This window comes from Lactuca virosa, chromosome 8 (assembly GCF_052849685.1).
Source record: "Lactuca virosa cultivar CGN04683 chromosome 8, Lactuca_virosa_CGN04683_v6, whole genome shotgun sequence".
NCBI classification, from domain to species: domain Eukaryota; kingdom Viridiplantae; phylum Streptophyta; class Magnoliopsida; order Asterales; family Asteraceae; genus Lactuca; species Lactuca virosa.
In genome coordinates this window covers 358,326,184-358,398,272 of record NC_136433.1, presented here as the reverse complement: position 1 = coordinate 358,398,272, position 72,089 = coordinate 358,326,184, and the positions used below count along the sequence as shown (strand labels likewise).

Sequence of the window (72,089 nt, the reverse complement as noted above, 5' to 3'; positions counted from 1 at the left end):
CTAACACAAATATGATGGAGTTTGTGTAAGAAAAACTATGATTGGAGTAGAAGGAAGTGAAATAATTATATGGAGGATAAATATACTTACCAAAAGTGAAAGAAAATCTTGGAAGAAAGCCCTTGAATCTCAAATTTTTGTGAGAGAATTTAGAGAGAAAATGTGTTTGATCTTTGGTGGAAGAATGAGATAATGAGAGAAAGTGTTAGGAGAGAGGATAGATTTCAGCCTTAGACAAGGAATGGGGTTGGGAAATGATGGGAAAAGGACTATGAATGACCAGGTATGGTGGGGGGTGTGGGCTGGTCATGGAGTGGGTATGGGTGGTTACTTGTGTCATAAACTAAACTAAAGTCAACACTCCACCTCAAGTACTTCACCCACTCTCCTTGGATAAGATTTACACTCAAAAACGTGATTATTCATGAAGTATGGGGTTTTATATGTTAAAATATGATTTTGGGTGAAAACCCCACGTCAAAATAATTAAAATCGGGCTTAGAACGCAAAACTAGTCGAAAACCGGGAAGAAAAAGGCTTCCTGCGAAGCTGCTCGGATAGAGCCGAAGTTCGGTCCCTTCTGCTATGGACCCGAAGTTAAAATAGACCGAAGGTGATATGGGCCGAAGGCGAAGGTCAGGAGCGAAGGCGAGGTTAGGGTTCGGGTCAGCAGGCTTCGGTCCGAGAAGGTTCGGCTCAGCAGCTTCGGTCCGAGAAGGTTCGGTTCTTATGGGTTTCGCTTCTTAGGGTTTCGGCCCTAAGAAGGTTCGGTCCTATTTGGCTGATTTTCGTATAAACTCCCCGTTTTGCGCAGTTTTTCACCAAGTTAAGTGTCGGGATGCCCAAAAATGATTATAAAAAGTTAAAGGAACTTTTGAGAGAGATTTGGGAGAGATTTCACACACTTGGAGACATTTCTCATACTTGGAGAGATTTGGGAGAGATTTCACATACTTGGAGAGATTTCTCATACAGAGAGAGATTTAGGAGAGATTTCACATTCTTGGAGAGGTTTCTCCTACAGAGAGAGATTTGGGAGAGATTTCACATTCTTGGAGAGATTTCTCATATAGAGAGAGATTTGGGAGAGATTTCACATTCTTGGAGAAATTTCTCGTGCTTAGAGAGTTTTGGGAGAGTTAGAGTGAAAGAGATTGGGAGAGGCTTCTTTTGTGACCTTTTTGAGTGTTTGGCTTCGTAATGTAAGATTCGTAAATCCCGTTATGTCTCGTTATGATTGTTATACACTCTCGAGGGGTATGGAATAATGTTTTATCGAGTAGAGTCATCACTTACCCTGTTTAGGGTTTAGAATTTCCGAACACGTGAAAACTCTAAGTGATAATTGGTATGAGGATTGCGAGTTGTACAATAAGAAACATAATGGAAACCCTAATGTACAAGGGTTAGATGAGTTGACCGGTTTGACTTGTTGACTTTAGTTGACTTTGACTTGGCCAAAAAATGACCGTTGTCACAACTTTCATGAATTTCCGGAGTTTGTAGTTCTTGACTGCGGATGGCCTATCATTAGACCAGATTTTCTCTATGGAAGACGCATGTTTGGCATAGAATCGATTAAGTCTTTCGAATTCCATAGGCAGTCTCTTGTGGTCAGGTAGGTTGCGGTCAAATGGCTCAAATACTGTGAAGTATTTAGCATTGGGAGAGATTGGAACATCCCAATAAGCAATAACCATCAGAGGGGGGTTCAGCATTGGTAAGATATGGTTTGTAGTCATCATCAAGGAGTCTGCGGTGGGGATTGATCCAGGAATTTACTAAGGATTAATCCATAGTAATGTCGAATCCGTTTTCTCTCTAGATGATCTCTGCGAACTTGGCTGCTTTCCAATCTTTTTTCTTTTGTTGTGTTGCAGGGGAGTCATATGAGTGTTTGGATGACATGTTGGATGCAAGGTTTTTGAAGTGGGGAGGGGTCTCTGGTCGCTCAGGAGAAGGGGTTTTTTGAGTGATCTTCTTTTGCGGTGGAGACTGATGCGGTGAGGGAACTCTTTCAGTTATGATGGGGGGGACTTTGATGCTGAGAAAGGCTGTTGGAATGATGGTCTTCTTCCTCATTTCCCCCTCTTGAGGAATGCAACACTGGAGCATCCTCAAGCCATTGTCTGAGACCATCTACCTTGGCATATACTTCTTGGAACTTTGCTTTAAGAACATCAGCCAGTTGCTGATTGTTGGGAATGGCGGTGTTGAAGAGCAAGCGGTGAATCTCCTTTGTGAGCTGAAGAATTTCGGGGCCATGGAAGTTTGAAGATAAAGATCGTTGCAGACTGTTGATGGTAGCTTGAAGGACTGCGATAGTGGACTCATATGCAGTGTGAGTCTCATCGATCAGTTTTTGAGATTGAGTTGCCTGGTCCGCAATGGCTGCTTATAAGTCTTTCTTGATTGCGGACACCTCAGAGATGAGACGCTCCGCAGTAGCCATGAATTGCTTGTGGTCAGCTTGGCGACTTATATCCAGGGATCGGATTCCCATTTCAACCTTCAGGGAAATACGCTCAGCAGCCAATCTTTCACGGTTTTCCAGTCTTTCAATGTGTTCGATCAAGGACTGCGGTCCTGGATTTTCTTTTGGTTGCGGTTGTGTTGGCTTAACCGCAGCTAGAATCTGATCAACTTTAGCTTGCAGACTTAAAAATTCCTTTCTAGTCACCGCGTTCTTCTTCTTCTTCTTTTTGGCTTTTGGCTTTGAGGTTGAGTGGTGAGAACCACTCGATTCTTCTTCTTCATCAAAAATCATTAGATCATCATCAGAAGGGTGAGGTTGATTTACCTCATTTAGATCAATATCGTCGAAGCCAAATGTGGGAGCTGAGCTAACTTCGACTGCGGTTCCTTCTTCTTGAGAATCACGAACAGAAGGAGTTGGAGTTTGAACTGGAGGGACCTTGGTTGTACCTTCACCACCATGAGTGGACTGAGCCTTGCGGATCGTCTCAGCCATTTCGGTCATCCACTCTTGTACTTTCAGAACGGTGGTTACGGTGTTGGCATTGTTGATTGCGTCCGCCCAATACTTAGCTACAGATTGAATTTCCTGTTGCTTTTGCTGCAGTTGCTTTGTTTGATGATCCCTCCTTGCTTGGAATGCCCTCCGGAAAGCGGCATACTTCTTGATATCGGACTCAAATACAGGATTGTAATGTAACCATGAATCATTCGATTTATCTCCGTCAAATCCTTGGAATTGCACCGAAGTGTCCTCCGGGTTCACGAATCCTTGCACATTAGTGCTCACCGTGCCTAAACCACCTAGAACAGATGTAAGCAGAGTAGGATTTCCTGAGCTTCCTCGGTCTCCTTGACCCGTGGTCAAGTCTGGCCTCGGCTCAGTTCTGGCAAGGGCGGAAGAAGTGCCCTGCGGTTGGGAAGGTGTTTGCAGTGTTTGGGTGACAGTCAAAAGTATGGAGTTCAACTTCTCAGGAGAAAAGAAGTGAAGTCGGGAAGCCCTGGAGACCATAGGGCGAGAACCAGTGTTATCCTCTTGGGAGTGAACTGGGGGTGAGTCTCCACGATGAGGTGAAACAGACTCACTTTCTGAGTCTGAGTGGTATTCGATTGTGGTGTTCAATGGGTCTGCGGCCACCCCAAGGACTACCGGAGCCTTTTGAGAGGCTGAGGTATTAGTCCGGTCACGCATTTGGCCAATGGGATCGGTTTTTCTTTTCTTAAGGATAGCTATGGGTTGTGCATCCTCATCAGAATCACTTTCAGAGGAATTGTCATTTGAGGGTACAGTTTGGGTGATTTTGCGTTTCTTTGAGGGTTCAGTTGGTTTGGGAGCATCTTTCTTTGGGGTTCTTTGTTTCTTGGAGACGTTGTGGGGGCCTTGATGGGCTGAGGCTAACTTCTTTCGTCTTTGAGAAAGATTGGAGAGAGTAGTGGAAGATGGGACTGCGTTACTACCAGGGATGGTGAGTGCGGATGTGGCTTGTAGAGGCGTGGTAGAAAGGTATGGGTTAATACCTTCCGTAGCCTCTATATGGTCTGTGACATCAGGGGTTTCAAGTCCAAGTGATGTCAGAATGTGGACTGGTAGTCATCTTATAGGTCCGAAGATAGATTGGTCTTTGGAGGGATTGTACCTTTTGAGGTCTTTGGTGATGAAGAGATTGGTGTCGTTGCCCATGCTAATTCCTGCATCTGCATGAAGATCTGAGATGCACAGAGACCAGAACCTTGCAAATATGAGTTCGGTAGGGTTTTGTCTTAGGCTCTCTTTGGGAATGTACTGCAGGAAATCATCCCACAAGATCTGACCGTAGTTGACGTCGTGGCCAGTGAAAATGCTCCATACCAATTCCAAAAGCTTGAGACCCATATTGTCAGTGCCTCCAGTTCGGCCTGACAGGCTGCAGATGACAAAGTGACAAACGAATTGCCACACCACAGGCAGTTGATTTTTCTTGAATTCACCAATTACTTTGATCTTTTTCTGGTAACCCATTTGGTAGAGAGCTGAGAGAATGTCAGCCATACTTTGAGTGAAAATCTTGGTTGAAGGATGAACCAGCAGATTAATGGCGTTGAGAAATTTTTCTTTGTTCAGAATGACCAAGGAATCGTTCACTAAGTTCAGATGCACCTCTTGAGGGTTCTCGAGTGGTCTGTAAGCAGAGAATGCACACTTGAACAAGGTTGAAAGAGGAACTACGTCGGTGAATGCATCAAAGGGGCCAAACAGAGGGTGATTGGTCAAGAACTTGATCATTAGCTTGATCGAAGCATTGTAGGAGGAATGCTCTTCGAACACAGCCCTAAAATTGCTTGAAGCAATCGTAGGCATTTGATTCCTTGTTTCAGAATCAGACCCAGTTGGGTTTGCAGAGGCAGAAGCCTTGGAGATTTTCTTCGAGATGCCTGATTTCACCATTGTTAAGAGAATAAGAAAGGTTGCAGAAACAGAGTGTAAGAAAGATGGAGAGAAGGTTCAAGGTTCAGAGAGCGTAAACTGTTCTTGGGGAAGAAGAAAGGGTTTTATCGGAATGGATTTGAAAGGTAATTGATTTTAACCTGGGTGAAAGTAAATAAGATAAAAAAAACGTTTGGGGGTTTTTCTGCGATTTGGAAGATGAAATCTCAGCCACAGATTATGAAAAGGTTTAAATTATATATTTAGTTTTTTTGGATTTACTAAAAAGGGTTGAAATTAATGAAGTGTCAGACGTAAAACATCACGTATGTGATCGTGTGGTGAGGGTGGAGTTAATCCGTTGTACAAAAGAGAAGTTGTAACGGATTGGACGTGTTTGGGAAATAGGAAGGGACAGGTTAAAAGGATTAGTTTATGGGAAAACGCTCTTTTTGTCATCATATCTAAAATAGGTCTGACACAAGGTTTTTCAAAAAGAGAATGAGACAGTTACTCAAAGAATGTTTTTTTTTTTGTTAATGATTTTCTTATTTAATGAAGGATCATTAAATAGCACACCATGAATCAAGAATTAATGAAACAGTTGAGAAATTATCAATGTGGTTGCGGATTGAGACTTCATTGCGGATGGATCAATTGTCATTGCGGATGGATCATATGTCATTGCGGATGGATCAGATGTATGATTGCAGTAGAAGAACTGAGGAGAACACTTGAACAAAAATTAGTAACAACAAACAATAAGGACCATTGAGAGATACATATGATATATGGTTGCAGTACATAGACTGCGGTACACAGGATATACCAAAACCATCTATCATAAGTAACTTCAGTTAGGACCGCAACAGAGACCAAGGATGGTCTGCGGTACCTATCAATTCAAGAAGAATTGTGGGTCCGAATTCATCATTCCTAACATTTGTAAGAAACTGTTGAGCTTTGTAGAGTCAAGTGCCTTTGTGAACACATCTGCAATCTCTTCATGAGTATGGACAAAGATGAGTTCAATGTTACCTTTCAGGATGTGGTCTTTGATGAAGTGATACCGTAGTTCAATATGCTTTGTCTTGGAGTGCTGAATTGGATTGTGTGAAATAGCTATAGCACTTTCAGAGTCACAGTAAATTGGTATCTGCAGCATCTTGTATCTGTAGTCCATAAGTTGTGTTTTCATCCATAGGACTTGTGAACAACATCTGGCTGCGGCCACATACTCAGCTTCTGCGGTAGACGGTGATACACAACTTTGTTTTCTAGATGACCAGCTGACGAGTCTTCCACCCAGAAATTCACATCCACCTGAGGTACTTTTTTGATCTAGTCTGCATCCTGCATGATCCGCGTCTGTGAATGCTTGAAGGCCGAAGTCATTGCCTGCGGGGTACCATAATCCAATAGACTTGCTTCCTTTCAGGTATCGTAGTATTTGTTTGGTTGCGGTCATGTGTGACACTTTAGGGTCAGCCTGGTACCTTGCGCATACACCTGTTGCAAAGGCAATGTCTGGTCGGCTTGCGGTGAGGTACATCAATGAACCAATGATACCTCTATAAGTCTTGTGATCCACTGATTCGCCCGAGGGATCAGCAGATATCTTATATCCGAAGGCCATGGGGACCTTAGCCGAAGAGCAGTTGTCCATTGAATATTTCTTTAACAGTTCAGTGGTGTATTTCTCCTGATGAATGAAAATCCCTTGCGGAACTTGTTTTACTTGAAGTCCTAGAAAGAAGTTGATTTCTCTATTCATGCTCATTTGGAACTTGTTGGTCAGGAGCTTAGCGAATTCATTCACCATTTTTTCATCAGTTTATCCAAAGATGATATCATCCACATATATTTGTACAAGCATAAGGTGATTACCATTTGCTTTTCTAAATAAAGTGGGATCAATCATTCCTCTTTTGTAACCAGACGAGACAAGAAATTCAGAGAGAGTCTCGTACCACGCTCTTGGGGCTTGCTTTAGACCGTAGACTGCTTTTTCAAGTTTGTAGCAGTGGTCTGGGAATTCAATACTTTCAAAGCCTGGAGGTTGCTGAAGATAAACCTCTTTTTTTAATTCCCTATTGAGAAATGCACTTTTTACATCCATTTGGTGTACCTTGATGTTCTTGTGGGCTGCATACGCTAAGAAGATTCGGATGACTTCCATTCGTGCCACCGGAGCATACGTTTCATCATAGTCAATACCTTCAAGTTGACTATAACCTTTTGCAACTAGCCTTGCCTTGTTTTTGACTACCGCACCAGATTCATCCAGTTTGTTTTTGAACACCCATCTAGTACCAACAATGGTATGACCTTGCGGCTTCAGGACGAGTTGCCATACTTTGTTTCTTTTGAATTCTTCTAGCTCTTCTTGCATTGCGGATATCCAGTCGGGTTCTAGTAATGCTTTTTTGATCGTTCGGGGCTCGATCGAGGACATAAATGTTGCATAGTGGCAATGATCAGATAAGTCCTTAGAAGATCGAGTCTGGATACCTGCGGATGGGTTGCTAATGATTTGTCCTGGTGGGTGGTCCTTTGTCCATACGTGTAGACAGGGTTGCAGATAATCAGCAGCTGCGGTAGAGGGAATGTCTTCGATGTCGGAAGACTCTGTGGTTGGAGATAGTATTTCCCCCTGGACTTGAGAACATCCTGTTGAATTATCTTGAACTGGGAAGGTGGGATTAATGTTTTCTTGGGCAGATGGTGCAGGTTCCCCCTGGATTGCAGAAGGGAGTTCCCCTTGACCCTTAGAAGGTTCCCCCTGGATTTCGGATGGGAGAGTGATAATTCTTGAGTCTGTTCTTGTGTCAATGTTCTCTATGTTTTCATCATTCGAGTAGGAAGAAACGTTGGATTATCATGATGCTCTGCGGCTGGGAACTTGAGCTTCATTAAGTACTGGAACCTCGATGGTTGTTGCCTGATCCGGAGTAGAGCTTTCCCCCTCAACCGGCAAGGTGGAAGTATTGAGAGATGCTACTTCGGATAGAGATGGACCAGATACATCAGCATGCTGCTGTTGAGCTTCCTGAGACACAAGAACTTCGGATAGTTTGGTTGTTTCTACAGGGTCGAAGAGATCATCATAGTTTACTTCAACTAGGTTTAATGGACCCGAAGAGGCAGGAATTGTAAGGTCCTGAAACGGATCTTTACCAATGATCAAGAAATCAAACAATCAAGAGCAATCAGAATAAGAGTAGAAGAAGAAGATCAATCAAGCTTGCACACGTTTATTGCAGTAAAACATCTGGTACAACTCGATACAGTGGACCGTGAACTCTGTGGCATCAACAACCTGACAATGACTCACAACTCCTCTATTTATACTAGACTTGGACCGTAAACAGGGTTTACTGCCGTAAACAGGCTTACGGCCGTAAACTCACCATCTGGCCGTAAACTTACTAACAACCCACTAAATGCACTAAAGACTCAAAATAAACCATTACAATGAAAGCCTAGACCAAACCATTAACTGGACCCTTCAATATCCCCCTTGGTTTGGTGCTAGCTTGGACTTAGTATTTATCAACCACCAGCACGTCTGATTTTCCCATAGCTCCATTCCACATTTCTTTTCGAATAATATCAGCAACCATAGCAGTGTACTCCTTAGCAGCAGACTCAAAAAGGTCTTCAGCCACCTTGATCTGATGATGAGAGAGCTGATGTATATCCCATTTTCCGAACTGTAGCAGATCCCTCTTGTCATATAAGCGAATACACCCATGTTCAAGTTTGATGACAGCGGAAGCTGTAGTTTCATCAAACACCCAGTATTGCATGGACTTTAAAGATCCATCTGGATGATTTTGAAGGATAGGGATTTGCTTTACTTGATCAGTAGCGGGCCACATCACAGACCGAAGAGGCTGATTGGTTTTGGGATCATTGACACTTGGGTAAATATTGATAATCAAATCTGCAGTCTTCATTGAGGGAAAGCCCTTTGCCACTTGATCTTCCAAAAATAACTTGAAATGTGTCGCCTTGGGCTCATTGGAAGGATTTGCAAAAGGAGCCTTAGATAACTCTGTAAGGTCAATCCTGGTCCAAGAGTGGAAGTCATGAGCATCTTTGTACAGTTCAGTATTGCCACTCTTTCTTCTCACGATCCACATATTTAGAGTGTCGTGGAATCCCCATGAGATGATCCCTGACCTATCACCATATACGTCCCTGAAGCGATTCTCTCCAAGATCCGTAAAGGTGATGTTTGGTTGATCCCCGGGAGCATTCTGATCCGAGCTCCTTTTGAACAAAAACTGACCCTTCTCAGCAGACTTGGCCAGTTTAGCACGTTTTAACGCCACGACATTCGGAGCCTGTGCTGGTTCTTTGTCAAAACGATCGACAACAGTGGTTGTTCTTGTAGGTGGTGGAGATATGGGAGCATCTTGATTGGGAAGATAGATCTTTGGCTCATCGAGAGATGACTTAAATTTGTCGCCAAATTCTTCTTCCAGCTTCTTCTTTAGATCGTAGTAGCTGGCGGTCAACAAACCAAAATGCGTCTGAAGATCAGTGATCTGATTTGTCTTCAAAGCTTTGTCTTCAAGAAGATCAGCAACTTGGATATTGAGCTTGACATTTTCAGTTTGAAGGTCTGTCACCTTGATATCAAGCTCTATATTTTTCTGATTCAGCACACCGATCTCCTTCTGAAGTCCAAGGATTGTAGGATTCTCTTCTCCAGAGCTGCCATCCCCAATAGATATTCCTTTACCACGTGAGGGAGGCGTTGTGAATTGTTCCTCAGAAAAGTGCATGGCTAGCCTCACAGAAGCAGCAGCATGATCTGGCCTGGGAGGAGAGAAACCTGTGGGGAAAGGAGAATCACCAGCTTCATAAAAGGCATTAGGACCTTCACTGAGAGGTTCTGATGAGACGATAGCAGGAGTGGTTGTTGGTGGAATTGAAAAGCCTTGAGGAGGACCAGGAATAAGAATTCCCTGTCTTGGGTCAAGTCTTCTTCTTTTTATTGGAGGTTGAGAGGTTTGTGTTGTTGTGCAATCACTTTCAAGTGGCTCTGATGTAGGTGAAATAACATCAAGGGGAGGAATCCCTTATACTGTCACCATAGGAATTGCTGTTTCCGCCACTTGATTGGTAGAAGGAGGCGCGGTTTCAAGAACGTCTTCATTCTCCCTTATCTCCGTTGCTGGATGAGCAACTTCATTGATATTGTCAAACAGCGTGTTGAGGTTTTCACCGGTCATGAAGTCTTCATTACTACCAAAATTTAAAGGAATTTCATCTTTATCGAACCCAGTAAGATCGAGGTCTTCATACAAATCAGTCTCCGTTCCGCTTTTTGAAGACCCCTCATTATAATCACTTTGGACCTGAACTAGATCATGTTCCTCAGCTACTTGTGCATTAGGAGCTGGAGTATTTTCTTCTTCATCATGATCCGACTCTGTGATGACATCTTCAGAAATAACCCTCTCTGAAGAAGTAGGCTCAGAGGATGCTTTATCGGACGTTCCATGAGGCTCGGATGACTCATTCAGCTCAACAAATCTTCCGAACTTCACAAGGGGATGCAATCCTTGGAAAACAATTTTGCCCTTTCGAATCTGCTTGATAAGCCCAACAGTGTGGGGACCTAACGACTTCATATCTAGGGTTTCTCCCTCTTTGACCATCTCCGGAAATTGAGTGTCAATGAACAACTGGATGAACCTAGGATACATCAAGAAAGAATCTCTGGTATCCCGGTTTATAGCATTGATGTTTACTATGAACTCATCCAATATGAACTTTGAGAAGTTAAAGTCGATTCCTGCAGCTAGTGAAACAATTGCCCATGTGTTCCTCAGCGAGATCTCATCAGCACCTGACCTTCTGCCCGAGATACAGCTCACAAATACATGAGCCAAGAATCTCCAGTAGGGTGGCAGAAGCTTTTTCATAGTCGGAGGATAGATGCCTTCGTACCCCATCTTCTTGAGAATCTTTTGCACATCTTCAATCCCGATCTCAGTAGGAAAATCAGGTTGATCATCAATCAGCAATGTTTCTCTGATGAACTGCTTAGTGATCATAATCTTGTATCCTTTCACAACAGCTTCAACAGTAACTGCTCCATTGTTGTCTCGTGTATCTTAGCAGTCTGCTAGAACTCCCTGACAATTCTCTGATAGACGACTGGGTTCACAGTAATGGCAGAGGCTAGGAAACATTCTCTCAGCCTGTGGATCATCGACCTGAAATCTCCATGAGTAGCAGGAGGATCAGCCAGTACAATAGCCAAGTTATGCATGTCAGCAAACTTCAAACTTGCCATTGATCTGCACTAAAACAGGCCAAGTAAGAAAACAAAAATATTTGAGCAGTTAAAGCTTTAAGTTTTCTTAGTTAATCAATTTCATTTTGGCCTTAAAAAAAATATTTTGACTAAAATTTGGAGTTTACGGTCAAACATGGTCAAAATAGGGTTTACGGTCCAAATTGGGTTTACGGTCAAAAATGGTCAAATAGGGTTTACGGTCCAGATTGGGTTTACAGCCGTAAACCCATGGTAGTAAGCTCCTGGCCGTAAACGGAGTTTACGGCCGTAAGCTCCTGAGCCGTAAGCTTCAACTGTAAACGCCGACGAACAGTAAAACTTCGATTAAACCCCCAAAATCAGTTGAATCGATGAACAAACTACATTCCCACGGTCGGTTTTAGCATACCTTTGATGTGGACTAAACGATTTCGCAAAAACACACAAAAATTTTTCGAGATGAGAGAGGGTGGAGAGAGTTTCCGGCCGGAAGGATGAAAATGAGGTGGGAAGGGTTTCCAGCTGTAAACTCCACCTTTTATACCCTTTTCGAAATTTACCTGTCTCCCACACAGTATAAGGCACAGTCCAAATCCCAACTAATTTTCAAAAATAAAACTTTTTGAGGATAAAATTAAAAATAAAATAAAATAAACTAAAAAATAAAAAATAAAAATAAGATAATTTCTAAAATTTAAGAGTTTAAAAAAATTTAAATTTTGACAATTATAAAAATAAAAATAAAATAAAATAAAAATAAAAATAAAAATTGTGATTAATAAATGCAAACTAAAATTTATCTCAAAAATCATTGAATATAAATTTGTGACATTGGGATCAAAGTTGTTAGACAGCCTTAATCCACTTGTCGGTACCTTTTATCTTCACGTCTTTGTCTGGTCGATCGCCAGTATTGTGATCCACTTAAACACGAAAAATTGTGACAGAATTAGGACATACTATAAGTGACAAGACAAAGTGATCCTAAGTTCCTAGATAATATTCCTTAAGGACCATTCAGCTGACGACGACCAGGGATATTGTTGTCCACCTAAATTGAGCAGCGAGACCTACAGACAATCTGTAAGTGTTCAATTTTAATTGTACTAGAACATGTTTCCTGCTTCCTGATCTGCTCCAGCAATCAAGGACTTCCAGAATACTCCTTACATCGGGTGAGCAGACAATTATTAAGAGAGAAGATAGATTTAGAATGCATATGCTATACACCCAGGTCGGATCTCTTCCAATCACGCAGAGGGTGAAACATATGACTAACTGAAGTTTTAGAGGGATTGAGAAAAAGAATGATGCATATATCGTGTACCAGGTCGGATTGTAAGTCACGCAAAGGAGACAGTATATGGCTAACAGATAGAAAGAATTGCATAGATAGAAGATGCAGAGAAATAGAGTTGCATATGTTACAGTCCAGGTCGGATCTCTCGATCACGAAGAAGAAGCAACATATGACTAACAGACAGATAGAGAGAAAACAATTTTCTACAGACCTAATTTATCGGAATTCACCAGTCACCCCATCAATACCGGAATTAAGGACAGAATCCGCACATCGAGGAAAGATTAATCCACAGTTCTAGATACGAGTTCTTTTAATGTGACCAGTAGATTCCCATATATATCTCCCTGCTCAACCTATCCAAGCGTCGTATTGTCAGGCTAAACGGATTTAACTAGGTCAAGATTTGTCAAGTCTATGAATTCCTTAAGTTCAACTCTGCCTAGTCAAGTCCATTTAGAATCTTTCGTGCCTACCAGCGCATCGAACACAGACCATAGACAATTTAATTTTGGTACGTTACGCAGACTGTGATTGCCTGTTATCACGTGATAATATCACTTCCTGTTACAGCACCTACAAGCAAAACTGTTAGCGACAATATTTTTTGATTTTTCTGATTTTTTTAATGTTTTTGAATTTTTTTAATTTTTTCTGAAAAAAATAAAACAGAAACAAAATGTTTTTGGATTTTTAATTTTTCAATTTTTGTTTGGTTTTTGTTTATTTCTCCCCATAAGTTTGTGCATGGGTGAGAATGAAATCACTAAAATGCTCAAATTTAAACTGACCTAACCTATAACAAAAATTTAATCCTCAAAACGAATTATTTTTAAAAATCCCACAAGCACATCGAATCGAGCTTTGTTAAAGGGCTTGGTGAACAGATCCGCTACATTATTAGCAGATGGAACCTGTTCTAGCCGGATGAGCGAGCGCTCATAACAGTCTCTGATAAAATGAATTTTGATATCAATGTGCTTGGTTTTGGAATGTTGGACAAGATTTTTAGTAATTTGAATCGCGGCCTCATTATCACAGTAAATGTGGGTTTCTAGATAATTCAAACTGTAATCCAACAGCTGATGTTGGATCCAGATAACTTGAGAACAACAAGCAGATGCAGCAACTTATTCCGCTTCTGCTGTTGAGGTTGAGACGGTATGCTGTTTCTTACACTGCCACGACACCAGCCTATCTCCAAGGAATTGGCACCCTCCTGATGTAGATTTCCTGTCAGGCTCACAGCCTCCATAATTACTGTCAGCAAAAGTATATAAATCAAATTCGGAATTTTTCGGATACCAGAGACCCAATTTTGGGTTTCCTTTGATATACCGAAAAATCCTTTTGACAACAATAAGATGTGAAAGTTTAGGATTAGCTTGATAACGTGCGCATTGACAAACAGCAACATGATGTCAGTACGACTTGCAGTAAGATACATTAACGATCCGGTCATCGATCTGTAGTGTGTCTGATCTACGGATTTGCCATCAATATCTGGATTCAGCAGGGGTCTTTCGGCCATTGGTGTTGATGCAGGTTTAGCGTCTTGAAACCCGAACTTCTCAAGAATATCCTCCACATACTTAGCTTGATGGAGCAGGATTCCGGTTGAATTTTGTTTGACCTGAAGCCCCAGAAACATGGTCATTTCTCCTAATGAACTCATCTCAAACCTCTTTTTCATCACGCCTTCAAACTCTTTGTGTAGCTGTGGACTGGTAGACCCAGAGATAATGTCGTCAACAAATCTGATCATTACCAACATGCTTGATGAATAAAGTTTGATCGATAGTGCCACGAGAGTATCCATGCTCGAGCAAGTGCTTTGTGAGAGTCGCATACCACGCTCGAGGAGCTTGATGTAACCCATACAACGCCTTGTCCAACTTGTAGACATGATTAGGAAGCTTTGAGTTAACGAACCCAGAGGGCTGATCAACGTAAATTTCTTCCTTCACCTTGCCATACAAGAAGGCTGTCTTGACATCCATTTGGTAAACCGTGAAGTTCATGTAAGAAGCATATGCAAGGAAGATACGAATAGCCTCCAAGCGAGCCACTGGAGCATAAACCTCAGTGTAATCAAGACCCTCGACTTGTCGAAACCCGCGAACCACCAATCTTGCTTTATTGCGCACTATAACACCAGAATCATCCTGCTTGTTTCGATAGACCCAGCGTGTGTCAAGAGACCTTTTGCCCTTTGGTAACTCAACCAATTTCCAAACCCCGAGCTTTTCAAATTGATTTAGCTCTTCATGCATAGCATCTACCCAGCTGGGCTCATTCAAAGCAATTTCAACATTCTTGGGCTCTATTTGAGAGATAAAGCAAGAATAAAGACATGTATTGACATCTCCACTCTGACTTCTGGTTTTAACTCCATCGCCCAGCTGACCAATGATGTTTCCGATTGGATGATCGCGTTGAATTCTTGAAGGTATGTCTTGGCTGATATCATTGAGTGAAACGGGAAGAGTGTGAATGTTGAAACCTCCATCATTTGCTGATCGACTTTGGGAAAGCATGGGATACTCATTTACCCCTTTTCGAATCTTCCTAGAACAACAGTTATCACACGAGCATAAAGGCTGCTCCATTCCAGGCCCTCTATGGCCGAAAGTGCAGATCCCCTCCGTGCTGGGCTGAGGTGGGTGATACCCAGTTAGCTAAAGGACGAGTTCCTGACAGCACTCTCATAGGTCCAGAGATCATTCGGGAAACGACAGAGAAGATCGTTCAGATTCGTGAACGATTGAAAGCCTCTAGAGACCGACAGAAAAGCTACGCTGATAAACGAAGGAAACCGTTGGAATTCCAGGTGGGCGACCGTGTTCTATTGAAGGTCTCACCCTGGAAGGGCTTGATACGCTTCGGAAAGCGTGGAAAGCTAAATCCAAGGTACATAGGGCCTTTTGAGATTCTCGCAAGAATCGGCCCTGTAGCTTACAAACTTAACTTACCGCGCAAACTCAGTAACGTACATTCTACTTTCCACGTCTCGAACTTGAAAAAGTGTCTGTCCGACGAGACTCTTGTAATCCCACTCGACGAGATCGAGATCAACGAGAGCCTCAACTTCGTGGAAGAACCTGTAGAGATCATGGACCGGGAGGTCAAGCAAACGAAACAAAGCCGTATCCCGATAGTGAAGGTTCGCTGGAACGCCAAGCGAGGACCTGAATTCACTTGGGAACGAGAGATCAGATGAAACTGAAATATCCTCGTCTTTTTACTTAGTTATTTGTAACTACTTATTTGCTTAAATTCTAATTTCGGGACGAAATTCCTTCTAACGGGGGGATGATGTGACAACCCGAAATTTCTATTCTGTACAACCATTCACTTTAATAGGAGTCAAAACTGTTTCTGCTAATTTTCAAGCTTTTTGGAATAAGTTTGAGTATTTTAAGATTAGTACTTCAGGAGATAACAGGAGAGAGGATGCCCTAGGGTTTATTGTGCAACAATATTATTCCAAAACTCCAAGAGTTTGGATTTTACGGCCTAAACAAAGGTGTTTACGGTCGTAAACTCTAAAAGGGGGTATAAATATGACACTTAGTCATATTTTACCATTTTTCACATTTTCAAGATCCAAATCTCAAGTCTCTCTCAAGTATCATACAACATTTCTTCAAGATCTTCAACTTGTAAGTGTTTCTTACCCTAATAAGTTGATATATACCTTAATCTAGTATTCTAACATGATTCCATCCGTGAAATCATTCCAAAAGTGTAGATCATCAAGTTTCACCAAGAACACACACTAGTGTTCTTGGACTTTTAGCACCTTTTCAATCTTCTACCTAGTAAGTACCTCTATCCTAGAGTATTATAGAGCTTGTTACACTTCTAAACATCAAGAAAACACCCAAGAAACCAAGGATCAAAGGTGTTTACGGTCCAAGATGTTCTTGGACCGTAAACCCCAAAAAGGGTGCCAAAGTGTGCCCTAGTCCCTTCTAAGCCTTGGAAACTAGCCTAGATCCCTTCCTTGATGTGCTTAGTACTTGAAAACATCAAAAGACCATAAACCATTTGGGTTTACGGCCGTAAACCCAAAGGGAAATGGTCCAAGGACCGTAAACTCCTAAAAGGAGTGAAATGGTGCCCTAATCTCTTCCTAAGGCTTAAACATGAAGTAGGAATGCTTCTTGTGATCTTTAAGGCTTCAAAACACAAAATGGTCAAAGAAACATGAGTTTACGACCGTAACTCATGGGTTTACGACCGTAAACTCAATGAGTTATGGTCACAAAACCGTAAACTCCAATAAAGGGTCCCCTTGAACCCTAAACTCAATAGCAATGTCCTACAACACTTAGATGCAATCCTTAGGACTTATAGCACTTAAATAAGGTGTTTTACATGTCCTAGGATGTCTTAACTTTGTTAATTAGTTGTTTAAAGACTAACTGGATACATATATGTGTTATTATATGTTAACTAGGATCATTGTGTGTGTACAAGTCTTCACTTGACACCTAGCAATCCTATATCATCAGTTCATCCAAACCACTCACTACAGGTGAGTTAATACCCCTTAATTAACCTTTTAAATGTTTTTAAATGCTTTTATGGGGGGGGAATACAAGTTGAACAATTATAGTTATTATATCAATCACATGTGATTAATAACTACCAAACAAGTGGATTTCTTACTTTTCAAACTGTGTTACCAAACTGTTTTACTTCAAACTGTCTTACAAACTCCTTTACATACCAAATGCTTTTATCAAACTCTTTTACATACCAAATGCTTTTATCAAACTCTTTTACATACCAAATGCTTTTATCAAACTCTTTTACATGTTAAATACTTTTACTTAAACTCTTTTAACTTATATTCTGTGTATCTATATAGATATAGTTATATAAGTAGGATTGAAAGGACTTAGGACTGATAGCTCACCTTACTTCCTGTTCCTTGTTTGGTTGTGGACTTAGGGTATTCAGGTTATTTGTCCGAAGGTCGTTTGAATCCTAGTTATATATCATGTATATGTGTGTAGATATAAAAGGTTACTTCTTTCATTCAGTTCAATGCCTTTGGGTAGCAAAGGTATACAAACATGTTCATATACACAAACAACATTACTAGTAAACTATAATAGGTATAGTTTAGGAAGATACTATTACTAGAACAATGAAACATACAATGAGTCAGTTCATTCATGAGTAATACATAGTGATGAGAAACAAACATAATACATAGTGATGAGAAACAAACATAATACATAGTGATGAGAAACAAACATAATACATAGTGATGAGAAACAAACATAATACATAGTGATGAGAAACAAACATAATACACAGTGATGAGAAACAAAACATACAGGCTAGACAGAGAAAGAACACACAATACAGCTAGCACATACACATACATATACATATACATTACTTGCAGTTATGTGAACCACTTAACGGGGGCATGGCACTACCTGTCATGACCCGTTTTGTATCCAGAATCTCCTTAAGTGGAGAGCGTATGAGTTTGTGTATAGATCTATACTGGATTGAATATCCTACACCTTGGTGCTCGCTACAGTGGGACTTGCAAGTCTACGGGTGCCAAACATCATTTCTTACGACGGCTTACATCGTCGTTTTTCTATAGAGTCGGTAGCAGGATACAGGCCGATCACATGGTACTTTAAATAACAATTGGTTTAAAGTAATTAGTAAAACAGTAGTTACTTAATACAACACTACAGTACTATTTCATTTTCCCTTTACATTTACTTTGTGATATTCACACAATAAACAATAATGTAAAAACTATATTTTTGGTTAATGATAGTCAGATTTGGGAAAATACACACTCTTACAAGAGACACACACACAGATACTAGATGCCTTGGTAGAAGGCTACTTTTAGTAGGAAACATAGGGTTTTCTAGGAGAGTTCAAACAATTACAAACTTTTACAAAACTTATACATTACAAGACTTACAAACACTTTCATAACAAATACAGACACTAATATACTTATGATCTCACCAGCTTTAAAGCTGATAAACTCTTTCAAAATAACTTGTATTCTCAGGTCGCCAGTAGACAGGTACCGGAGCCAGGTTTTTAAGAAGATGGAGCTCGTTCAAGACCCATCTTTTATTTTGATGTATATTTTTGGTGTCTATACAAGTTGACAGAACACACTTGTATTAAATTATATTATTAATGCAATGGATGATGTTGTTGCTTGTTTACTACTTTGCATTGTTGTGATACTGTACATGACGTCCTCCACCCCCGAACGTTTCCGCCATTCCGGTTTTAGGGTGTGACAGATTGGTATCAGAGCATTGTTTATAGTGAATCGAGTGTATCAACCCATAAAAGATATACGAACTATAAACACAACGGGATTAAAATACTCTGATAAAGAGTTTATACTTTTAAATAATAAAATATTTAACTAAGTATACATACCTGCATTCATACTAAAATCAGTGTCACTAGGACAGAACAAAAGTATTACGATTGTTGGACAGCACAAGTAGACTTAGAGACATATGGTCAACCCTGGGAAGATGTAGCCTGATCAACTACATTATCTGAGGAGTGATTAGCATGTGCCTAAGTATGGTTGTGAGGTTGCAACAAGTCTAAAAACTTACCAACACTTCTACAACAAGAACAGTAGAACAGAACATAAACTTAAAATACTATCGGAGTATTTTGTGTTACTATTAATTACTTATCTGAGAACTAAAGGTCTTTATTAAGTATTTCAATAGTTGCGGAGTGGATACACTAAGGTTATATGTAACTGGGATGTCATAGACTTAGAATCTGTGATCTTTGCTTTACTTCCTGTTCCTTGTTTGGTTGTGGGCTTAGAGTTAGGGTCGCTTATTCGAAGGTTTATCCTGTCTTGGTTACATATGACTGGTATGCACTACGCGAATGTTGAAGTAACTGATAAAGATCATCTTATAATTATCTAATTAGTTCGTCTATTTAGTTATTTCTTTATCCCTTTTCTCGCGTAGATTTCATGGCTGGATTCCATCTTCCCGGAGACCCGTACTACCCCAACAACGGCAATGCAGGATGGCTTGGAGAAGAGCCAGAAGATGATCACCCAATCCCTTTGTATGATCACGAAGCTGAAGGCTTTTCTAATGGTTCTGACTCAGAGCTTGAATTCAACAACCTACCCCCAGCTGCTCAAGACCCAAACCTGAACCCTCGTCCAGCATTTCAAGGACCCACTCCTTTGTGGGCCACAAACTTGAATAGATAGAGTCAGGAACAGGGTCAACACGTACCCTACAATGGAAACAGAAGCTTCTACAACCTCACAGAGGGAGGTTCAGCTGACAGGGTCCTACCCGTCATGGTTCGAAGGATTTCTCGGAACACTGAGCAAGGTCGAGCAGCTATCGACTGAGTCGTGGAGATTGACGCCAACTCTGGCATTAACACAGTCCGCATTCGCCAACTAGAGTCTGCTCATGAAAGGACTCAGGTCCGCAATGCAGTTCTACAGAGGGAACTTGCTTAAACCCAAGCTGAAGTCAGGGAACTTCGAGCTCAGCAAGCAAGATCTGATAGGCGCGTGAGGGACATAGAACGTCTTCTGTCGGAGTCAAGAACTCACTCTAGTAGTTCTCGTCGCCGTTAGAGTCTCATCGACTTCTCTTTTGGATATAACCTAGTTTGTGTAAAAACTCTAGTCTAATTTCCTATCCATGTAAATCTTAGACCCGTTAGGTCTTGATTAGGTAGTAGTCTGTCAAAATTTTCCATCTTGGTTGATGTAAGACCTACTTCTAGGTCATTTTTCCCGAACTCATTACATCTGTAATTCCAGTATTATTGACAGATATCTAATCTTATGGAAATCAATATCCAATTGCTATCATCTGTTAGTTCTAGATCTACATTCAATTGTGCTGTTGGGCTATGGAGAGTTAGTCCATGAGTCATTTTCATCAATTTCCCTATTAAATTCTTATCAATATCTTCATTTTTCTAAACTTATAGTTGAAAGATGCCTCCACACCGATAAACAAGACGTGATCCCCCGATAACTGCAACACCACCTGCTCCTCAATTCGACACGGCAGCCCTGAATGTTGCTGTAGCTGCGGCTGTGGCTACATCCATGGCTCAATATCATTCATCTGGTTCCACTGGAGGAGGAACCCCTGTTCACTCTACTCATGGTGAAATCCATGTGCGCTTGAGAGAGTACTCCTATAAGGACTTCACTAACTGAAAGCCATTGTCCTTTAAAGGGACTGGCGGAGTCATTGCCCTATCGCAATGGTTCGAAAAGACAGAGTCAGTCTTCGAGATCTGCTCCTGTCCAGAAGGAAGAAAAGTCAAATTTGCTGCTTGTACCTTCGAGACAAAAGCCCTGACATGGTGGAATAGCCATGTCAAGTCACTATCTCTTATAGTGGCAAATGCTATGGGCTGGGAAGCTCTGAGAGAGCTAATGGTTGAAGAGTACTGCCCGAGGGGTGAAATCCAAAAACGGGAGGAAGAACTGTGGAGCCTAACCATGAAGGGCTCCAACATAGTCTCCTACACTGCCAGGTTCTGTGAACTGGTGGCCCTCTGTCCCAACATGGTTCATATAGAGGGGAAGAAGATTGAAAGATACATATGGGGGCTGGTGCCTCCATTCCAGGGAAATGTTTTGGCTTCAAACCCCACTACATATGATAGTGCCAAGCGATTGGCACAGCGGCTCATAGACCATGGGGTTCGTACCCCGGCCGCAACAACAACCCTGGCCATCTCAGAACCCGCCAGAACCGCTGATTCCAAGCGGAAGTTTTGGGATGACAAGAGAAAGACAAAGGCTGCCAAAAAGCAGCAGGTCGTGGCAGTTCATGTTGCGATAGCACCTGCCGCTGCTGCTCCGGTAAAGCAGTACGCTGGAAGTTTGCCTAAGTGCAACAAATGCAACTTCCACCACGTCGGTGCCTGCCGGGAAATGCAGTGTTTGAACTGCAACAGAAAGGGGCACACAGCTCGTTTCTGTAAAGCTCTGGCAAGGCCAATCAACCAAGTCCCCGGCACAGGAGTGGGCCAAGCTTGCTACGGTTGTGGCGAGGTAGGCCACTACAAAAGAAACTGCCCGAAGGCAGGGAATGCCGGTGGAGTGGCAAGAGTTCTGGCCATAGGCCACGAGGAATCGATTGCCGACCCCACAGTGGTCACTGGTACATTTCTCCTCGATAACTCTTATGTATGCATACTGTTTGATAGTGGAGCGGAGAGGAGCTTCGTGAACCAAAAATTTGCTCATTTACTTAAGCAAAAATCACGAGCTCTTAAAGAACCATTCACTATAGAAATGGCTAATGGAAAGACAGAGAGCACTAGCAGTATATACATAGGGTGTACCCTAACTTTAGATAGCCATTCTTTTTCAATCGATCTCATGCCGGTCTCAATTAAAAGTTTCGACGTCATTATCGGCATGGATTGGTTGAGTCTTCATCGTGCCGACATCATGTGTTACGAGAAGGCTGTATGCCTTAATCTGTCGTCTGCCGAAACCCTAATAGTTTATGGTAACAAACCCAGCACGAACCTTCGTATCATCTCGAGCATTCAAGCTCAGAAATTCTTGCGAAAGGAATGTCGCGCATTCCTTGCTCATGTGGTCGATGTAAGTCAAGAAACGAAAGACATTCAGAACATTCCGGTAGTACGCGACTTTCCCGACATCTTTCCAGAAGAACTCCCAGGATTACCTCCGCAACGTCAAGTCGAGTTCAGAATCGACTTAGTTCCAGGGGCTACCCCCGTAGCCAAATTGCCCTATCGTCTAGCACCTGCAGAGATGCAAGAACTATCATGTCAACTTAACGAACTGCTCAGCAAGGGCTTTATAAGACCAAGCTTCTCACCCTGGGGAGCTCCAGTCTTGTTCGTCAAGAAGAAAGACGGATCGTTTCGTATGTGCATCGACTACAGGGAGCTCAACAAGCTGACCATCAAAAATCGTTATCCTTTGCCTTGGATTGACGATTTATTCGATCAACTTCAAGGGGCGAACTTCTTTTCAAAAATCGACTTAAGGTCCGGATATCACCAACTACGAGTGCTAGGGGAGGATGTTCCGAAGACAGCCTTCCGAACTCATTATGGGCACTACGAATTCGTAGTGATGTCGTTCGGATTAACAAACGCGCCCGCTATATTCATGGACTTAATGAATAGGGTGTGTCATCCTTACTTGGATCAGTTCGTCATCGTCTTCATCGATGACATACTTATCTACTCTCATAGTGAGGAGGAGCATAGTCAACATCTGCGACTAGTCTTAGAAACATTACGCTCGGAGAAGCTCTATGCGAAGTTCTCGAAATGCGAATTTTGGATCCGACGAGTCGAATTCTTAGGGCACGTAGTTAGCGAAGAGGGAATACACGTGGACCCTTCCAAAATTAAAGCCATTGAGAGCTGGTCAGCACCGAAGACGCCTACAAAAATTTGTCAATTTCTAGGCCTCGCTGGCTACTATCGCAGGTTCATTCAGAACTTCTCCCGCATTGCGAAACCTCTTACAACACTGACCCAGAAGGGCGTGGCCTTTGACTGGGAAGAGAAGCAGGAGAGAGCGTTCCAAACGCTCAAAAGAGCCTTGTGCACCGCACCAATACTATCCCTCCCCGAAGGGATAGAAGACTTCGTTGTCTATTGCGATGCGTGAATCAAGGACTCGGATGTGTTCTGATGTAGCGAGGTAAGGTCATCGCCTATACCTCGAGACAGCTGAAGACACACGAGGTCAACTACACTACCCACGATCTTGAGCTAGGAGCAGTTGTGTTTGCTCTGAAGATCTGGAGACACTACCTGTATGGTACAAAAAGCACTATCTTTACAGACCACAAGAGCCTACAACACATATTCGACCAGAAGGAGCTCAACATGAGACAACGACGGTGGGTCGAGCTACTCAGTGATTACGAATATGAAATTCGTTATCATCCGGGTAAAGCCAACGTAGTAACTGACGCCCTAAGTCGGAAAGAATATTATGGTCATAGAGTCAAATCATTGACTATGACTACCGATTCGCACTTGTCCACACAAATTAAGGAGGCTCAGCTCGAAGCTTTGAAACCAGAAAATGTGGCGGGTGAATCCTTGAGAGGGATGGATAAGAACTTGGAGGTTAAGGGTGGCGGAGCTTATTATTTCATGGATCGGATCTGGACCCCGAAACTTGGAGGTTTCAGAGACTTGGTCATGAACGAGGCGCACAACACTCGTTATTCCGTCCACCCAGGTTCAGATAAGATGTATCTGGATCTTAAAAAGCTATACTGGTGGCCTAACATGAAAGCAGAGATTGCTACCTTCGTGAGTAAATGCCTTACTTGCGCCAAGGTCAAGGTCGAATACCATAAACCCTCCGGTCTACTACAACAGCCAGAGATACCGGAATGGAAGTGGGAGCGGATCACTATGGATTTCATAACCAAGTTGCCCAAGACAACGGGTGGACATGATACCATATGGGTCATCGTCGACAGATTGACCAAGTCCACACACTTCCTGCCTATCAAGGAAACAGACAAGATGGAGAAGCTTACAAGAAATTACATTAGGGAGATTGTACGACTGCACGGTGTTCCCATATCCATTATCTCAGACAGAGATAGTAGATTCACTTCGAGGTTCTGGCAGTCGTTACAAAGTTCCCTAGGAACTAGGCTGGACATGAGTACAGCCTACCATCCACAGACAGACGGGCAAAGTGAGAGGACTATCCAAACCTTGGAAGATATGTCGTGAGCCTGTGTGATCGACTTTGGGAAAGCATGGGATACTCATTTACCCCTTGTCGAATCTTCCTACAACAACAGTTATCACACGAGCATAAAGGCTGCTCCATTCGAGGCCCTCTATGGCTGAAAGTCCAGATCCCCTCTGTGCTGGGATGAGGTGGGTGATACCCAGTTAGCTAAAGGACGAGTTCCTGACAGCACTCTCACAGGTCCGGAGATCATTCGGGAAACGATAGAGAAGATCGTTCAGATTCGTGAACGATTGAAAGCCTCTAGAGACCGACAGAAAAGCTACGCTGATAAACGAAGGAAACCGTTGGAATTCCAGGTGGGCGACCGTGTTCTATTGAAGGTCTCACCCTGGAAGGGCTTGATACGCTTCGGAAAGCGTGGAAAGCTAAATCCAAGGTACATAGGGCCTTTCGAGATTCTCACAAGAATCGGCCCTCTAGCTTACAAACTTAACTTACCGCGCGAACTCAGTAACGTACATTCTACTTTCCACGTCTCGAACTTGAAAAAGTGTCTGTCCGACGAGACTCTTGTAATCCCACTCGACGAGATCAAGATCAACGAGAGCCTCAACTTCGTGGAAGAACCTGTAGAGATCATGGATCGGGAGGTCAAGAAAACGAAACAAAGCCGTATCCCGATAGTGAAGGTTCGCTGGAACGCCAAGCGAGGACCTGAATTCACTTGGGAACGAGAGGAGTCAAAACTGTTTCTGCTAATTTTCTATTCTGTACAACCATTCACTTCAATAGGAGTCAAAACTGTTTCTGCTAATTTTCAAGCTTTTTGGAATAAGTTTGAGTATTTTAAGATTAGTACTTCAGGAGATAACAGGAGAGAGGATGCCTTAGGGTTTATTGTGCAACAATATTATTCCAAAACTCCAAGATTTTGGAGTTTACGGCCTAAACAAAGGTGTTTACGGTCGTAAACCCTAAAAGGGGGTATAAATATGACACTTAGTCATATCTTACCATTTTTCACATTTTCAAGATCCAAATCTCAATTCTCTCTCAAGTATCATCCAACATTTCTTCAAGATCTTCAACTTGTAAGTGTTTCTTACCCTAATAAGTTGATATATACCTTAATCTAGTGATCTAACATGATTCCATCCGTGAAATCATTCCAAAAGTGTAGATCTTCAAGTTTCACCAAGAACACCAAGAACACACACTAGTGTTCTTGGACTTTTAGCACCTTTTCAAGCTTCTACCTAGTAAGTACTTCTATCCTAGAGTATTATAGAGCTTGTTACACTTCTAAACATCAAGAAAACACCCAAGAAACCAAGGATCAAAGGTGTTTACGGTCCAAGATGTTCTTGGACCGTAAACCCCAAAAAGGGTGCCAAAGTGTGCCCTAGTCCCTTCTAAGCCTTGGAAATTAGCCTAGATCCCTTCCTTGATGTGCTTAGTACTTGAAAACATCAAAAGACCATAAACCATTTGGTTTTACGGCCGTAAACCCAAAGGGAAATGGTCCAAGGAACGTAGACTCCTAAAAGGAGTGAAATGGTGCCCTAATATCTTCCTAAGGCTTAAACATGAAGTAGGAATGCTTCTTGTGATCTTTAAGGCTTCAAACCACAAAATGGTCAAAGAAACATGAGTTTACGACCGTAAACTCATGGGTTTACGACCGTAAACTCAATGAGTTATGGTCACAAAACCGTAAACTCCAATAAAGGGTCCCCTTGAACCCTAAACTCAATAGCAATGTCCTACAACACTTAGATGCAATCCTTAGGCCTTATAGCATTTAAATAAGGTGTTTTACATGTCCTAGGATGTCTTAACTTTGTTAATTAGTTGTTTAAAGACTAATTGGATACATATATGTGTTATTATATGTTAACTAGGATCATTGTGTGTGTACAAGTCTTCACTTGACACCTTGCAATCCTATATCATCAGTTCATCCAAACCACTCACTACAGGTGAGTTCATACCCCTTAATTAACCTTTTAAATGTTTTTAAATGCTTTTATGGGGGGGAAATACAAGTTGAACAATTATAGTTATTATATCAATCACATGTGATTAATAACTACCAAACAAGTGGATTTCTTACTTTTCAAACTGTGTTACCAAACTGTTTTACTTCAAACTATCTTACAAACTCTTTTACATACCAAATCCTTTTATCAAACTCTTTTACATACCAAATGCTTTTATCAAACTCTTTTACATGTTAAATACTTTTACTTAAACTCTTTTAACTTATATTCTGTGTATCTATATAGATATAGTTATATAAGTAGGATTGAAAGGACTTAGGACTGATAGCTCACCTTACTTCCTGTTCCTTGTTTGGTTGTGGACTGAGGGTATTCAGGTTATTTGTCCGAAGGTCGTTTGAATCCTAGTTATATATCATGTATATGTGTGTAGATATAAAAGGTTACTTCTTTCATTCAGTTCAATGCCTTTGGGTAGCAAAGGTATACAAAACATGTTCATATACACAAACAACATTACTAGTAAACTATAATAGGTATAGTTTAAGAAGATACTATTACTAGAACAATGAAACATACAATGAGTCAGTTCATTCATGAGTAATACATAGTGATGAGAAACAAACATAATACATAGTGATGAGAAACAAACATAATACATAGTGATGAGAAACAAACATAATACATAGTGATGAGAAACAAACATAATACATAGTGATGAGAAACAAACATAATACATAGTGATGAGAAACAAACATAATACACAGTGATGAGAAACAAAACATACAGACTAGACAGAGAAAGAACACACAATACAGCTAGCACATACATATACATATACATATACATTACTTACAGTTATATGAGCCACTTAACGGGGGCATGGAACTACCTGTCATGACCCGTTTTGTATCCAGAATCTCCTTAAGTGGAGAGCGTATGAGTTTGTGTATAGATCTATCCTGGATTGACTATGCTACACCTTGCTGCTCGCTACAGTGGGACCTGCAAGTCTACGGGTGCCAAACGTCATTTCTTACGACGTCTTACATCGTCGTTTTTCTATAGAGTCGGTAGCAGGATACAGGCCGATCACATGGTACTATAAATAACAATTGGTTTAAAGTAATTAGTATAGCAGTAGTTACTTAATACAACACTACAGTACTATTTCATTTTCCCTTTACATTTACTTTGTGATATTCACACAATAAACAATAATGTAAAAACTATATTTTTGGTTAATGATAGTCAGATTTGGGAAAATACACACTCTTACAAGAGACACACACACAGATACTAGATGCCTTGGTAGAAGGCTACTTTTAGTAGGAAACATAGGGTTTTCTAGGAGAGTTCAAACAATTACAAACTTTTACAAAACTTATACATTACAAGACTTACAAACACTTTCATAACAAATACAGACACTAATATACTTAAGATCTCACCAGCTTTAAAGCTGATAAACTCTTTCAAAATAACTTGTATTCTCAGGTCGCCAGTAGACAGGTACCGGAGCCAGGTTTTTGAGAAGATGGAGCTCGTTCAAGACCCATCTTTTATTTTGATGTATATTTTTGGTGTCTATACAAGTTGACAGAACACACTTGTATTAAATTATATTATTAATGCAGTGGATGATGTTGTTGCTTGTTTACTACTTTGCATTGTTGTGATACTGTACATGATGTCCTCCACCCCCGAACGTTTCCGTCGTTCCGGTTTTGGGGTGTGACAATACCCTACGAAATAACAATCATCGGCTTTGGCATTGAACTTTGGGTTGGATTCCAAGTGAAGAAGGGTGCAAGGGCAGCCAAATACACGGAAATGACTGACTGAAGGCTTGTGTCCATATAGAATCTCGTATGGTGTCTTCATCTGAGCTTTGTTGATTAGAACATGATTCTGCACGTAGCAAGCAGTGTTAATCGCCTCGGCCCAAAAGAAAACAGGTAACTTGGAATCACACAGCATCGTCCTTGCAGCGTCTTTTAAAGTTCTATTTCTCCTTTCAGCAACACCATTTTGTTGAGGCATGTGAGCAGAGCTGTATTGACGCACGATTCCCTTTTCTGTGCAAAAATGATCAAGAACTGCATTCTTGAATTCAGTTCCATTATCAGTACGAAGCGCCTTCACCTAGTTGTTGGTTTGGTTCTCAATCATCACAATGAACTTCTTTATCAGATCAGCAACCCCAGCTTTGTTGGATAAGAAGAAGACCCACGTAAAACGAGAGAAATCATCGATCACAACTAGACAGTATGAACTTCTGTTGATGCTCAGGACGTTGACCGGACCAAATAAGTCCATATGCAATTATTGGAGCACCTGACTGATTGAGTTAACCTGTTTTGGCAGGTGTGGTTTTCTATGATGTTTACCCTGGGCACATGACACACACTTCTCAAAAGTGATAAAGTCTCTGACAGGTAAGCCTCGGACCATCTCATTCTTTGCAAGACGATTTAGGTTTTTAGCGTTAGCATGGCCGAGTCGTCGGTGCCACAGCATTGCATTTTGTTCTGAGACCTTTGAAAAGAGGCAAGTGACTTGTTCAGGAATGTTGCTATTCATATCGATAATGTATGCATTCCCATCCCGCATAGATTTGACAAGAATCCACTCTTCCGGGATGACAATGCCTGGCTTGAGAATCATGCACTCTTTGTCGATAAAATGGGTAGAATAGCCTTTGTCGCAAATTTGGGAAACACTCAACAAGCTGTGCTTTAACTCAGGAGCAAAGTTGACATTCTCGAAACTTAGCACTCCATTTGTAACGGTTCCTCTCTGAGTGATCTTGCCACCTTCTCCGCCCGCAAAGGAAACATATCCCCCATTAAAAGATTGAATGTCGCTCAATTGGGAGATGTCTCCTGTAATATGTCGGGAGCAGTCGCTGTCGATGTACCAAGGACAGACGACATTCCTCCGCAACTGTCCCTGCAAAATGAGCGGGATCATTTAGATTTGGGAACCCAGGTCATCACTGTCCTGGGTTGCCTTTTCACTTTGTTTGATTTATCTTTTAAAGTTTTCAATTTTGAATCCTCATTTCTAATCATTTCAGAGGATGATGATGATTGATTGGAAATTGATTTGGGCATCCAATGGTATTTAGGTTTTATAACAGTCTCAGGTGGTTTTGAAATATGTTTCTTATTAGTTTGCACTGAGCCTTTGGATGTTCTACCAGAAGTGGTTGAAGATCCAGAACTTCTCTTTGATGAAACCGATCTTGGCGGAGCCTTGTTCGGTTTTGGCAAACTATTTGGAGCTTTGTTATGAAAAACCTTTTTGTTCTTTTGAAAAACAACCCTTTTTCTGCTTCGATCATCCTTCCAATCATCATTCCGAGAGCGAGTTCTAGAGGACTTTCTAATTAAAGACCTTCCTATAGATTCGTTCTCTCCTCTTGGCGACATATAGTTCACAAACATTCTATTTTGACAATTTCTAGATATATGTCCACCAATACCATAATTAAAACACATCTGGTTATTATTACTGGAACTAGTACTACATTTCTCAGATTTATTTTCTTTGCTGACACCCTTACTCTTCTCACAAGAACATGTATGAGTAACAGGTTGTGAAATAAGTGAGGGTGCATCAGATGGTGTGACTTGTGGAATCGGTGTGGTTTCATTAGAATCACAAGCATCAAGATTATCAAACAATTCATCAAACATTTCAAAGAAATTAAATTCAAGAGGAGCAGATGTGGAAACATCACAAAAAACATTGTCATTTTGAACATCAGAAGCAAAAGATTTTTCATATGAAATAAAAACATCAGAAACAGATTCTCCAACTTCTTGCTTTGCCTGATCTAAAGATTGATCTGCAGGGGAAGTAGAAACATTAGTACTTTCAACATTAATAAATCCTCCTGAAACAAAACCAGATGGCTTGCCATAAACCATGAATGGTTCGTTGGCAATCTCATCTTTAGACAAGGGTTGATACTGATATGTGTGATTATAAGGAGGAGGTACACTATCGTATCCTAAACCCTTCTGCTGGTTTCGTTTGAACTGCATGAAATGATCAATCATGTTGGCAACTACCTCGCTTGATCCATCAAATTTTCTAAAATCAAAATTTGCAGTATCAAATTGTCTCTTTAATGTATCAAGCTCAGTAGTTAACTCATCATTCAGTCTTTTGATATAATCATAATTTTCACATTTTTCACTGTATTCTTGCTGAATTCTCTTATAGTCCTTTATTTTTGTTTCTAACTGGGCCTTTAAGGGTTTTTGTCATTTTCTAAGTTGATAGCCCTCATATCTAAGATCCTCTACTTCTCTACGTAATAATGCTATTTCGTCATGAAGAATTTTAACATAATCATTACATGCCTGAGAACAAGTAGGTAAACTTACCTCGCGTTTCTTGGGCTCGGAAGTAGAAGATACCATCAGCGCAAACTGTAGCTCCATCATCTCAGCTTCAGGATCAGCTGCATCATTCTTCAGGGGAGCATCATCATTGATTTGGGCTAGGTGAGCATTTTCAGGTTTTGAAATGTTCAGGGCCCGAATCTGGTCCTCCCAGTCAAATGACTGAGCAACCATAGCAGTCTCACTACTAGCCACAACACCTCCACGATTGTTTCCTACTGCAACCATCGTTCTGTCATTGTTTAACCTTCGATCCGGCTTTGGGCAATCACGAGCAAAATGACCTGGCTCGTAGCAGTTGAAACATCGCAGCTTTCCCTTATTGAACCCAACCTTCTTATCAGCATTCATCTCCCAGTTATTTTTCCCTGTCTTCTTGGCAAACTGCTTCGCCCTGAACACAGCCATAGCAATTTGCCATGTGATATCCATCTCTTCCACATCTTCTGGATCAATCTGATCCAGATCAGCAAATGACAACTGAGGTGGAAGCTCTCCAGCTACAAAGGCATTATAGCAGTTAACAAGTCCTGTAGCGAGAGCAAGATTTTCATCACATTCCTTTGTGTTTGAGGAAGAGGCTACAACTGGCACATTTGGGGAGGAAACAGCTTGTGGTGTGACGAATGGCTGGCTTTGAGGGTGAGGCATGGATGACGCAGCAGTGAAGGTTTGAATTTGAGGTTGTTGAACAGCAAATCCTTGACTTGGAGAAGATATGATTGATGAAAGAGCATTGTTAGAGGAAATCCCGAGATTTGCAGTCGAATACGAATTCACATGGTTAATCTCTCGCTGTTTATCATCAATATCACAAGCTTTGATGATCGCCATTGTTTCAGCAAGAGTAAGGCGATTCAGATCCTTGGTCTTCTTAATCACAGCAACATTCCTGTCCCATGACTTTGGGAGAGCATTCAGTAGCTTCTTGTTTATCTCGGACTTGGTCAAGAAGATCCCATGTATGTTTATGTCAGTAGTGAGAGTTGTAAATCGCTGCAGCTGTGCCTCCAGGGTTTCTCCGGGAATGTAGTTGAACATGTTGAATTTCTGTCGCAACATATCCTGTCGGCTTTCTTTCATATCTTCATTTCCTTCATACACTTCAATCAGGGCTTCCCACAAATCCTTAGCTGAAGTATACTCTCTGAAACCTTGAGCTATATCAGGAGATAAGGCCATGGTCAGAGTGGCCAAAGCCCTTTCCTGTTCTTCAACTTTCTCAAATTCATCGTCTATGTAGTTTTCAACAGCTTTGTCAATCACTTGTCCTCCAACTGTCATAGTAATTCTGACAGGACCTTTGATGATGCTTCTCCACACTTTGAAGTCTTTCATTTTAATGTACTTTTCAATCCGGTATTTCCATTCAGGAAAACCATCTGCAGACATCAGTCTTGGAATACGTGTGGTTGTACCCATGACAGTATCCAGTTCATGAAAATGTGTTTGACTTTGAGAATCCATTAGAAGTTAAAGCAAAATAATATCAGAAATGAGTTTACGGTTGATATGATTACGGTTGTAAATTGAGTTTACGGTTGATATGTTTACGGTCGTAAACTGAGTTTACGGTCGAATGATTACGGTTAGGGTGTTTACGGTCTAAGTGTTTACGGTTATTAAGCTTAGTTTACGGTTATTGAAGATGCCTTGTGTACGGTCCAAGAACACAGTTTACGGTATATGAATGTTTTTGAGTTTACGGCCGTAAACTGGGTTTACGGTCGGCAGTAAACTCCCAGAAGTTCTTCGAAAACGCGATTTTGGAGTAGATTCAATCCCTTTAACAACGAAAAACCAAAACCAATCTCGAACAGTGAAGAGTATACGTTCAAACGACTGAAAACTCGATTGAGTGATGCTTTGACACCGGTTTTGCTCTGATACCAATTGTAAGGTCCTGAAACGGATCTTTACCAATGATCAAGCAATCAAACAATCAAGAGCAATCAGAATAAGAGTAGAAGAAGAAGATCAATCAAGCTTGCACACGTTTATTGCAGTAAAACGTCTGGTACAACTCGATACAGTGGACCGTGAACTCTGTGGCATCAACAACCTGACAATGACCTACAACTCCTCTATTTATACTAGACTTGGACCGCAAACATGGTTTACGGCCGTAAACTCACCATCTAGCCGTAAACTCACTAACAACCCACTAAATGCACTAAAGACTCAAAATAAACCATTACAATGAAAGCCTAGACCAAACCATTAACTGGACCCTTCAGGAATATCACTTTCTAGGATTGTTGTGGTTTCAATCAATGGAGCGGTGTTGCGGATGTGATAGTCATCAAATTTCACATCGAAGCTTTCAATTATTAGCCTTATACGTCGAATGAGAACCCTGTAAGCAACTTTGTTAGTGGAATAGCCAAGGAAGATGCCTTCATCAGACTTTGGTGCAAACTTGTTAAGATGATCTCTGTTGTTAATCACAAAACATCTATACCCAAAGATGTGAAAGAAGCGGACATTTGGCTTGCGGTTGTTAAGGCCCTCATACGGTGTTTTTCTGAGTCGCTTGCATATAATACTTCGATTCTGCACAAAGCATGCGGTGGCCACTGCTTCGGCCCAGAAGTAGAGAGGAAGGTGTGCGAAGTTGAGCATGGATCTGGCTGCTTCTACTAGAGTGCGGTTCCTTCGCTCTACTACCCCATCTTGTTGCGGTGTGTAGGGAGCGGAGAAGTTGTGAGTGATACCCTTTGAAACCAAGAAATTGTTTAGGAGATGATTAGTAAACTCGGTTCCATTATCACTTCGGATGCGTCGAACGGGCAGCTTGATCTGGAGTTCTATCTCCTTGATGAAATTGATGAGAATCTGCGGTGTTTCTGATTTGAGTCTAAGAAAGAAGACCCATGTGAAGCGTGTGTAGTCATCTACTATAACCAATATGTATTTCTTGTGATGGAGACTGGCTACGGTGGATGGACCGCAGAGATCAATGTGCAAGAGCTCTAGTGGTTCAGAAATTGAAGAGTCAATCACCATTGGGTGACTTACTTTGGATTAATTTCCACATTCACATGCAGGACAGAGAGTATCATTGCTGAACTTGAGAATAGGGAGTCTTCTGACTAGTTCTCTAGTGACCAAATTGTTGATGTATCTGAAATTGAGATGAGCTAGCTTGCGGTGCCATGGCCAGCTGACTTCGGATACTGCTTTGAATAGGAAACATAACTGCGGTTTGCCTATGATCAGAGAGACATCCAGAGGATACATAGTACCTTCAAATCGGGACTTGATCAGACATGTGTTCCTATCACTTGTCATTACATAGCAAAATTGATCATCAAATTCAACTCGATGGCCTGCCTTACATAGTTGGCCAACACTGATGAGATTGTGTTTAAGGCTTTCTACATAAGCAACCTTTTGAATAGAGAAGTTTCCCGTAGTAAGAACACCATAACCTCGGATTATCCCATTCGCATTGTTGCCGAATGTAACATTTCCACCGTTGCAAATTGGCCTGAAATCCCGGAGGTATTCTAACCTTCTGGTCATGTGCAAGGAGCATGCACTGTCAATTAACCATTCATCTTCTTGTTCCTCCTTGCACAAGGCCTGAAAATTACACGGTTAGTTTAGGCATCCAAACTAGTTTGGAGCTTGGGACAAAAGGTGAATTTCTAAATGGTGCATGAACCGAGGTTGCAGGGACGGGTTTCGTGTCAATGTTTAATCCTAGTCCTGGGTGTTTGTGAGATTTTGGAGTGTTGTGTCTTTTTGAAAAACTACGAGGTTTCTGAATCTAACTAGATTTGACATGAGATGAACCATTCTGACAGCTACATTGACATTGACAAGTTGAAGTTTTGTCTTTTGTTCTGACACCATGTTTGGTCAGCGGTCCAAATGGTAAGTTGGACTTGTGACCGGTCCGAGGTTGGTAATATATGACAATGGTGTTGTTGGACTTCTGAAAAGTTTGTTTTGGAAAAGGTTTAGCACGTGTAGATCTTTGGGACCTTTTTATTGGTTTTGGTAAAATACTCTTCCACTTGTTAAAGTTCTGATGTGATTTTAAAAGTGTTGGAGTGGGTAAGATACCCTTCCATTTCGGATCAGCTGAGGAATAGATTTGGAAGCCATTGCTTCGAAAAGACCTTTCTTTCATTTGGGATGCATCAGAAGAATTTGGAATGACTGATGAAACTGTACATTCCTTTTTGCATGTTTTCTTGATGGGAGAGTTTTTTGAAAAATAGTGTGAGAAAACAAATTTTTCTGGACTCTTAGATTTTGGAAATCTGATATGCGTTTTGTTTTTCAAAAATTTTTGTGTATTTGTGCTTCGGGATCGAATTTCTTCTTTGAAAGCCTTTTTAGCTAAGGTTTTTGGGGAACCGCAGTCAATGGTGTTCAGCTGCGGTTTCCTGGAAACCTTTGAAAAATTATGAAAACGAGGGCTTGAGTCATCCGAACTTGAAGATTCAGGGATCTGAGAACATTGACCCACTTCAAAGTTTTCTATGGGTAATTCATGATGAATTGGTTGAAGGGTCACAGAGCCTTTATTTGAGAACTGTGGTAAAGATGATTTGACTACCGCAGAGTAAGTATGTGTTGTGACTTCAGTGGGACTTTTGTAGGACTTCTGTGGCTCATGACTACAATGAGAGACACTGCGGTCTGAGGGCAGAGATGGGAAGTCTTGCGAGACATCAGGACCCTCAATAACAATTTCTTCATCAACTACAGATGAGGTTTGAGAATTTGGGTAGATTGTGCTACAGATAGGAATTTGATCACATGTGTGACCCGAAACCTCAGGCACAATTTCCTCAATGACACAATTATTGCTTAGATTATGAAGTCTACTGAAGTGTGTTCTGATGTCTTCGGGAAAAGTCTTGTCATTGACTGGGAAATGAAATTCTCGGTCCGGAGGGACATACAGTCGATCTTTGTTAAACCGGGGTGAGGAATCCATTGCGGTAGGATATCCATTTGACCAACCCCAATTGTATGTATTGTCCACGGTTCCATTATTTACCAAATTTTCAATACCTTCACTCTCATTGACCAATTTTTCTATTAAAAGATTTAAGCGTACAATTTCACTCTAAGCTAAATTTCTTTGGTTCAAAGCTATCTCTAGTTGTGTTTCACTTAACATTCTTGCATCTTTTTCTAACTCTAATTCCTTTTCTAACATAGCCAGTTTGAGTCTTTTGTTATCCAATCGTCCTCTCACATGGAACATCTCTTGGGACGCAATGTTCTTCTTATCTAAGGCTTTGTTATAGTCTGTAAGGACGGCAGCACACGTGTCATTAAGATTATCTATGAAGGGTTGACAGTCATGCATGCTATAGTTAAGAGTTTGAATCATAAGTTTTACATGTTCGACGATGCTTAGAGTTCCATCCTTTGCCATGTAGCAGTAATTCTTTTCCAACTTTGTAGACCCATCGTCATCCATAGTTGCCAGCATGCAGATTTTGCCCTTTCCTTTGATACTGCTGATGGTTTCTTCTTCATCTCCAGATGACCAAACTTGGTGGTCTCTTTTGACGTGGGCTACGTATGCCCTTGCCTTTTCCTTATCTTCCAATTCTTGAGCCATTCTAAGGTAGAATGCTCTGTCTTTTACTAAATTGGCCTTACAATCTCTTGCAAAATGATTCTCTTTGTTGCATTTGTGACAAATCAAAACATCAGTTTTGTCTTCTACGGGTTGAAGTTATGGTTGAATGGAGGTTTGTTGAACTGCTGATTCTTGCGAAAGGAAGGAGGTGGTAGTTGATTGAACTGTTGGCTAACCAGAGCAATAGCCTTCTGAAATTCTTATTCATCATCATACTCTGAGTTAGCTTCGTATGACTGCGGAGGAGTGTCATACGAGGGAGAGTAGGATTGATTATGTGGAGCTTGTGCTATGAGAGCAAGTGGTCCTCCGAAGTCAGCACAGTCTTTGAGTACGGTGGATTCTTGTGCTTGCAGTTCTCCGTAGAGCTTATAGAGAGACAAAGAGTGAATTTTTCTATCTCCTTGGACTATCATCTTAGCCGTAGTCCAATGTCTTCCCAAACCATTAAGAAACTGAAGATTTGTTTCATGGTTACTGCAGATGGTGCCAGCATTGGATAACTTCGTGACTATCAAGTTAAACCTTTTGAAGGAATCTTCCAAACTTTCTCCAGTAAGAGCTTTGAAATTGTTGAACTCATTGAGTGTGGTTGTAAGCTTCTTATCTTGTGCTTGTTCTGAGACTTCGTACAGATTCTTGAGAACTTCCCAAATCTCTTTTGCTGATTTGCAATTTATGATAATATCGAGGTTGTCAGGAGCAACTCCACAAGAGATTTCATAAAAAGCAACAGCATCATTTTCCATTTTATCGAGATCATCCTTGGTGGGACGGTTCATGACTAGTTGACCTCCTCCTAGTCTGGCTGTAGCGCCGTCAGTTTGGACTGGTGTAAGAACTGGGACATGTGGTCCTTCTTCTACGGATCGCCATACATCTCTACCAAGTCTCCTTAAGTATCTTTCCATTCTTTGAGACCAGTGATGATATTCATTTGCCACCAATATTGGGGCTCGATTAGAACCACCAACACTGTTGGAGACATTCAGAGATAATGATTGTGCCATATTTCCTTGTTTTTTTTTTTTTTGAAAAGTTTTTTTTTAAGAAATGAGCTTCAGTAGTATAGAATGCCCTTTGAAAATCAGAGTTATGTTTTTCAAAAAGCAACCACTATGGCTCTGATACCAATTGTTGAGAGAAAAACTTTGAGACACACTTGAACAAACGTTAGAACAAGTATAATTGCGGAATAGTTTATCTCGAAGGATCTAAAATTTCAACAATAATATTAATAAGTTAGAGTTAGAAGGTTAGAAAGTCAGTTGGTGAAAAGTAAAGAAATGTAAATGACAACAATTGTTATATCAAGTATACACATAAGTTGATTCATAATGAGGAATGCATTCAGACCAAGTTAGTAAGTGAGATCAAACTTAGTGATTAAGTCACAAGTGACTTGCTCCGAAGAGAGATTGTATTCAGTTATGTTCTAGTGAATTTTGAGAGTAAGGAGAGATGCGTAATCAGATAGAGAGAAAGAAAAGATAGCATCAAAAGTTGTATTGAATAAGTGAGAATGAGCTCTATTTATAGAGTCTCAAGAATTACACTAGATCACGTCTCTAAGAGTAGCCATGCAAGGCATACGGGACAATAGAGAGTATTACAATAAAAGTAGACAAAGTAAAGTAATCTAGTAACTAAGTGTGACTGCGGTTGATGATGACTGCGGGTAAGGCTGCTGATGAAACCTTGACTGCGGATCCTTGTGGGCTGTGGTAGCTGAAGTTCAAGAGGGTCACTTTTCATGATTCAACACTTGTCCCTGAGGATTCGACCCTGCTTACTTGTACTACCTGTTAGTGCAATAGAGCAGTCTTATTTGTATTTTTATTTGTTTAAATCGTGCATGACAACGGTTTTAACACTAAACCCACTTTTTGAATACCTTATCTCATATGTGAACGTGTATTACATGATTGTATGTTTAAGAAAAATTCGGGAGCATTTGCCCTTAGCTCCAAGTATATATATATATATATATATATATATATATATATATATATATATATATATATATATATATATATATATATATATATATATACACCCGATGAGCAAAGAGAAAATGACAACCGAATATTTCTTAAACAAACAATCATGTAATACATGTTCACATCCTAAATGAGATAAAGTATTCAAAAAGCAGTCCCAAAACGGGTAAAGCCTGAAATTAATTTCTAAATCAATTTTAGGCGGGTATTTCTAGGCTCTTGATGATTATGAAGAAGAAACTTAAACTAAAAATCAATGATCCAACGTGTTTTAATAAGAAAATCATATTATATTGTACATTATTTAAACCATAATTTTAAAATTACGATGCTATGATAGAAAATAAACAAAAGTATAATATTATAATTAACAAAACTATCATAATTTTGTTAATTATAACATCATACTTTTGTTTATTTTCTATTATAGCACCGTACTTTTAATATTATATTAAATAATATTATGGTTTAAAAAATATACCGTTTAACTTGATTTTATATTTAATTTAATTTGATTTTATAATTAATTTAATTTGATTTTAAAATTAACTTAATTTGATTTTATACTTATTTTAATATTTTCTTTTTTGTTATTAGTTTTTTTAATTAACTTTATATTAATATATTTGATTTTATAATTAATCTAATTTGATTTTATAACGAATTTAATTTGATTTGATAATTAATTTAATTTGATTTTAAAATTAAATTAATTTGATTTTCTAATTAATTTAATATTTTCTTTTTTTTTAATTAGTTTAAGTTTTTTAAATTAGTTTAAGTTGATTTTATATTAAATTCTATTTTGTTTTAATATTAATATTAACTTGATTTTATAATTAATTTAATTTGTTTTTATAAATAATTTAATTTGATTTTAAAATTAACTTAATTTGATTTTATAATTAATTTAATATTTTTTTGTTATTAGTTTTTTTTTAAATTAATTTAATTTGATTTTATAATTAATTTTGTTTTACTTTATTATTAATATTAATTTGGTTTTAAAACTAACTTAACTTGATTTTACAATTAATTTAATATTTTCTTTTTATTGATTTTTTAAATTTACTTGACTTTATTTTATAATTAATTTAAAATTACTAAATGTACGTGCTATCAATAAGCTAATTAAGCTAAAGTTGTAATGACGAACATTAAATCACTAACAAAATTAAGCACTTTGATTTTAAAATTAACTTAATTTGATTTTATAACTAATTTAATATTTTTGTTTTTGTTATTAGGTTTTTTTCATTAATTTAAGATCATTTTATAATTAATTGTAATTTAATTTAATAGAAATATTAGTTTGATTTTTTAATTAATTTAATTTGATTTTATAATTAATTTAATTTGATTTTATACTTAATTTAATTTGATTTTAAAATTAAATTAATTTGATTTTCTAATTAATTTAATATTTTTTTTATTAGTTTAGTTTTTTAAATTAGTTTAATTTGATTTTATAATTAATTTTATTTTATTTTAATATTAATATTAACTTGATTTTATAATTAATTTAATTTAATTTTATAATTACTTAATTTGATTTTATAATTAATTAAATTTGATTTTAAAATTAACCTAATTTGATTTTATAATTAATTTAATATTTTCTGTTTTGTTATTAGTTTTCTTTTTAAATTAAATTAATTTTATATTATAATTAATATTAGTTTATTTTAATATTAATATTAATTTGATTTTAAAACTAATTTAATTTGGTTTTACAATTAATTTAATATTTTCTTTTTATTGATTTTTTTAAAATTAATTTAAGTTTATTTTATAATTGATTTAAAATTACTAAAAGTACGTTGCTATTAACAACCTAATTAAGCTAAAGTTATAATGACCAACATTAAGTCATTAACAAAATTAAGCACTTTGAAACCATATTAACAAGAAAATAAAGACATAAAAAAACATCTAATATAATCATACTTGTAAATACAAACACTTCAACTTATCAAACACATTAACTTATCAATTAAGCACTTTACAGTACAAACAATGACATCTAAATACAAAAACTGTAACTTATCAATTAAGAACTTTATCACTTCATCTTATATACACCAAACTATTAATCCTAGATATCACATAATCATACTTGTATACAATACATTCAATTCCAATTTTCATTTTATTTCAAACATACAATACAACTTTCATATTCCAATTTCATACAATTAAGCATACAATACATCCAATTCAAATTCCAATTTCAAAAAATTAAGCAATACATCCAATTTCATATAACCATACCTTATAGCACCTACCATTTTAGACATCCAATTTCAATTTCATACAAATGTATACATCTAAATACAAAATCAAACAAATCATGTCTAATTTCATTTTCATGCCAATACACCACGATGAGCATAAACATAAATCAATTATACAAAAGGTTGCATAAATTTGAGAAAACATATATAATCACTCAAAATGCATAAACACTTTCATACCTCAAAATGCATATATAATCACTCAACCACACAAAATCTGAAAAAATATAAATCAATTATACAACAAGTTTCATCACTAAAAATAACATCAAAACAGAAGAATAATAGAAAATAGGGAAGGAATTTGACCTTAAATCGTCCAATTTTCCGAATTTTAGTTGTGTCGTCGTCCTCTTTCTCGCCGGTAATGGAGGTCTTGGTCGCCGGAAATGGAGGTTTGGTCGGCGACAATTGTTGTGGCAGCAACCGGCGTCTAGCGGCGTTCGATGGTCAGAGTCGGGTGGGAGTTGGCTGTGAGGATTTAGAAAGAAGAGGCACACGATAGACGCAGGAAGGGGAGAAGACGGGGGGTTATCAGTAAACACCTTTAGCAGCGACGGGTATTAGCGGCGACACATAAGTATTAGCGGCGACACATAGGTATTAGCGGCGACACCCATGTTGGGAAAAGTCAGCGCCATTTTCAGGCCGTTACAACCCTTGGATTGAATACAAATCGAACGGATGGGACTCATTTGACGCGGATCGCTATTGTGTGGGCATTACCGGTGATGCAAGGCGTTAGCAGCGACATGTAACACATCAATTACATGTCGCCGCTAATGTCCTGCATCGCCGCTAATGTCCACCTTTCATGTAGTGTCACCGGGGTTGTAAAATGATGTTCACTACACTCACCAATAGTATGAGAAATAACAGAGAGATCGTGAAGGTGCGTAGCTGAACTCATGAGAATTCACACGACCACCATGCAAGGGTGGTGCCCCCACCCACGACACACACACCATTCTGTATAGCCTTATATAATGAAAAAAAATTCAAAAAAAGTTTAATAAATAAAATTGAATAACCCAGAAAGAAAAATATTTTCAATTATTAAAAACATAATAGACTACATAAATTAGTTTAATTACTAAAAGTCTACCTGAAAGGTTGCATATGGAATTTTGATTGGAATGACAAATACTTTAATAATTAATACAATCTAATGGAAGATTGTTGATATGTATTTACTCGTAACCAAAATTATTTTTTTAGAATCGGGAGATATTAAAATCAGTCTTAAAAAAAACAAAAAAAAAAAATCCGTAAACAAAATTATGTCCTTTAGAACTTAGAAGATCATAGAAATTTTTTGGTAGTCAATTTTCACGGCTTTTTCTCATTTGGTGTTCTTGACTTAATAAAGAGATATATAAAGATGATTTTTTATTTAATATTTAAAATTAAACATACTCCTAGTGGTTACATAATACTCTTATTGGGTTACATGATATTGCGATAAATCTGTTAAAAGCTCATTTTGCACGTGTTATTATTTCCCTCATTATTTTTATTTTATGTTGATATTTATAATTCTATTAGAAGATCTTTTAAAACTAAATAATTACATTTTAATCTTTTATCTAAGATATTTATACCTAAATAAATATTTATAGAATCAAGCAACATCAATTTTCCTAAATTATATAAATTTCTTGACATTAATCTAATAAAATTATTAATTTCTAACATATATTAAAAAGTCTTCTAAATTTTAATTTTCATTGTTTATATTATTATTATTATTATTATTATTATTATTATTATTGTTGTTGTTATGAGACCATTGAAATTTTAAAAGACAAAATTAATATGTTTATGGCCACACATTTTGGATATAAAAGAAAAAACTAAATAAAAATGAAAATAATGAAAATAAAAATACATATGTAATTATACTTTTTGAAACTTTTAAATTTAAAAAAAAATCACCATCCATATATAATATATAATATTCTATATATTCTAATTTCACGTGTGTAAAATATATATAATATTACATATGATATAACATATATTTAATATTAGACATATATGTTTTTAGGAATAATATTTTACATATTCATCATTGTAAAATAAATATATAGAACGAGGTTATCAAGCCGTGCGCGTTGCGGCACGTGTTTAAGCAATATCTTTGTTGAATGTACATTGCTATGAACAGTTAAAAATTAGTTAATTGTCATTTTAATGATTTTTTTGCAAATCTATTGGAAGTACATTGCTACAAATGGAAACCTCGTGTTGACATATATTCACAAATGCAACCAGATACAATCACATACACACTTATTTAAATAAAGGTATGGTTTTTACATTAGTTACATTAAGGGATAAGCAGAAGTTAGTTGATATTTATTGCATTTAACCATGGTTTTAAAAATATAAAATACAACATTCCTAATAAAAAAATCTTCTCAATTCGTGGTCCAAAACTTGCGAACTTCTTTTTCGAAAGGAACACGTTATTTTCCAAAAAAAACATTTTATAAAATAGATAATTATTTTCTACATATTTGTTCAAAAGGAAATCATATAACATGACATCTAATATTTTTATCATTAAAGCAATTAACCCTTAAAATTGTCTCATTTGATCAAACAATCATTACCAATAACAAACCTTAATCTTCTTCTTTTAAAAACACTCCTTTAAAAGCTCAAAGATCCAATTATACTATACATCCAAATCAACTTAAATATAAATTTTAAAAAAAATTTAACAAAATCACCTCTCGATCTTCCTCCATAACTATCATGAAAAGCCACCATTGAAGCTCCCTTCAACATTCTCCATAACAAATTACCATATCCTAGATGTTAGTTTTCACCATATTTTCGGGACATAATATATGAAAAAAAAAAAAAAAAGAGACGAAATCGAGGATGAAGAAAACGATTTCGTTTCAAGATTTACTGAAAGATTTAGAAAAAGAAATTGCATGTTACCTGTTCCAAATCGAAAAGCCCATTTTCCCGATCTTGTTAATCTTCATCCAGATCCAAGCTCAAAAATCAAAAATGAAAAATAACAAAAATTAGCAAACCCACTTCTAACATTGATTTAAAAAAAATGATTTTTACCTATGTGGGTCTCAAAAAACAAAAGAAAATTGGGTTTTGTTCCTTGTTAGGTACGTGGATCTGAGAGAACAAAAGAACAATCATGTAATATAATATTCAAGCTTTTTATGAGACTATGACAACCAAATTTCATCTCTTTACCCAAAACCCTAAGCGAGCATGCAGTGTGTATGTGTGTGTGTGAGAGAGAGAGAGAGAAAGATTACTCATTAGACGGTTTTTGTTCCTATTCACGAACATTTGATGACCTTCGGCTTAGTTACCCGCTTGATCTGATGACTCCCGATGCCTATACTCGGCAGACTCACCGCGTCAATGGTGGTGGTGGAGGTGACGATCAAGGTTCTTTGAGTGAGAACAGATAGATTTTTCATGAAGCGTGTGAGAAGTTTTAAAGGGATGATGGGAAAAAGGGAGTACAGGAGAAGGGCTTTCAAGCGAAATGATGAATTTCTTTAGAGAGAGAGAGAGATATATATATATATATATATATATATATATATATATATATAGTGGGGGCAGAGGGAGTACCGGAGAAAATGGAACAAAGTCTACATGCTACAGTTTAAAAGACTGTAGTGGGATGTTCAACATTTTCACAAATGTTAATGTTTAAAATAGGGGTTTCTATAACCATCCGGTCTCTTTTTTAATTCCACCCTCTCTAGGATTTGATTTTTTATCTTTTATTGTTTTTTTTTTCCTATTTTATTTATTTGCTGTCTTTAATTCATTTTTATTTTATATTATTATTATTATTATTATTATTATTATTATAAATTTCGAACAAAATTTTATAATTAAGATAACATTATAAATCCAGACGACATTATAAAATTCGAACGACTATATAAAATCGGTTTTTAATTATTTTTTATTTTATATTTTAATATTATTATTATTATTATAAATTTCGAACAATATTTTATAAATCGGACGACATTATAAATTCGAACGACTATATAAAATCGGTTTTAAATTCTTTTTTATTTTATATTTTAATCTATATATATTAGGGATGGCAAAAAGCCCAATGTCCAATGAGGAACCCGAAACCCGCACCCGTTTTGACTGGAGAATCCTCAGGTTGATCGGGGATGGGGACGGGGATGGAGAATACCCGAATAAAAAAAGTGGGGATGGGGATACCCATAATCCCCGACCCTGGACCCGCCCCCGACATATATTAATATATAAAAATAATACAGAACATATATTTATAGTATAGTTTATAATACATAAAATTTGATCTAAGTAACCTAACTCATTAGTAATTACTTGGTTGAAATTATACTTTTTGCTTTTTCTTTTATCTAATTTAAACTCGTGTATATATATTTTTTTCTCTTTGGTTGATCTATTTTACGTTAAATATCAATCTGATAACTTTTTTCTACTTGATTTTTCATGTATGTATTTAAATTTGGTAGAAAATTTATTTATATTTTTTTATGCAATTTATGGGTACTTATATATTTTATAAAATCTTTAAACTTATGCTGGTAAAATTGAAATATAGAGTTTTTTCTTACGTAAAAGCTTGCATGTTAAAAGAGAAAAAGAAATCCCCGTTTCCCCGTTGGGGATCCCCAGTCTCTGTTGGGGGTGGGGATGGGGGTTTATTTATATTCCCCGATGGGGATGGGGATGAGGATGGGGATTGGAATGAGGATTCGGGGATGGGGATGGGGATTGGGGTCCCCTGTGTTCCCCGCCCCCGTTGCCATCTCTCTCTCTCTCTCTCTCTCTCTCTCTCTCTATATATATATATATATATATATATATATATATATATATATATATATATATATATAGAAATTCAATAGAAAATCATTATTAATCAACGAACCAAAGAACAATCCAAAACGTCGAAATTTGAAGCGATCAACGACAAAAGAAAAGGTTGTAGACTTTTACAATGGACGCACATGTACCGGATTATAACAAAACTCACTTCTTTTTTTGGTTTAAATATTTTTTAGGCCATGTTTTTTATCGAAAAAAAAAACCAAATATACAGTTGTTCGCGATTTTTCATCCTCTTTCCATAGAGATCCATGATGATATATAAAAATTGAACTTTTTTTTTTTGAAAAAAACTCACTTCATTTTCTTTGTTGAAAAGTTAAGGTCTATTTTTTTATAGAAAAAAAAATTAATAAATATATCAAAATTCATATTTTTTTGGTACTTTTTAAACATAGATTTATATTCATGTTTAAAAAAAAAGGATATTTCAGTTCAGATTCATATTGTGAACCTTCTTAGATTCACAGTGTGCATAATAGTAAGTCAGATTCACATTGTGAATCTGAACTGATCGAGCTTTTTCACATTGTGAATGTTAAAAATTGAAATATTTACAGTTTAGATTCACAATATCAATATACACTGATCGAGGTTTTTTTTTTAGTCGGTATAGATGTTTACTAATAGAGTACAAAAAATTAATTTTTTTGGTATAATTAGTTTTTTTTTAATAAAAATAAACTTAACTATTGAAAAACTAACAAAATGAAGTGGGTTTTTTTCGAAAAAGAAAGTTCGTTTTTTATATATCAACATTAATCTCTATGGAAAAACGACGAAAAATCGAGAACAACAATATCTTCGATTTTTTTTTCGATAAAAAATGTGGCCTAAAAAAATTTTTAACGAAAAAAAGAGGTGGGTTTTTTGATAAACATATGATTTTTTGGTATAATCTGGTGTATGCGTATCCAATGTACAAGTGTACATTTATTTCTTTGGCCGTTGATCATTATGATTTCCGACGCTCACGATTGGTTCTTTGGTTCCTTGTTAATTATGGTTCTCTATTGAACAACACCCTATATATATATATATATATATATATATATATATATATATATATATATATATATATATATATATATATATGGAAGAGTTATTTGGAAAACAAAAAAACCTTTAAAAAAACCCTAAAAATTATAAAAATGCATAAAAAAAATACTTAGAGATCACAAAACTTTTTTTTGAATTTTTTTTTTTAAATCGCAGCTTTTTATACAAATTCGCTAAAAAAAATTTGAAATTTTTTTTAAAAAAAAAAAATTGATTTTTTAGTTTTTTTTTCAGCGAATTTTAAGAAAAAGCTGCGATTATTTATAAAAAAAATTCAAAAAAAAAGTTTTGTGATATCTAAGTATTTTTTTATGCATTTTTAGGATTTTTAGGATTTTTTTTTAGGATTTTTTGTTTTCCATAAAAACTAAACATATATATATATATATATATATATATATATATATATATATATATATATATATATATATATATATATATATATATATATCAAGGTTGCAGAAAACGTTAGACGTTAGCTATTCGGTGGACTGGGGTCTAAGGATTAATCGGCTAGGCGGGGATTAATCGGTGGCCATTAATTATTAAGAAAATTATTTAAAAATTTATAGATATAACTTTAATCGTAAGAATATAAATAAATAAGCATAGAAGTTTAATAATGAGTTTAACATGCACAACAATTTATTATCTAATTAATAAGAAAAGTTATTCAAATTTTAATATATCTTAAGAAAAGAAGTAAATTTGGGTATTTGTATTTTTGAAAAGACAAAATTGCAAAAATGGTCCATGTGGTTTGCAAATTTATGTGCTTTTGGTCCAAAACGAAACGTTGGTGCACCACTGGTCCAAAATTGGATCTTTTTATCGGTTTTGGTCCCTAGCGACTTAAAAAGACGATTATACTCCTCTTATTGTTTTTTTATTTTTTTATTAATGTTAATGATTTTTAGTAATTAAAAATTATAGAATATCCCATTATCCCTCTGTCACTCTCTCTCACTCACACACAAATATACTCTCTCTCTCTCTCTCTCTCTCTCTCTCTCTCATCAGAGGTGGTACCTCTCATCTCTTCTACCCCTCTTACATCTCTTTCACTTTCTCAAGAACACCCCGACTGCCACCACCATTCACCTACACCGTCCGCCGCTAGATGTCACCCGATAACCTTCAGATGCCACCGATCTGTTTGTACACTGGGGAAGTAGCGACCAACTGGATCAACAAAGACGACGCCACCGAGCTGTTTGTACACCGGCGAAGTAGCAACTAACTGGATCCACAAAGACGATGAGGGAATTTAAACCCAAACTGGGTCAAGACCTACATTCAAACTCTGATGACGAATTTAGATATGGATGTAGGCTCTTCTGTTGATCTACACCTGCATCTCCTTCTCAACCCTAATCCCGGTTAAATGTATCGATGAGTGATGGTGAACGGTTTATGGACGACCGATGAGTCAAAGTCATGTCTTAACCCATCGATGATTTGCAGTGGGGGTCACAGATGAGTATACAACTCCTCTTTAACACATACACACACACACAAAAACGAACAATCAATTTTCAGGGTTGTCTCTTCTAGAATAATCGAATTTCTGGATTTGTTTCTAGAACTGGAAATCGATTTTGGAATCTAAAAATGCTTATGGGTAATGGGTTTTCAAGAACAATCAATTTCTAAAAATTCAATTTTGTCTGTGTATTTCATATCATTTCTATGTTTAGGGATTGATTTAGAAGAATGGTGGAGAAACGAAAAGCTTTGGTTGATCAGAGTTTATGGCGTTCATTTGGCTGCTGTTCTTCAAGGACTTCTGAAAATGGTTGTCGGAATTTAAATTGCGTTCACATTGACGTCAAAATCTGATGAAGATGAAGAGTTTTCATATTTGTATACTGTGAAATGGATGTGTGTTCTTCAGTTTTTGGGTTATGGCACAACTGTACCCATCTGTAAAAGGGTTGATGGGAAGAAGATGGAGAACACCAATAATTGTGTTTGTGTGGTATGGTGGTAGAGAGAGTCGTCCGGTTAGAGAGAGAGAGAGAGAGAGAGAGAGAGAGAGAGTGTGGTGGGTTTATTGTTTTCGTTTTTCATTTTATTATAAGAATAATAAAATAAATAAAAGAAATTAAAATATAATTATTAAGGGGCATATTAGTCATTTTAGATGTGATGTGGACCAAAAACACAAGAAAATACAACCATAGGGACCAAAACCACACAACGTATCTAAAATTGGACCACTGGTGCACCAACGTTTCGTTTTGGACCAAAAGCACATAAATTTGCCAACTATAGGGACCATTTTTGCAATTTTGTCTTTTGAAAACATAGAAATTTTGAAAATTTTGGAGAAAAACTTTAAAATTTAATTTTTTTAATTTTTTTATATATTAGTTGAACATTGAAATAGTATGAACTTTTGAAATTTTGAAAATTTTTTAATATTTAAAAATTTGAAAATTTTTTAATATTTAAAAATTTGAAAATTTGGCCGATTAGGCCGCCTAGGACCGCCTAGGACCGATTAGAACCGACTAGCTCCGACTTTGACCCCCTTTGACCAAAATCGATTAAGCCGACCGATTAGCCTTAATCCTATTCGGTTGAAGACGCCTAGCGATTAATCCCCGATTAATCGGCCGCCTACACCGATTTTTACAACACTGATATATATATATATATATATATATATATATATATATATATATATATATATATATATATATATATATATATATATATATATAGTCTAATCATGTCAAAAAAAACAAGAAAACAAAAAGGAAAATAAACAAAACAATCATATCAAAATCAAATGTCAAAAAATTGATTAGATTGAGTTTAAGAGGAATAAATTTGGTTAAAAGGGTATTCATAGCAAAACCCTAAAGGGAAAATGACTTATCAACGTAATTAACTTTTCGGTATGTTCATATCTGGGTAACTATCTTTTTCTGTACACATCTAGGTAACAAACTTGTTGGAAGTGTTCACATATGATCATTATGATCTGCTGTAACATAGCAGGTTACATCCTAGATGTGAACACTTTTGACAAGTTCGTTAGTGTACAAAAAAAGTAGTTGCCCAAATATGAACAAAACGAATGGTCCCGGTGGTTTGGAGAAATTTGTGTTTTTAGTCTCTAACTTATTTTTTTAACTTCGATGGTGCCTACTATTTATTTTTGTTGCACGTTTGGTCCCTGTTTTACCTAAAAAGACTATTGTGTCCTTATTAATTTATTTTTTAATTAATTTTCGTATTTATGTATTTATTTTTTATATATTTAAAAAAAATTAATAGACCTCATATATTTGTATCTCCTCGGATGATCCCTACTGTTTATTTTTTAATTAATTTATTCTTTTAACTGGGATGATCCCTACTATTTATTTTTGTTATGCGTTTGGTCTCTGTTTTATCTAAAAATGACTATTGTATCCTTATTAATTAATTTTATTTAATTAATTTTCTTATTTGTGTATTTATTCTTTATATATTTAGAAAAAATTAATAGACCCTACATATCTGTATCTCACCTCACCATCACATCTCTCATCCTCCTCAACTTCTATTTATTTTCCAACTTTAATGATATCGACGTCTTCACCATCCCTTCTTTTTTCGGTCCTTCAACTCCGTTGAATTAACACCACAACCTAGTGAACCCACTAAAGATGAAGAGAGAGCGGGTTATGATGTTGGTTCGCCAGAGTTGAAGGACCGAAAAAAGAAGCATGGTGAAGACGTCGATGTCTCTAAAGATGGAATAGAAATAGAAGTTGAGGAGGATGAGAGATAGGATGGTGACCGGTGAGACCCAAATTAAATTTCTCAAATGTGGTTTCAGGTTTACGGTGAGAAGATACAGATATATGAGGTCTAATAATTTTTTTAAATATATAAAAAAAGGGAAAAATACAAAACTAACCATTTTTCCTAATTACTTATCAAAAAATAGCCAAAAAAAACTCACTTAGCCAAAAATAGTCCACAAAAGAGTAGTCAACTTTTGGTTGACTACGGTCAACTTTTGGTTGACTACGGTCAACTGAGGATGACTACGGTCAACGCCCGTTGACTACTCTTTTCCCCTAATGGGCTACTGTTTCAAGGGGCCGTTTACTTTTTCGTGGCCCATTAGCCCAAAGTATATAATGAAATTTTTCTCAGATTAGGTCATTTTCCTATTGTTTTTTTTTGTTTGGCTACGTTTTTCTCTCAATGGAACACCTGAAGAACAACCAAGTTTGTCTACTTTTCTTAAAAATTTTACCGTGTTTTTGATTAGGAGTAGGTTTTGTTTATGGGGATAAATTTTTTTTCGAAAAAAAATTGAAAAAAAAAATATAAAACCGTAGGTTTCATATGAAACCTACGGTGTACAAGTACCTAATGCACTGTTTGTGCAGTGTCGACTTGTACACCGTAGGTTTCATATGAAACCGTACGGATGTTTTTTTTTCGTTTTTTTTAAATGGTATCAATAGAATAGGAAATGGATGTATTTTGTTGTGGTATAATTTTTTTTTTTTTAAAAAAAAAAAAAGGGAAACCGTAGGTTTTAAAAAACCTACGTTTTGAATGTCAAAAATGAAAAAAAAAAAAAAATTATACAAAACGCGAAACAGTAGACGAAATGGTGAAATAGAAGGTGAATCTCGAAACCTACGGTTTCGTGGGCTATTTTTGGCCATTTGCTAATTTTTGGCTAAAAATTGATAATTACCCCCTTAATTTGGCTAGATTAGTAATTACCCCATAAAAAAATTAATTAAAAAATAAATTAATAAGGGCACAATAGTCTTTTTATGTAAGACAGACCAAACGCGCAACAAAAATAAACAGTAGACACCATCCGAGTTAAAAAAATAAGTTAGGGACCAAAAACACAAATTTCCACAAACCACAGGGACAATTCGTGTAATTTACTCTAACTTTTCGTTTTGTTCATATTTGGGTAACTACTTTTTTTTTGTACATATCTAGGTAACGAACTTGTTGAAAGTGTTCACATCTAGGTTAACCTGTTACAGCAGGTCATAATGGTCATTTGTGAACACTTCCAACAAATTTTGTTACCTAGATGTGTAAAAAAAAAGGATATTTACCCAGATATGAACATAGCGAAAAGTTAATTACGTTGATAAGTTACCCACACGAGTTACCCACACGCAAACTTATGTTTTCCTTCCGGCACTCCATCCATACTGATCACACAAACAAGAGAAACACTAACACTCATAATTGCTAACTTCCAGAAATGGGTTCTTGTTCATACTTACAATTGAGTTGAAAATTTTCTTCCTTCTTTTGGGGTCAATGGAAGTCTTCAATTCCACTAGCTCTTTCTTCTTTAAACACACCTTGATTCTTTTGCTTCTTTCTTGTATAATTTGAGGTTTTCCGGTTGTAGTTCTGTTAGAATAATGTTCTTATTATATAAAGAAACAGATTTCAATTCAGTTGTTTTTAAATAGAAAATTGAGGCAGATGTGTTAGTATAGCTATTAAATTATTGTAAATAATGTTGTATTATATATTTAGCCGGTCATATTAACGGTTTTACCCCTGTATTCTCGTAATCCACTTGACTACTAATTTCCTTCAACAGCATGATTAGTCTCCTTGATCATTACTCTTTAATCCATAAACAAAAAGTCAATATTTGATTGAAAAGGATTCAAGATTATTTGACAATTTTCTTTAGTTTTTCTTCTAAAATATGTCGAGCTTTTTACCCCATTAGCTATAAACAAGAATATGTTCAATATTTTGCACTTGATAGAATCTTTTGAATTGAATAACACATATCAAAAAAAAAAAAATCACATCTATACAATAAGATCAAGAGATTTAATTTTTCTTATCTGTTTAGTAAAACTCAATCAAATGAAACATACCCAATCAAAGAAAAGATGATCACCATTGTTCTTCCTTCTCCCTTCTGTCAAATGGAGCAAACGAAAACTATTCATGACCACCACCATCGATGACTACTACAGCTGCTTCCTTGCTTCCTATAAAACGAGGCAGTCAAAAACTCCTTCAATCACTGGTTTTGTTGCCTCCCTCGACTAACCCCCCTCCCTTTTCCCTACAGAATCACTACAATCGAACCACCCTCCATCACCCATTCAATGTTCCCTCTTCCCTCTATATTTCCCTAAACACCAATCCTCCCAATGAATTTTGATCAAGAACAATAAAAAAAAGAAGCAGCCCCGTCCACTTACCTTCGATGTGTACTTCTCCCTTTTCTGCCGATGGATCGCAAACAATCGAGAGCAACCACCGAGGCCCCAGCAGCCTCACTGCCCCCCTCTTTCATTCTCTTCGAACCCAATCAAACCCTTCTTTCCCACTGATCGAACCCCTCACATCCCTCTTAATCGCCCCTTTTCTTCCCCGATTTCACAGCAGGTCCAAACCCCCCTCCACCGTCGCTGACTGCTTTGTCCCTTGGACCTCATCCTTCCTCGCACCTGGCAGCCGGACGGGAAAGAAAAAGAGTATCGCTGCTTTCGTCTCCCCTCTATTTCCCCTTCGACCTCGTCAAACACCGGAGACAACAGCTCCTTCGCGATCGATCGATCAAGCAAACAAACCCAAATTGAGCAGCTTGCGAGCTTCCATCTCCCGTTTTCAGTCACCACTATGGCAGTCGATTCATATCCGATCGATTCGTATCCCCTTTCCCTTCGTTTGCGTTTTCATCTGGCCTCATTCGATCGCTTTTGTTTCTATACCCGATCAAAACAAGAAACGGGCATAAAAGCCCTAACTCCTTTCAACTTCGACTGAATGACAAAATAAACCCTGCTGCAACAATCGTTTTAAAAATAAGTTCCTTTTTGCCAAACTTTGGTTTATTTCAACACAAACAACCCCTCCCATGGAGATTTCCTAATAAAATCAGTCCAAGACTCAATCGTTAATCCCATTTAAACCATTTTAGTCCCTCCCGACTCCCTTGACTTATTTTAACCAAAATAGTCTTATTTTGGTTATTTAAATTATCCAACAGCCCCAATTGTTTAAATTTGTTACAAACAGTCCCAAGAATATTTCAAAGTTCAAGAATCGTGGATTTGCGGTTTCTTACGACAAGTTTCTCAAAAGAAATCGAATCCGAACCAATGGAACTCAAGCTTCATGGGTGAGTGTTACGGTCCCACTTTTATATATTTTCGGGGGGGGGGGGGGGGGGGGGGGGGAATTTTGTTGAATTAGGTGTCTAAGCCCATAACTATTTTTGGTATGTACTTGATTTGATTATGAGCATGGTCCTTTTGGGTTGCCTTCACTCTTGCAACTTGATAGGATGACAAGTGGAGAGAGAGAGAGAGAGAGAGTATTATTTATTATATGAATAATAAATTGGTACTCAGAATGATTTTATTAATATATTATATGATTAATATATTATTTGGAAATCATATTATTAATTAGTAATTAATCAGAAATTAATTTGATATTAATTTTAAGATTAAAGGAACTGATTAATAATTGAGGGACTGTTGTACAAATCACTGATAGTTACATAATTGGGCTGATGGACTCCATAGAGTATGAGCAGACAAAATCCTATAGGGAAGCCCTATAGATTTCATCAATGGGCTCTAAGGAAGGAGTTCATGGGTTGCTTGATGCCTAAGCAAGGTATTAGGGTTTCCACCTGAAAACCCTAGCAATCACAGCTATAAATAGACCCTCTCATTTAGGATTTTGGCCCTATGAGTTTTTGGAAAAACCCTAGCCGAATTCCACCTCTCTCCTAAGTCATCTTGTTGTATTGGGTGTTTGTGACTCCATTAGAGGTGCAACACTTGGGGCACTAGGCTTTCAGAAGTCAATATCAAGAAGGATTATACTTGTTAATGCTACATAACAAGAAGGTAAGCTTCTAACCCTAGTTTATATATCAATTTTGAATTGTGTATGCTAGTCCATAGGGTTATTGCTTTGGAGTTCAAAGTTGTATGTTCAATAGAGGAAAACTTAGATCCAAAACACTTAGGGTTGCATGTACACCATAGGAATGTTGTTATGCTCAAAACCCATCAGTGGTATCAGAGCTTAGGTCGTTTTTCAATTGAATAGATGCAAAAGTGAACTGCCAAAAGATCAAGAAATCGAAAATGTTGCTGTCTGACAGGCTGACTCGATGAGTCCATGTATGGACTCGACGAGTTCCATAGTGGACTCGACGAGTTGACTGGTCTGGTGCCGGGATGTTCGATTTTTTGGCCAGATTTTGATTTGGATAATTACCATAACTCGTTTTTAATGCCTAAATTCGATTTTTATGATTTGTATGAGATATCCTTATCAAAATTGATGGATTTGGTTAAATATGGATAATATAAGATTATTTTGATTCAAATATTTAACCTAGTAATTTTGGAAAAGTTTTAAATTACACCCTTTTGGTTTTATTGCTTAAATTTAAAATTAAAAGTTTTAGTTTTGAAAAATTTAAATAGTTAAACCCTAATATTTTGAAAAGTTTCAAAATTTGCCCTCAAGTTTTGGAATTTAAAATTTAAATAAAAGTTTTAATTTTGACTGTGACAACCCGAAATTTCTATTATGTACAACCACTTAATTCAATAGAAGTCAGAACAGTTTCTGCTAACTTTCAAGCTTTTTGGAATAAGTTTGAGTGTTTTTAAGTTAGTACTTCGGGAGGTAACAGGAGAGAGGATGCTCTAGGGTTTATTGTGCAACAATAATGTCCCAAAACTCCAAGAGTTTGGAGTTTACGGCCTAAACAAAGGTGTTTACGGCCGTAAACCCTAAAAGGGGGTATAAATATGACACTTAGTCATTATTTACCACTTTTTCACATTTTCAAGATCCAAACTCAAATCCTCTCAAGTATCATCCAACTTTTATTCTTGATCTTCAACTTTGTAAGTGTTTCTATCCCTAAAAAGTTGATATCTTACTTAATCTAGTGATCTTACATGATTCCATCCGTGAAATCATTCCAAAAGTGTAGATCTTCAAGTTTCACCAAGAACACACACTAGTGTTCTTGGACTTTTAGCACCTTTTCAAGCTTCTACCTAGTAAGTACTTCTATCCTAGTGTATTATAAGACTTGTTACACTTTTAATCATCAAGAAAACACCCAAGAATCAAAGGATCAAAGGTGTTTACGGTCCAAGAACACCTTGGACCGTAAACCCTAACAAAGGGGCCAAAGTGTGCCCTAGTCCCTTACCAAGCCTTGGAAACTAGTCTAGATCCCATCCTTGATGTGCTTAGGACTTAAAACATCAAAAAGACCATAAACCATATGGGTTTACGGCCGTAAACACATGGAGAAGTGGTCCATGGGCCGTAAACTCCATTTAGGAGTGAAATGATGCCACAAACACTTCCTAAGGCTTATACTTGAAGTAGGATGCTTCCTTATGCCTTGAAAAGCTTCAAAACACAAAATGGTAGAAGTGCCATGAGTTTACGGCCGTAAACTCATGGGTTTACGACCGTAAACTCCAAAGGAGTTGGTCTCAAAACCGTAAACTCCAATAGAGGGTCCCCTTGAACCCTAAACTCAATAGCCAAGTCCTACAACCCTTAGATGCAATCCTTAGGACTTATAGCACTTAAATCAAGTGTTTTACATGTCTTAGGATGTCTTAACTTGGTTAATTATTTGTTTTATAACTAATTGGATACATATATGTGTCTTTATATGTTAACTAGGATCCTTGTGTGTGCTCAAGTCTTCACTTGACACTTAGCATCCTATATCAATCCGTTCATCCAAACCACTCACTACAGGTGAGTTCATACCCCTTAATTAACCTTTTAAATGTTTTTATGGGGGGATACAAGTTAAATTCTTATAGTCATTATATCAATCACATGTGATTAATGACTATCAAACAAGTGGATTTCTTACTTTTCAAACTGTTTTACAAACCCTTTTACATATCAAATACTTTTATCAAACTCTTTTACATGTCAAATCCTTTTAGTAAATCCTTTTCATATCAATTACTTTTACTTAAACTCTTTTACACTTATATTCTGTAAATGTGTATCTTTATAGATATAGTTATATAAGTAGGATTGAAAGGACTTAGGACTGATAACTCACCTTACCTCCTGTTCCTCGTTTGGTTGTGGACTTAGGGTATCGGTTATATGTCCGAAGGTCGTTTGAATCCTAGTTATATATTATGTATATGTATATAGATATAAAAGTTCCTTCTTTCTATTCAAAACCTTTGGGTAGCAAAGGCATACATACATGTTTATTCATTTAAGTCATATTACTAGTAAACTACGATAGGCGTAGTTTAGGAAGTTACTAATACTATTACTAGACCAATGAATCATACAATGAGTCAGTTCATACATGAGTCAATACTTGCTAGATAGAGAGAAAACACAATACAGCTAGTACACACAATACATTACAATACTTGCTAGATAGAGAGAGAACACACAATACAGCTAGTACACACAATACATTACAATACTTGCTAGATAGAGAGAGAAAACACAATACATCTAGTACACACAATACATTACAATACGGGCTAGACAGAGAGAGAACACACAATACAGCTAGCACATACATTACATATACATTACTTCAGTTATGTGAGCCACGTAACGGGGCATGACACTACCTGTCATGACCGTTTTGTATCCAGAATCTCCTTAAATGGAGAGCGTATGAGTTTGTGTATAGATCTATACTGGATTGACTATCATACACCTTGTTGCTCGCTACAGTGGGACTTGCAAGTCTAAGGGTGCCAAACGTCATTTCTTACGACGTCTTACATCATCGTTTTTCTATGAGTCGGTAGCAGGGTACAGGCCGATCACATGGTAATTTAAATAATAAAATGTTTAAGGTAGTTAGTACAGCAGTAGTTACTTAATACAACACTACATAACTATTTCATTTTCCCATTACATTCACTTTGTGAACATTCACACAATGCACTGTAATGTAAAAACTATATTTTTGGTTAATGATAGTCAGATTTGGGAAAATAGATACTCTTACAAGAGACACACACACAGACACTAGATGCCTTGGTAGAAGGCTACTTTTAGTAGGAAACATAGGGTTTTCTAGGAGAGTTCAAAACGTCTTACAAAACATCTTACAAAACATCTTACAAATACTTTCGTACAAATACAGACACTAATATACTTATGATCTCACCAGATTTAAAGCTGATACTCGCTTTCAAAATAACTTGTATTCTCAGGTCACTAGTAGACAGGTACCGGAGCCAGGTGTTGAGAAGATGGAACTCGTTCAAGACTCATCTTTCATTTTGAATTATATTTTGGTGTCTATTAAATTTGGCAAGACATACTTGTATTAAAATTATATTATTAATGCAATGGATGATGTTGTTGCTTGTTTACTACTATTCATTGTTGTGATACTGTACATGACGTCCTCCGCCCCAGAACGTTTCCGCCGTTCTTGGTTTTGGGGTGTGACAGATTGGTATCAGAGCATTGTTTATAGTGAATTGAGTATATCAACTCATAAAAGATATACAGACTATAAATACAATAGGGATTAAAATACTCTGATAAAGAGTTTATACTTTTAAATAATAAAATATTTAATTAAGTATACATGCCTGCATTCATACTAAAATCAGTGTCACCAGGACAGAACAAAAGTATTACGATTGTTGGGCAGCACAAGTAGACTTAGAGACATATAGTCAAAACTGGGAAGATATAGCCTGATCAACTATATTATCCGAGGGTTGATTAGCATGTGCCTAAGTGTGGTTGTGAGGTTGCAACAAGTCTAAAAACTTACCCACGATACCACAATGAGAACAATAGAACATAAACCTAAAATACTATAGGAGTATTTTGTGTGTTACTATAAACTACTTATGTGCTAGATTCTTATATCCCTTTTCTCGCGTAGATAACATGGCTGGATTCCATCCCCACGGCAACTTGTACTTCCCTAACCAAGGTAATGATGGAGGGTTTGAAGCAGAGCCAGAAAATGATCACCCAATCCCTATGGATGGTCACCAGGCTGAAGGCTTTGCAGATGGTTCTGACTCCGAGCCCGAAGTTGAGAACCTACCCCCGATGGCTCTTGTCCCAAATCCTAACCCTCGTCCGGCTTTTCAAGGCCCGATGCCTCCGTGGGTGGAAAGCTTGGAAACATGGAGCCAAGGGCAAGATCAGCCCATGCCATTTAATGGAGACCGAAGCTTTTATGACCTGAGCGAAGGGAGCTCAGTAGAGAGAGTCTTGCCAATCCTGGTCCGCAGAGTGGCCCGAAATGAGATTCAAGGCAGGACAGCTCTCCATCAAATCATGGAAGTTGTCACCAATGCGAGAATGCATACCCTCCGCACCATTCGTCTGGAAGATGCTCGTGACAGATCTAGAGTAGTCCATGAGACCCTGCAGCAAGAGCTAGCTGAAACTCGAGCTGAAGTTATAGAGCTCCGAGTACGCCAAAGGGTGTACGAAAGATACTTACTTGATATGGAGCGTCAGCTGGCTGAACTGAGGGTTCACTCAAGGGATAATCATCCCCAGTAGGAGATATTCTACCTTTCTCTCCCGGGTAGAAAGAATAGTCTTCCTATCTATGCTCCAAGTAGCACTTTTCTATGTAACTAACTTTGTACTGTAAGGGCTTTCTAGTTAGGCCAGTATGCCGTCAAAACTTTTGTTACTTCGTATAAGATGTAAGACCTACTCCAAGGTTATTTTTCCCAAGCATATTACATCTTAAATATCAATGATTTTGAAAGTCGGCAAATTTTTTTATGCCAATCATTGTGCAAATACTTCCGTTTTGCTGTCATTAGTATTCTATCTGAAACGTACTCTAGTCAAATTACTGAGCTATGGTAATTTAGCTCAGAGATCACTTCCAATCCTTGTCAAAGGTTGGATAGCAATCATCTTATAACCATTCTATGAACTTACTTCTACTCGTTACTAGGACTGCATCATAGGGATGTAGGTCAAAACCCCTGAGAACTTACTCTTACTCTTTATATGAATAGTCGAAATGCATCTAGGTTCAACCATAATCACTCACGAACTCATTTTCCTTTCCATAACAGAATCATGTCGTCACCCAGAAATAACAAGCCGAGCAACGAAACCCCTATCCTTCACATCGACGCCGCTACTTTCCAAGCCGCGGTATCAGCTGCCGTGGCAGCTGTCCTTGCAAACCTCAGTGCTAACAACGCAAGCAAGGCTGATAAAGGGGTGGACGAATCCAATCGTTGTATCAATCCGGGAAACCAACAAATGATAACAGTCACAGACTTGCAAAGCAGTAAAACCGAGAAAAGAAAACGAAAGCGCCAAGCCCAAAAGGAGCGTAAGCAATCCCAAAGACTTGCCATACAACAACAACAAGTGGCAACCCCTGCCATCCTAGTACCGATCAGACCATACGAGGGAAAGCTTCCAAAGTGTGACAAGTGTAGCTTTCATCATAATGGGGCTTGCCATGAAATGCAATGCTGCAATTGCCACAAAATAGGGCACCATGCTCGTAACTGTGGAGCACCGGCACGACCCATCACTCCAGTCCCTGACATCGGAGTCAGCCAGGCTTGCTATGGTGGCGGTAAAATCGGACACCTTAAGAGGAATTGTTCGAAAAGGAGGAGCAGCGAAAGCAACCGTGTCCACATAACTCTGACCCGACACATCACTCCCACCACCAATGCAGGTGCAAGCCAGATATGTCACCTATGTGGTGAGATAGGAAACCTCGAGGAGGATTGTCCAATAACAAAGAACTCCGGTGCAGACGGGAAGATACTAAGGATCACAGCCGCAGGAGAGACTACTCCGGACCCACGTTGAAATACTAGGGCGTTTCGTAATAGTAGACTTATAAACTGTTAAAAACTAGTGCAACTCGAGTCTTATCTTTTTGGCGAGACTCCGTCAGTCAAGGGACTCTCGTGCTGCGTATACTTGCTTTTGTAGTATACCCTGTTCGCAGCAGTAGTCTTATAGATAAATCTAAAATACTCAAACTCTGTAGAAGTTGTACTGTGATGTTTTGAAACACTTTTATTATCCAGTCTAATGCCTTTTATTCCGAGTAGTCCGACATTAACGTTTAACTTGAGTAAATTCGATCCTCGCAATGCCAGTTTCATGCATAGATTCTTTTCTCAGAAATCGCCTTTCTATCGAAGCCATCATTCCAGAACTCCGAGGTACTCATGCAGAGAGTACCTTATGTCTCGTATCCTTCCCGAAGACACTTCAGCAAAACTCCCCGGAGTACCACTCGTATAGTACGTCAAGTTCAACCCGAAGACCCATACGGTTGATCTATCGCTGAAGAAGGTATACGCAAGGGTGGTATATAATCAAGGTTCTACATGCTTAGAATTGGTAATTCCGCTTCAACTTCTTTTCCTTGTTTGGATGTGGGCTTGAAGAAGAATTATTTATTCGACTGCCTTTTCAGTCTTAATTATATACGACTCGTATACACGAAACTGTGATTGATGAACCAAATATGACTTTTGATATGAACTTTAGGACGGAGACTGCCCAAGACTACGAGTGATGGTACTGCCATGCGGATAAACTTAGAATCTAATCAAGTGCCCTTCTCACTGATCGAGTTAATAGATCCAGATAGAACAGAAAACCCCCAGGATTACCTCTGCAACGTCAAGTCGAGTTCAGAATCGACTTAGTTCCAGGGGCTACCCCAGTAGCCAAATCGCCCTATCGCCTAAAACCTGCAGAGATGCAAGGATTATCCTGTAAACTTAACGAACTGCTCAGCAAGGGCTTTATAAGACCAAGCTTCTCACCCTGGGGAGCTCCAGTCTTATTCGTCAAGAGGACAGCCTTCCGAACTCGTTACGGATGCAATGGGTTTGTAGTAGTACCATTCAGATTGACTAATGCGCCCGAAGTATTCATGAAGTTAAGGAATAGGGTATGGCATCCTTACTTGGATCAGTAGTCATCGTCTTCTTAGATGACACACTTATCTACTCTCGTAGTAAGGAAGAGCATAGTAAGCATCTACGTCAGGATCAGATAAGATATATATAGGTCTTAAAAAGCTATACTGGCGGCCTATCATAAAAGCAGAGATACTACCTTCGTGAGTAAATGTCCTACTTGCGTCAAGGTCGAGGTCGAATATCAAAAACCCTCAGGACTACTACAACAGCCGGAGATACCGGAATGGAAGTGAGAGCGGATCACTATGGATTTCATAACCAAGTTGCCCAAGACAATGGGTGGACTTGATACCATATGGGTCATCGTCGACAGATTGACCAAGTCCGCACACTTCCTGCCTACCAAAGAAACAGAAAAGATGGAGAAGCTTACAAGAACTTAACTTACCGCGCGAGCTCAGTAACGTACATTCTACTTTCCACGTCTCGAACTTGAAAAAGTGTCTGTCCGATGAGACTCTTGTAATCCCACTCGACGAGATCGAGATCAACGAGAGCCTCAACTCCGTGGAAGAACCTGTAGAGATCATGGACCAGGAGGTCAAGCAAACAAAACAAAGCCGTATCCCGATAGTGAAGGTTCGCTGGAACGCCAAGCGAGGACCTGAGTTCACTTGGGAGCGAAAGGATCAGATGAAACTGAAATATCCTCGTCTTTTTACTTAGTTGTTTGTAACTACTTATTTGCCAAAATTCTAATTTCAGGACGAAATTCCTTCTAACGGGGGGATGATGTGATAACCCGAAATTTCTATTCTGTACAACCACTCAATTCAGTAGAAGTCAGAACAGTTTCTGCTAACTTTCAAGCTTTTTGGAATAAGTTTGAGTGTTTTTAAGTTAGTACTTCGGGAGGTAACAGGAGAGAGGATGCTCTAGGGTTTATTGTGCAACAATAATGTCCCAAAACTCCAAGAGTTTGGAGTTTACGGCCTAAACAAAGGTGTTTACGGCCGTAAACCCTAAAAGGGGGTATAAATATGACACTTAGTCATTATTTACCACTTTTTCACATTTTCAAGATCCAAACTCAAATCCTCTCAAGTATCATCCAACTTTTATTCTTGATCTTCAACTTTGTAAGTGTTTCTATCCCTAAAAAGTTTATATCTTACTTAATCTAGTGATCTTACATGATTCCATTCGTTAAATCATTCCAAAAGTGTAGATCTTCAAGTTTCACCAAGAACACATACTAGTGTTCTTGGACTTTTAGCACCTTTTCAAGCTTCTACATAGTAAGTACTTCTATCCTAGTGTATTATAAGACTTGTTACACTTCTAATCATCAAGAAAACACCCAAGAATCAAAGGATCAATAGGGTTTACGGTCCAAGAACACCTTGGACCGTAAACCCTAACAAAGGGGCCAAAGTGTGCCCTAGTCCCTTACCAAGCCTTGGAAACTAGTCTAGATCCCATCCTTGATGTGCTTAGGACTTAAAACATCAAAAAGACCATAAACCATATGGGTTTACGGCCGTAAACACATGGAGAAGTGGTCCATGGGCCGTAAACTCCATTTAGGAGTGAAATGATGCCACAAACACTTCCTAAGGCTTATACTTGAAGTAGGATGCTTCCTTATGCCTTGAAAAGCTTCAAAACACAAAATGGTAGAAGTGCCATGAGTTTACGGCCGTAAACTCATGGGTTTACGACCATAAACTCCAAAGGAGTTGGTCTCAAAACCATAAACTCCAATAGAGGGTCCCCTTGAACCCTAAACTCAATAGCCAAGTCCTACAACCCTTAGATGCAATCCTTAGGACTTATAGCACTTAAATCAAGTGTTTTACATGTCTTAGGATGTCTTAACTTGGTTAATTAGTTGTTTTATAACTAATTGGATACATATATGTGTCTTTATATGTTAACTAGGATCCTTGTGTGTGCTCAAGTCTTCACTTGACACTTAGCATCCTATATCAATCCGTTCATCCAAACCACTCATTACAGGTGAGTTCATACCCCTTAATTAACCTTTTAAATGTTTTTATGGGAGGGGGATACAAGTTAAATTCTTATAGTCATTATATCAATCACATGTGATTAATGACTACCAAACAAGTGGATTTCTTACTTTTCAAACTGTTTTACAAACCCTTTTACATATCAAATACTTTTATCAAACTCTTTTACATGTCAAATCCTTTTAGTAAATCCTTTTCATGTCAATTACTTTTACTTAAACTCTTTTACACTTATATTCTGTTAAATGTGTATCTTTATAGATATAGTTATATAAGTAGGATTGAAAGGACTTAGGACTGATAACTCACCTTACCTCCTGTTCCTCGTTTGGTTGTGGACTTAGGGTATCGGTTATTTGTCCGAAGGTCGTTTGAATCCTAGTTATATATTATGTATATGTATATAGATATAAAAGTTCCTTCTTTCTATTCAAAACCTTTGGGGTAGCAAAGGCATACATACATGTTTATTCATTCAAGTCATATTACTAGTAAACTACGATAGGCGTAGTTTAGGAAGTTACTAATACTATTACTAGACCAATGAATCATACAATGAGTCAGTTCATACATGAGTCAATACTTGCTAGATAGAGAGAAAACACAATACAGCTAGTACACACAATATATTACAATACTTGCTAGATAGAGAGAGAACACACAATACAGCTAGTACACACAATACATTACAATACTTGCTAGATAAAGAGAGAAAACACAATACAGCTAGTACACACAATACATTACAATACAGGCTAGACAGAGAGAGAACACACAATACAGCTAGCACATACATTACATATACATTACTTCAGTTATGTGAGCCACGTAACGGGGTATGACACTACCTGTCATGACCGTTTTGTATCCAGAATCTCCTTAAATGGAGAGCGTATGAGTTTGTGTATAGATCTATACTGGATTGACTATCCTACACCTTGCTGCTCGCTACAGTGGGACTTGCAAGTCTACGGGTGCCAAACGTCATTTCTTACAACGTCTTACATCGTCGTTTTTCTATGAGTCGGTAGCAGGGTACAAGCCGATCACATGGTACTTTAAATAATAATTGGTTTAAGGTAGTTAGTACTATTTCATTTTCCTATTACATTCACTTTGTGAACATTCAGACAATGCACTGTAATGTAAAAACTATATTTTTGGTTAATGATAGTCAGATTTGGGAAAATAGATACTCTTACAAGAGACACACACACAGACACTAGATGCCTTGGTAGAAGGCTACTTTTAGTAGGAAACATAGGGTTTTCTAGGAGAGTTCAAAACGTCTTACAAAACATCTTACAAAACATCTTACAAATACTTTCGTACAAATACAGACACTAATATACTTATGATCTCACCAGCTTTAAAGCTGATACTCGCTTTCAAAATAACTTGTATTCTCAGGTCACTAGTAGACAGGTACCGGAGCTAGGTACCGGAGCCAGGTGTTGAGAAGATGGAGCACGTTCAAGACTCATCTTTCATTTTGAATTATATTTTGGTGTCTATTAAATTTGGCAAGACATACTTGTATTAAAATTATATTATTAATGCAATGGATGATATTGTTGCTTGTTTACTACTATTCATTATTGTGATACCGTACATGACGTCCTCCGCCCCAGAACGTTTCCGCCGTTCTTGGTTTTGGGGTGTGACATTGAAATATTAAATTCTAAAACTCTAGTTCTTTGAAAAGTTCAAATTACACCGTTATGGATTTTATTTAATTAATTAAGTGTCTAATTAAAAGGGAAAATTAATAAATCCATAATAATATGTTTTAAAATTTAAATTTAATTAATAGTCTAATTTATAGTTTAAACCACCTACTATTTTAAAAGTGTAAAATACAACCGTATACTATATAAAATTAAATGTCTAATATATCATATATGTATAAGTAAAAGGTCAGTCTTACCGTTAGTAGGCCTCATTCACGAAACTGGTCTATAAGGGGTGTTTAAGGAAGCGGCCTGTAAAATGACCGTCATTGGGTATCCACTCTTACCCACTGCACCCTTGACTAGTGGAGGATCGTTAGCCGAACGGGTAGGATAGGACACAAACTTCCATTATAAGTATAATGAAATACGAAGTAACCAAACGCTTTTATAAATTCCCAAATCTTAGTTACTTTAGGAAAAATGTGAATTTGGTGCTAATCCATGAAATTGCACATTACACATTGTTGGTCGTTAGTGGAGCTTGTGTGGTTAACTGGCACACTAATATGAGACTAATGAAGGATGGAAATGGGTAGCTCGTAGATTATCATAGATCAATGGAGCGTGTGTGGTTAAACGACACATTGATTAGGTGCTAAACGTCTTCGAGAGTACCAAGCTAATTTGCATGGTTATTCACACCTTGTTTTTGTGATCCTCGGTATCCCAATCACAAACTTGAAGGACATAATTGAGATTAAACATGCCATTGAAAAGTTCAATGAATATCAAAGAATCTAGGAATTTCAATTCATTTTAAAACCTAATGTTCATTTTCGTTTTTCATGATGGAAATTGGTAAATCGTCATTTACCTACTTTCAAATATTTTGCAATTGGATTACGACATCCCTCTTCTGAATTGAAGAATATTGTGTTGGGTCCTAGCCTTAATATTTCATTTGGGTGTTATATTAAGGATTAAATCAACTAACTTGAAATCCATTTTGTACATGTCTAATTCTAACAACTATGGTCTTCCCGAATCTTTTGGAAAAAGCTTTCCATATGAAGATGATGTTCCACGATTGGATGATGGAAATGGAAATCATTCTTCACTTCCTCCACCTCCTCCAATAGTTTTCCCTGACCCACGTGTTCGACAACTTGCAAAGTTCAAGGTCACTCAAGCCCTATTGGCTAGCAAACACCGAGATGGAAGGTTCTGTGTGTGCACACATCTTGGAAATGAAGTCACACATTGACAGGCTGGGAATGTTAGGAGTCGTTGTCTCGAGGAAGTTGACTATTGACTTGGTTCTTCAATCGCTTCCTGAGTCATATAGTGAGTTCATTAAAGATTACTATATGACAGACCTCGACGTGACCCTTATCGATCTTACATATTTGCTAATTGCTGCTGAATCAGCAATGATTTGGCGCACTGGTAAAGCAAATTTGAATGAATGATCTACTTCCCAAACTTCCATGGACTTTGACAATGGCGACATTAGAAGTCCAGAAAAGTTTTCTCTTCCAAATGGAAAGGGATCGGCCGAGGTCAAACCATTTGACCAGATGGTAAAGAGAAATGCTAAGTATGAGATTGTCCCATGTACCATTCCAAAAGAGTCTGTTTGTTTCTATTGCCAAGAGAAGGGGCATTGGATGCGAAGCTGCCATATTTACCTGAAAGATCGCAAGGATGGAAAAGTCAAGATGTATGACTCTGTTTCAGGTAAGTCCACTATCTAACTCTATTAAGTTCCTATTTATAGATTCTTAATACATGATGTGATAAGATTACATTTTGATGTTTTGTAGGATCAAAGAAAAGAAAGGAAGCTTAAAGGAAGAATGAGCTAAGTCTAATCGCGAAGAGATGGATTTCGAACACATGGTTCGATGATCGGATTTTTTAGCTGCTACTTAGGAGTTATGATAGATTTCTTAAGAATATTTAGTAACATAGTTTTCATTTGTAATTGCGTTGTAAGGACAAGTTTTTCCGCAATTTTATAAATAAAGAAAATTTTGATTTTATCTTATTTTATATTTCCTTACAATGATTGATGTTTGTATGTATCTATTTTTAGCAATATTGATTTGATTCTTTCGTTTGTGGTAGTGTCTAAATTTACCAAATAAGGAAAGATTCTCATCACCAAGTTTCAATTGGATAGAAACTTGGAATCATGCAACTTGTATTGTATGATGAATGTGAACCTTCATCTTTGGGAAATTAAGACTAATTCCTTGTTCACATATAGATGTGAGTCAAGAGAAGGACTAGGGGATCTAGTACACTTTGTTGTGTACTGGTCAGGTCCACCACAAAGATTGATAAGACTATTCGTCATGATTTACTAAAGGTTTAGTAAATATGGTTATGCTTACAAGTTTAAGTGTAATTCTGAAACATTGAAAAAGTTTCAATGTATAGCAAAACAAATAAGAAGAATCAAATTAGGCAGAAAGATAAAAGTTTCTCCAATCTGAAGGGAAAGGAGAGTACTTTAGTATCGTTTTTTTATGATCATTGTCACACCCCGCTAAAGCGGAAACACAGGGCGTGGCAGTACAAAAGGTTTCATAGCAAAAGTTAAAAGACAACACCAACCATAGTATTGAAAACCATTACAAATTTACAATGGGTTTGAACAACTTTTAAAAGAAATTACAATGTAAATTGAAATACAACACATGCGAATGCTCCTAAAAGTGAAGTGTCCCTAAGTGCCACTTACTCGATGGTTCCTGAAAAAGCATGTAAAACGAGCGTCAACTATAAAAATAGTTGGTGAGTACTCACAAGTTTAACAAAATAATTTTGGTTCATGAATTGAAATCAAAGTTTTGATAAAAGTTTCCGATAATAAAAGTATATTGTTAAAGGGGTAAATAAGTTTGTAAAAACAAAGTTCTTTGTCATCATGAGAGATAAAGTATGTTGCCCAAATAAGATGCAACATTCATATTCTCATGGAAGATAAAGTTCGTTACTCAAACGAGTAAACAAGTTTCATTGCTAAAATGAGCAATCAATTTTGTTGCTACAAGGAGCAAACAATTTCATTGCTAAAACATGTATATAAGTTTTCGGTAATAAAGTTCGTTGTTGTAATGAGAAACAAAGTTCATTGCTATAATTAATAAACAAGTTTATTGCTATAATGAGTAACACAGTTGATTGCTATAATTGATAAACGAGTTTATTGCTATAATAAATAACAAGTTTATTGCTATAACGAGAAACGAGTTTGTATGTGTATGAGCAAACAATGAGTCTCAACCAATCCTATGACTGAAGCCCTATCAAGATCTATGTCTATCGTTCCATAAATGAATATGGTATCATGCACTCCAGCAATAGGGCGAGTGAGGAGTTGTCAATTCCTAATAGCGCTATCCATAATGACCATTGGCTCAAAGAGTTAATGGTTAGAGATAAGGGAAGGGCCTTAGTACGATAAGTTCTCATGTTCCGTGTTGCATAGACATACATAGAGAGACATAGCAAAAAAATAGCAATCATGTTTGATACAAATCAATTTAAATACAACATTCAAATAATAGTTTTTCGGGACATGCTTTTCCACCCCAAAACATAAAAACTGAAAATAAGGGAGTGCGTGAATACTCACAATGTTTCGAGTAGGTACAAGTAGTGCCTCGGAATACACCAACGCCTTACTACCGGGATCCTACGACATCAAACACACACTAGTGAGTTTCCATGTCGAAATCTAATGCTAATATACTAAACTCTACATATAGAGAAATGCCAAATTTATGTTCTAATATCGGTTTTATATTAATTGGTTCCAATTTTTCTGAAATGGTGAAATTCTATAAGTCATGTGATTAAGACAATTTTGGATATTAATTTTCCAGATTTAGTAATATAATTTGAGGGTATTTCAACACATTTAAAGGTGTTTTAAATTCCTAAAAATGTAAAATATTATCAAACAGTTTCCAAAAATTGTCAAACCTTGTATTTTCATTCTAAATACAATAGAGGTTTTCAGAAAATTTTTCCTTGAATTTTTGATATGGTTAACTATTTTTCCAAGTTTTTAAGCCTTCATAACCACATAAATTCACGAAAAATAGCATTCAAAGGTTAAAAATTCTCAAACTTTTTATTTTACTGTTATTACACATTACTAAGATAGGAAAAATATAAAAAATGGATTTCCAAGCTGCTTAACCCAATTTTATGATTTTTGAGCATTTATTCCAATAAAAATTGAAATAAATAGAGAACAGTTTCCAAAATTACTCAAACTTTTTATTTTACTGTTATTATACATATAGGAGCTGGGAAAAATATAAAAGATATTTTTCAGTTGATATTTATATTTTTCTTTGTTTTATCCCCTTAAATAATCATTAATTGAAGAATAAATAATAAAGAGTTAAAATAAATTCCCAAAAAATTTTGTAACATCATTTACAGTGTAAGTAATCTGGGAAAAATACCAAAGGTGGTTTTCATATTGTATAATCCGGTTTTGGGTATTTAAGTGTATTTAAGTATATTTAAGTGTATTTAACCTTAGAAAATAGGAGAAAAATAGTATACAGAAGAGAAAAATCATAAATTTTTTTATGTAGGCTCCTAATGTACAACAAGAGGTTCTGGTAATTTTTCATGAATTTTGGATGATCAGAAATATTTTTACTTATTTTAGGCCACTATAATTACAAAAATTGGGGAAAAATAGAAATGTATTATGAAAAATCTTGAAATTATTTTTCTGAGTCTTCCACCTCTGGTAAGAGGTGCGAAAATTGCTAGATGGCATTTTCACACTCTCTAAAGTGGCTTTGTGATTTATTGGAACCACACAAAAAGAAAATCAAAAGACACATCAAACAGTAACAAAAATCGATGAAATTTTATGAGGGGTCATTATTCACCATAAGGGTCATCCACGAATTTTTCTAGGATTTATAGACCTCAGAAAGTATTTTATGTGATTTATGCCCTTGTTTTCTTGTAACAAATTTAATAAATCAAAGAAATGGTAAAAACTCTTGGGATTTTCCAGATATTCATATTATCTTAATGGAATCTGGGAAAATTTTTATTTCGAACAGAAAGAACTTTTAGATATTTTTTATAAATAAAATCATTTACATGCACTATTAACAATGTACTTTAATCATCAAGCTCTTTAGCTTGGTGTTCATCACATGCATCACGGTTTGAAGACCATGCATGGACATATGTTCGTCATAGTGATGTTTTCAAAGGAAATACTTGAATGCATAAGGTATATGAACCTTCAAAACTTGTAAAAATCCGTATTTTAGTGTTTGACATAGGTTTTGGTCCTTGGATTTCACCATTTACAACATGCATGTTGTTTTTGGTTGAAATCCTACCACCATCATCATCAAAACCATGAGTTTGTGTGTGCGTATGTTTATGTGTTCATGATCTTTCATTAGAATGGTGTAGAAGAACAAAGAAATGCAAGAAAATCCATGAAAACTTGAAGGAAAATGAAAGGAAATCGTGTTCTACCTTAATGAACACCATTAGATGATGAAGATTTTGAGTATCTTGAGTGTTCTTGGACATGTTGGCTGTAAAATTTCGTGGTTCATAGTGGGAGGAAGAGAGAAAATGTGTGTGAGAGTGTGAGAGAGAAATGAGAGAAAATGAGGGAATATGGAGTGTGAGAGAGAAGAAGAATCATTTTGTGTTGGGAAGAGGAGAGGAATCTTGGGAGGAGGGAGTCCGACTTTGGAGTGGAGAGAGGGTCTCCCTCTCTTAAATTTTATAAAATTATAACTTTATTTTATAAAAATATCAAGTTTTTATAAAATATGCACCTTATTTTAATTTTCATTCACAAAACCTTGATTTTTTTTTTGCATAGAAAATAAGGTTAAATACTAATGACTTAAATTTTATTTTTTTTAAATGCATTCTCATAATTTTTATTATTATAAGATCATATTATAAGTTTCATAATTATTTTTATAGAAATTTTTAAGGTTAAAGTTTATAAATATGAGTTTTTATGGCTTTTAGGGTTTTAGAGTTTAATAAACTTTGAATATCAAAATAAATAAAATATTTGAGACTTTAAATTATCTTATGGTATTATAACTCTTTTATAGTTATAAATAATGTTTGTAATTTATTTTTATCAGTTTATTGGCATTCTATGTAGTGACTCCGAGATTCAAGCGAAATTGAGGAATCAAGTATAATAGTCCTAGTCTACAACTTTGACTTAAGTTTCTATGAGACTCCGACCTAATTTCTACTACTAGGTCAAGTGCATAATGTGTGTATATGATTCATGAAAAAGTGTTCGAGTCAAAGAGTGGCCCGAATAAGGATAGTCACTACCGTTCAGTAGATGCAGAATTCACATATCAATGTGAAATCTAAGCACATTATCCATTGTTTCTAATTGTTTCCAAGTTTCTAGTAGGTCATAACTTAGCTTCTAGTTACTAAGTCTAGTATGTGTCGTGCCTATATGTGCAACTAAGTTTATTCAAATCTAGAACTAACTCGAATTTTGACGGTTGTCACAGTCTCCCCCGGTTAAAAGAATTTCGTCCCGAAATTCAATTCGTGACGTATCCTATTAGAACTCAGCCGAATACAATTATATAGCTGGAGAGGTGGTGACTTGCAGTTTTCTTTGATTATTTCAGGTTTATTTCCTCAAAGGAAGAACCCAATTATTTAGCTATAATCAAAGTAATGTTTCCTTAATTCGAGTTCTACAGTCTAGATTGCGAGAAATTAGGATCACGGAAATCATGATCTGACAATGGCGACCTAGTTGAAAAAGATCATCTAGTTAGATATTATCTGAATTAAGAGAGCGGTATAAGTTTTGCTGAAGCACCAACTGCACTGAGCGTAAATCCGCATTGATGCTTAAGTCGCATTCTAAATCGGCACTAAGTGTAAATTTATCGTCTGATAAAGA

At 37.3% G+C, this 72,089-nt stretch overlaps 2 long non-coding RNA genes across 2 annotated transcripts; both read right to left on the bottom strand.

The window, feature by feature from the left end:
- Positions 1-43,157: 43,157 nt before the first annotated feature.
- On the bottom strand, positions 43,158-44,111 carry LOC145133099 (uncharacterized). The gene is made up of 3 exons (XR_013718397.1): positions 43,840-44,111; positions 43,499-43,693; positions 43,158-43,340 (listed from the first exon to the last, which is right to left on the bottom strand). It is a non-coding gene; the product is annotated as an uncharacterized LOC145133099 (long non-coding RNA).
- A 5,169-nt stretch (positions 44,112-49,280) lies between these two features.
- On the bottom strand, positions 49,281-53,269 carry LOC145132730 (uncharacterized). Its single transcript, XR_013718218.1, has 2 exons — positions 52,384-53,269; positions 49,281-51,898 (listed from the first exon to the last, which is right to left on the bottom strand). It is a non-coding gene; the product is annotated as an uncharacterized LOC145132730 (long non-coding RNA).
- Positions 53,270-72,089: the final 18,820 nt, after the last annotated feature.